The sequence below is a fragment of the Haliotis rufescens genome, unplaced genomic scaffold, assembly GCF_023055435.1.
Source record: "Haliotis rufescens isolate VD_foot unplaced genomic scaffold, xgHalRufe1.0.p SCAF_11, whole genome shotgun sequence".
Taxonomy (NCBI): domain Eukaryota; kingdom Metazoa; phylum Mollusca; class Gastropoda; order Lepetellida; family Haliotidae; genus Haliotis; species Haliotis rufescens.
Genome location: NW_025963791.1, coordinates 35944585 through 36016673, shown reverse-complemented (window position 1 = coordinate 36016673; position 72089 = coordinate 35944585). Strand labels below are relative to the sequence as shown.

General features: G+C 42.1%; 6 protein-coding genes across 8 annotated transcripts; 3 read left to right on the top strand and 3 right to left on the bottom strand.

Annotated features, from left to right (window-relative positions):
- Nucleotides 1-14651: 14651 nt before the first annotated feature.
- On the bottom strand, nucleotides 14652-33361 carry LOC124152304 (visual pigment-like receptor peropsin). Its single transcript, XM_046525203.2, has 6 exons — nucleotides 33190-33361; nucleotides 24596-24758; nucleotides 20462-20589; nucleotides 19527-19623; nucleotides 17637-17874; nucleotides 14652-16338 (listed from the first exon to the last, which is right to left on the bottom strand). The coding sequence occupies exons 1-6, from the start codon at nucleotides 33251-33253 to the stop codon at nucleotides 16096-16098; spliced, it is 933 nt and encodes a 310-aa protein (XP_046381159.1). The 5' UTR covers nucleotides 33254-33361; the 3' UTR covers nucleotides 14652-16095.
- A 12568-nt stretch (nucleotides 33362-45929) lies between these two features.
- Nucleotides 45930-46442, top strand: LOC125378111 (octapeptide-repeat protein T2-like). Its single transcript, XM_048392971.1, has one exon. The coding sequence runs from the start codon at nucleotides 45930-45932 to the stop codon at nucleotides 46440-46442; it is 513 nt and encodes a 170-aa protein (XP_048248928.1).
- A 409-nt stretch (nucleotides 46443-46851) lies between these two features.
- Nucleotides 46852-47862, top strand: LOC125378110 (octapeptide-repeat protein T2-like). Its single transcript, XM_048392970.1, has one exon. The coding sequence runs from the start codon at nucleotides 46852-46854 to the stop codon at nucleotides 47860-47862; it is 1011 nt and encodes a 336-aa protein (XP_048248927.1).
- Nucleotides 47863-47878: 16 nt separating this feature from the next.
- Nucleotides 47879-48202, top strand: LOC125378109 (octapeptide-repeat protein T2-like). Its single transcript, XM_048392969.1, has one exon. The coding sequence runs from the start codon at nucleotides 47879-47881 to the stop codon at nucleotides 48200-48202; it is 324 nt and encodes a 107-aa protein (XP_048248926.1).
- A 3328-nt stretch (nucleotides 48203-51530) lies between these two features.
- Nucleotides 51531-62831, bottom strand: LOC124152303 (growth hormone-inducible transmembrane protein-like). Of its 3 annotated transcripts, none has more exons than XM_046525199.2 (8): nucleotides 62699-62831; nucleotides 59734-59996; nucleotides 58978-59089; nucleotides 57851-57992; nucleotides 57064-57262; nucleotides 55972-56070; nucleotides 55003-55174; nucleotides 51531-52504 (listed from the first exon to the last, which is right to left on the bottom strand). In XM_046525199.2, the coding sequence occupies exons 2-8, from the start codon at nucleotides 59939-59941 to the stop codon at nucleotides 52420-52422; spliced, it is 1017 nt and encodes a 338-aa protein (XP_046381155.2). In that variant the 5' UTR covers nucleotides 59942-59996; nucleotides 62699-62831; the 3' UTR covers nucleotides 51531-52419. The 3 variants fall into 3 exon arrangements, with proteins under 3 accessions (XP_046381155.2, XP_046381157.2, XP_046381154.2); XM_046525201.2 differs by lacking the exon at nucleotides 62699-62831 and adding an exon at nucleotides 62566-62643; XM_046525198.2 differs by lacking the exon at nucleotides 62699-62831 and adding an exon at nucleotides 62473-62620.
- Nucleotides 62832-66312: 3481 nt separating this feature from the next.
- On the bottom strand, nucleotides 66313-66927 carry LOC124152269 (pheromone-regulated protein PRM7-like). Its single transcript, XM_046525145.2, has one exon. It carries the CDS (start codon nucleotides 66925-66927, stop codon nucleotides 66313-66315), a length of 615 nt encoding a protein of 204 aa, XP_046381101.2.
- Between the last annotated feature and the right edge of the window lie 5162 nt (nucleotides 66928-72089).

The following is a 72089-nucleotide window of genomic DNA, read 5'->3' as shown; positions in this document are numbered from 1 at the left end:
CAAGGTACATTCATGTTCTGACAGGTGGATTTTTGCAACTGTTGAAATCACTGGTCCTGGATCGAAAATGATTTCAGTCACATCAATTCGAAGTGCACGGTTACGTCCCTTAGGCGTGAATGGATACGTTGATCACGGGTTTCGCCCCTTGTTTTTTGGTTTGACAACATCCACTAAGTGCTAAGTGCTAACCATTGTCACATTGGGGCTCACTTCATCATCATCCGACCCGTGAAGATCCGGGGTAGGATAGGTCTTCACCAACCCATGCTTGCTGTAAAAGGCGACTGTGCTTGTTGTGAGAGGCGACTAACGGGATCGGGTGGTCAGACTCGCTGACTTGGTTGATGAATGTCATCGTATCCCTATTGCGTGGATCGATGCTCATGATGTCAGTCACTGGATTGTCTGGTCCAGATTCGATTTTTTAAAGACCGCCGTCATACAGCTGGAATATCACCGAGTGCAGCGTTAAACAACAAACAAACAACAAAAAACAAATCATCGTCATCCAGACACGACGCGATATGACTCAAATACTGCCCAAGGAAGTTAAACCCCACACCCCTTCTCGTTCAAGCAACATGCTGTTCTCCTGCAGCAAACAAGGCTTTCATCATCCGCTTGTTCGCTTTAAAGAGGCAGATGCACGAGACCACATTGAGATCTGTAACTCTATGTTCCGGGGACGGGGTACAAGCCTCGAGGCACCAAGTATCATCAGTGTGTATTGATGTGTGGGAACAAAGCTTGTTTTGTAAGTCATGTCTGCATTTTAACTCTGCATTTGCAAATCTCTATTCCCTAAAAAAATAAAACAAGATTAGTCAGCTTCCTGCATGTCATTCACAGCGAAATAGGTTTGATGGTGATCATAGACCGACAATCCTTATCTTAAGGACAGTACTTAATGCAGCCCTGCATCACGGATTGTGCTGTCAAAAACTGCATAACAACCATATTTATGCAGACAAAATCTTACAGAACTATTACTGATAACTTATCGAAAATCTTTTCACATGACACAAGCTCTTTTATTGATCATACTGGATCCAATTAAATCGCTTTTTACAATATTCCCAAGGCTGTGTTGTTTCCGAAAATTTCAATTACTTTTCCGTGTAATTAAACAGACAACAATCTCTTGTCATTATAAACCCACGTCATGGCAAATGAGTTAATCGAGATAGGACATCAATTTAATCTTGATAACAGTCAGCAACCCATGTTTGCCGTAAAGGGTGACTATGCTTGTCGTAAAAGGCGACTAACGGGATCGGGTGGTCAGGCTCGCTGACTTGGTTGATGCATGTCATCGATCCCAATTGCGTGGATCGATGCTCATGATATTAATCACTGGATTGTCTTGTCCAGACTCGATTATTTACAGATCGCCGTCATGTAGCTGGAATATTGCTAAGTGCGGCGATAAACAACAAACCAACCAACCAAAACCAACTTGATAACAGTCAGATAGTTTACCAAATCAACAACAAAAGGTTTCAGATTTCAAACAATAATCCTGAAACCCCTTACTTCTGAAATGATGCTTGATACGACCAGCTAAAGTAGCATATGGTGTAGAGAGACTAATCATATATTCTTCTATGGATTTGAAAATTACTCGATTCTGATTGGTCAATCAGAGGCTATTAAATCACAATGAGACCCGTGAAGATCCGGGGTAAAATAGGTCTTCAGCAAAGGCGACTATGCTTGTCGTAAGAGGCCACTAACGGGATCGGGTAGTCAGGCTCGCTGACTTGGTTGATGCATGTCATCATATCCCAAGTGAGTGGATCGATGCTCATGATGTCAATCACTGGATTGTCTTGTCCAGACTCGATTATTTACAGATCGCCGTCATGTAGCTGGAATATTGCTGAGTGCGGCGTTAAACAAACAAACAAACAAACAAAATATATCACAATAAACCCCTCTGGTTGAAACAGCTGGTTTAACGGCCACTTTACCGCGTAAGGATATGCACGTGCACTTTTTGCTTACCCATTTAGATGGCGGAGCTCAAGAATTCTCCATCTATCTGCAAATGAATGGAATGACGAAGATTTTGACCTGATACTAAATTGGCTGAGTATGCAATCTGGACAATTCTAGTGACTATAGTAACACAAACGTCTTCAGAAATAAGTGTTAAAAAAAAACAGTTGAACAAACACGTTAACATTTGTCGTCTGCTTCGCCTTGAGCTTCCACATGCATATTTCCTTCATACAAAAAACGAATTTGAGATGTAATTGTGAAAAATAGCATTGTCTTTATTCACATACGTGAAGGACACGCCGCCTCAAAGGTCAAAAGCTTGCCACCGAACGTCCCCCAAATGAAGAAGTACCTGAATGCTTGGAGTGAGTGAGTATGGTTTTACGCATGCAAGGGACGATCCAAAGGTTTTTGATAAGTATGCCCTTGCACGCAGAGCAAGTGCACAATAGAACAACTGGCAGCCACATGGCGAAAATGTCACAGGTGACAGCGCGACTCTCACTCATGCAAAGCAATGGACCATGTCACTCACTCAATGCGTAACAGTAATGTGTTTCGCGACGAACCCTTTTTTATTTGAAGTTTGAATATTCACACACACGCACGCACGCACGCACACACACAAAGGTCTTTGTACAACAGTAAAATCAGTTTCAGAATTTTCCTTGTTACTTTAGTGAGTGAGTATGGTTTAACGCCGCTTCTAGCAATATTCCAGCAATATCACGGCGATGGACACCAGAAATGGGCTTCACACGGGTGCCAATGTCGGAATCGAACCCGGGTCTTCGGCGTGACAAGCGAACGCTTTAACCACTAGGCTACCCGACCGCCCCCTAAATGCTTGGATAAAATGATTAAAGATATAGGTAATGTTTAGTTTGTCAATATAAAAAGACATTTATACAACTTTTTGGGAAGATGCTTTGAAGTAAAGTCGGTTTGTTAGACATGTATATGTGAATTATTTACAACAGATGCTCAGGTGACTACTGATGCAGACAAGACATCGAGTGCATGACGAAGGGGCAAGGCTGAGTGAGTGAGTTGGGTTGAACGCCGCTTTTAACAGTATTCCAGTTATATTGCGGCGTGTCAGCTTAATGTGGGAAGAAAGCTCGAAGTGATGCAGGTCTCAGACGTCTACCACTTCGTTGAAACCCAAGCGCACGGGTATGGTGCTGACAAACCTAGAAACATAATCGGGGCTACCCAAACAAGACGCCTGACTCCAATAGTTTAGCCCATGCACGTGACATATACATGATAAATAACGGTCCATATGGGTATAGAATGGTCCATTACAGATGCAAATGAACTGCACTCTTGGAAGTTGAAAATGCGCCTATTTTTAAATACCTTTATCTCTCATTATTATCGTGAATCTCAATAATGACGGTGAGTGTACATCGTGTGAAGACCAAGTTCTTGGATCATGTAATGGCAGTATCATATCATTAGAGGGGCGGTCGGGTAGCCTAGTGGTTAAAGCCTTCGCTCGTCACGCCGAAGACCCGGGTTCGATTCCGACATGGGTACAATGTGAGAAGCCCATTTCTGGTGTCCCCCGCCCTGATATTGCTGGAACATTGCTAAAAGCGGCGTAAAACCATACTTACTCACTCACTCATTCATATCATGACACGTTTTAGCGCGACTCACATGGATCGTAATCTCTCATTCATCTTTTGATGGCGGCATTTGACGTTTCCAGGTGTAACTGCAATCTGCGTCCTACCATTTCTTACAAAGTGTCCTGAACGAGGGGAACATGATGAGTAACCATCAGCATTCCTATCACCCTGTTGTAGACATTTGCACTGATCAAGGCTAGCGCCTGTTGCCTCCGTGTCTACTGACTGAATATTTTGCTAATGTCCTTTTTCCGGCATCTTACTTCCTATCTGTTATGGCCCCAGGACACCGTCAAGTTCACCAGACGTTCCTCTCTTCGTAAACGTCATCATCCCTCAGACTACTTCAGAAAGGAATGAGCGCACATCATGACGCATTATCCGTCGTATGTCCATCTGTTAGGTACTTTTAAAATCAAAACGTCCCGCTTGAATGTCGAAGCTTATGAAACTCGACCTTGGTATTGGCGATCTCAGCAATAATGTCTGTAAAATGTACTACGTCAGTTACATATTGCAATTGGCATTTTGACAATTACTTAACCATTTCCGCACGCATGGGAAAATAAAACTGTGAGCACATACAAGCTGTAATTGTTTACGTGGCCAAGCTCTGCTATGTTGCCGAGAAAAGAGAAATAAATCTAGGTTGATTTGCAAATAGGCAAATAGCAGATGAAACACTGGTACCAAATCACGTAGCTAAACTGAACCATTATGCTGATAGTTCTCAAAACAAGGCGAGCAAAAGCATTTCCGAGTTATAATTGCCGACACAAGACCAAATGACGCGCAGCATAATATATAAGGGCTGGTTGGGTAGCCTAGTGGTTAAGGCGTTCGCTCGTCACGCCAAAGACTCGGGTTCGATTCCCCACATGGGTACAATGGGTGAAGCCAATTTTTGGTGTCCCCCGCCGTGATAATGCTTGAACATTTGTAAAAGTGGCGTAAAACTATACCCACCCTCTATATGGAACACTGAACAGTAGGCAGGGAACAATAAGGCGAATCAAACACAACCAGAATTTAACAATAACGTTTCTAAGAAATCGAATCATGTCACGTTGACGTTCTCTAATAAATTGCAAACCAATGCAAGAAGATTTAAGAAGGAATATTCCAGAGAGTAAAGTAACAGGGGCGGTCGGGTAGCCTAGTGGTTAAAGCGTTCGCTCGTCACGCCGAAGACCAGGGTTCGATTCCCGACATGGGTACAATGTGTGAAGCCCATTTCTGGTGTGCCCCGCCGTGATATTGCTGGAATATTGCTAAAAGCGGCGTAAAACCATACTCACTCACTCACTAAAGTAACAAGGAAAATTCTGAAACTGATATGACTTTTGTACATAGACCTTTGAGTGTGTGCGTGCGTGCGTGCTTGCGTGCGTGCGTGCGTGCTTGCGTGCGTGGAAATATTCAAACTTCAAATCAAATCGGGTTCGTCGCAAAACACATTACTGTTACGCATTGAATGAGTGACACGGTCCATTGCTTTGCATGAGTGAGAGTCGCGCTGTCAACTGTGACATTATCGCCATGTGGCTGCCAGTTGTTCTATTGTGCACTTGCTCTGCGTGCAAAGACATACTTATCAAACACCTTTTGATCGCCCCTTGCATGCTTTGCACAAATGCGTCTGAACGAATCTGTGTATATCCGTGATTGACCCAGCGCCCGAGTTAACCACGCCCCCAACAAATAGGGTGAAATAATTTGGTTTTTGTCCGTAAACCTCGAACAGAAAGTATTAATTTAAGCTTCATATGCTTAAAGTCCCTTGTACGATTCCGACAATATCATAAGCAGGAGTTAAGGAATCAGAATCAGATTGGGATGGCACCAGGTGTTCGCGGAAAGAAGAGGCAAGTCATGTGTTCATGAGACAAACACAGAACATACAGATCTTCGCATGTTACATTTACTTGATATTGAGGCTTTCGTACCAGGAGCTAACATGTCGAATGAATTTTGCCCTGTATAAATAGTTCTTGATACATTTTTACGATATGCAGGTTATTTTCCACCCGCCTTTCAAAAGTTTTAAATGCTACTTTTTTAGATCTGTATATGATGGGCAATAGTAAGACTAGTAGTCAGAAAAGAATATTATTGTTTTGAAAGTTGACCGAAAAAGTTCACTTGTCGGACAAACTATCGGATTTTGTGTCACTTCAGAATTTCTGCCATGTTTGATTGGCACATTGCGACAATGTATTAATCCCCGCTTCAATCGGATGGACGACAGTCATGGGGACCGAGGGACATTAGGGGGAGTCACGGAGCCGTAGGGTTTAGTGGCGTTCACTACTCACACAGATCCTAGTAAGTTCGCTGATCATCATTTGGTTCCAATGTATTGAAACTGTTCTTTCTATTCCAACTTGGGGCACGGGTGGCCCAGTCGTCTAAGGCGCCGCGCTTCGCTGAGCAGAGTTGCGTCCCTTGGGCACGCCAGAAACCTATGATTGTGGGTTCGAATCCCGGTTCGCCCCAATTATGTTTCTAGGTTTGTCCGCACCATACCCGTGCTCGTGGGTTTCACCGAAGTGGTAAACGTCTTAGACCTGCATCACTTCGGGCTTTCCTCCCACATTAAGCTGACACGCCGTGATATAACTATAATACTGTTAAAAGCGGCGTTAAACCCAACTCACTCACTCACTCAATCAATCACTCTATTCCAACTGGGACAGTGTTGCAAACTAACTGAATGCGGCGTTGGACCCATTCACTCAATAACCCTTTAACCATTGTGGGGGATTTTATTGTCGCCTCTTGCAATAAGAACTCCGATTTTAGATACCAAAGGCCTAATGCCATTCGTTTGAAGATTTTGTCATCATGGCACAAATTCAACCTTATTATGTAGTCTCATTAAAAATCTTTGATTAAAGTCAATCTATAGAGGTTTGGGGCTCACGCGTGCAGTCACTGGTTGTCTGGTGCTTGGTGCCGGGTGCCTGGTTGTCGTAGTATACGTGGAATGTTAAAGAAAACGGCAGTAAATCACTCACTCACTCACTCACTCACTCACTCACTCACTCACTCACTCACTCACTCACTCAATCAATCAATCAATCAATCAATCAATCACCAGTATTAGCCTCATAGTGTATATGGTAGCAACATGTGTGTTCCACGCCCGCACAAGTTCAAGAGACTGTCAGGTGTCGATGTGACTTTGCAGCTATTCTACTGAGAGTGACATGAAACAAACTTTCCCAATCATTAGTGCTCGATCATTAGTGGTACAAGTTCAACCATAACATTTTACCGCCACTTCCACCTATATCATCATACGTTTACGTCAGTTCAGTTGTAATGCTGGAGTCTGTAAATTAGTAAACGATATCGGCAGCAAGTTAACAATGAACTCTACTTTTTTTTCCTGTGAATAAAGTACGTCAGTAATATAATGTAGAAGCTATTTTCACCATCTTTCGACCTGTAGAGCAGGTTTACATTCTCAGTAGTTCGTGTAGTCCAGCCAGACTTCGTCCTCCAGTGTCAGTCTCCACAGAGTATAGTCTGGTTGGTATCGAATGTGTCAAAATACATATTTTTTAAAACCTTATGTTAAGTATTACATCATTACTTTGACCCGTGAAGATTCCGAGTTAGAATTGGTCTTCAGTATCCTATGCTTGTCGCAACAGGCGACTAACGGGATCGGGTGGCCAGGCTCGCTGGCTTGGTTGATGCATGTCATCGTATCCCATTTGCGTAGATCGATGCTCATGATGTCAATCACTGGATTGTCATGTCCAGACTCGATTATTTACAGACCGCCGTCATACAGCTGGAATATTTCTGAGTGCGGCTTTAAACATTATAAAACATTACCTCGATCCTGATATATGTTGTAAGATGGTACAGTTAGATCCCCGTCGAATTGATATCTGTCGAATTGATAGGGTCTCATATCGGCACACAGCTTAAGTGTCACTGCAAATTATTCGACAAATAGAAGACTACCAAATTTCACTGCATTGCCGCAAGGCCACAAGGCCCATAATGGTCGGACTTGTGGATTAACATATTTATGTTTACACCGGTGAAACGTGTCAAAATCAAAATGTTAATTGCAAATTGTTGGAGGTTTGCTCATATGTCGTTATCCGAGTCCAATCAAAACAAGCCAACCGCAAATGACCTGGAACTTACACTCACGAATTACTACACGTACACTTCCACTCATGGTAACAGGTATCCGCGAAACAGGTTAACATTCTGTAATGACTGAGTCAATTTGAGCATTTCCGTATTCGACTAGTCTTTTTTGTCATTTTTTGTTAAACGCAGCACTCAGCAATATTCTTACTATATGACGGCGGTCAGTTAATGAACGATTCTGGATCAGACAATACAGTGACAATTACAATCGCAATTGGGATACGATGACGTGCATCAACCAAGCGAGCCTAACCACCCGATCCCGTTAGTGGCTTCTTTAAACAAGCATAGTCACCTTTTACGGCAAGCATGGGTTGCTGAAGATCTATTCTAACCCGGATCTTCACCGGTTTATTCGACTGGTCAGATAAATAAGCAAAGTGTTGCAGGTCATAGACGTTGGTCACTTTGGTGATGGCACACCATGGATCGATGGTAATCTGGGATTCTTGTTGGCCTAAGGGATGCAACTCTGTACAGCGAAGTGTGGTTCTTCATATCAAGCCAACTGTGCCTCCAACAACAACTGCCATAATCTCTGTGTGACTGGATGACACAGTGGGCACATATATATGTAAAGTATTCACTGCCATCCCATGCCAGGTCGACTGGTGAACACGTAGCGTATTTTATGTCATCATTTTGATCATTACACAACCAACCATACTTCATGCGGCAGGTCGGCTGGGAGGCCAATTCGTTAATTATCGGCACGCTAGTCACACCGAAGTCCCAGGTTTGTTTGTTTGTTTGTTTGTTGTTTAACGCCGCACTCAGCAATATTCCAGCTATATGAGGCGGTCTGTAAAATAATCGAGTCTGGACCAGGCAATCCAGTGATTGACATCATCAGCATCGATCCACGCAATTGATTCCCCACATAGGTACAATGTGAAATGTGGGAAGGCCATTTCTGGTGTTACCCAGTGTGGTATTGCTGGAAAATTGCTAAAACTGGCGGAAAAGACACTCACTCACTCACTCACTCACTCACACCCACTCACTCACTCACACCCACTCACTCACTTGGCCGATGGTGTGACCTGGCGCCCTTCTTGTTTCAGCAGACAGGGATGCTGTCTCAATCTATTTCACAGCAGTTGCGAACATGTTTTAGCCTTGAAGCTGATGCCAATGTCTAGGGGGACTTTAAATCAAATTTCGCAAAGTGTCACGGTTGCATGTTCATTGCTCTGATATTCAAGTTCTACTTGTAACTCAGATGAAGCCAGTGAATGATGTCTTTGCATTGCATCTGCTGTGTTAAGAGCTTCCTCGAGATTTAAATAAGACGTTCATTTTGTATAGGTTTTCCGTAAAATTGTAACACCGTTAAAATATAAGCATATTTACATAATCAGATACCATATTCCAGTTGTGATATTCTAGTTGCGTGAAACCATCCATGACATGTTTCTGCATCAGAGAACATGCAATTGCTGCAGAATTCCTTGTAGGAAATAAATGCTGCCCTATATAGATTCTAAAAATGCCAAATAAATCCACTTCGTCAAACCCTAAATGTCTATTTACAAATGCACTGTCCAATACAGTGCGTCGTAATAAGCACACCATGCCTTCATCAACAGAGAAAGATAATTACATATACATAACGATTTAAGGAATATTTTATTTTTATGATGACAATATCGTCACTAACGTCGTCGTCAGCTACCTACTTTGATCAATTCCGATGGAAAAATGATAAATGTGTTATGTCCATTTTTAAACTATACGAACTTTTTTTTGGATTATCTTGCGCGTTGGTTAAACCATCTTCCAATCATCCAATTTCTTCTCGACCAAATTGGATCGGGTAGTCACGATGTTTTCAGCCGCCGGTTATCTGGCCCCTTTACAGGCCGCTGCAAAATGATGGCGGCGTTCAACAACACTCATTCGTTGTTTCACTGTTAATGTTATAGATTGTACAAATACCCTGTGATATGCATTAGATGAAAGTTCGATATCGACACTTTAGTTGTCCTGATATATACCATAGCTACTCAGAAGAAGTGAAAGGACTCCCTATTTTTTTCATATGACTATAGGGGCGGTCGGGTAGCCTAGCGGTTAAAGCGTTCGCTCGTCACGCCGAAGACCCGGGTTCGATTACCGACATAGGTACAATGTGTGAAGCCCATTTCTGGTGTCCCCCGCCGTGATATTGCTGGAATATGGCTAAAAGCGGCGTAAAACCATATTCACTCACTCACTCACTCACTCATATGACTATAGTGAATCTGTCATGGCTGGTTAGTATTGCAACACACAGCATTCCAATTATGGTGGTCTTCAACTTGTTTTGGGTAGTATACATGTACACTCTATTTTCACAGTATTCTATGAACGAGGTATCATTGGAGTTTTCGATAGCGGTCGAATACAAGAATGATTTGTGACGGGATTAAGATATTGTATCATATAAGTAGCACTGTGATGATAAATAGCTTACTCGTCTCACAGTGTGATGCTCTTACCGATGTCATCATTGTGACTAAGTCAATAGCCAGTCATCTTTAAGCACAACGTACACGCAAAGGCCCGTGCAAGTAAATCAATATGCATAACCACGGAAATGAAGTTGACACGGAATTATAATATGCTTCTAGATGGACGGGCAGACACACAGTTCTGTATTACCCACGTGGTGAAGATACAGATATTAAATCCGTACGTCACACGTGTGGTAGAAGGTTGACCTTGTTTTATTCGTTTTGATTGGTAAACCGTGACCTCTGTCACCCCGGGACCACTTTTTTCATTCATAAAAAATCGCGAGAGAACGAGAGATATTTACAAACACTTGATTTAACCAAACAAGATAGTCACACACATCAAATTCAGTTTGCATTCTATATAAGTTATGCATATAGCTTCTACAGACATTATATAATCGAGCTATATCCATTTTCAATGTACGACTACCGATCAATAGAGCGAGGGTCTCCATGAGCGTGACGCACCCGACCACTTTCGCAACTTTCAATTCGATTTAACGTAAAAGGATAAGCGAGGTGAAATTAAATCAGTTTGAGCTATCTGGACAAATATCTAGACTTACTTGGGAAATACGGTTGTGCCATCAGTGTCCCCTTCGAAGCGTATTTTGTGTCACTGTTTCAGAAGTTGTTTGTTCACGACTGCACAACCAGATCACTCAAAGTGAACACCTCCGATACAAATCACTCGAAAACTCCGTTGAAGTGTGCCTGACTTCTGATTATGTGGCCCAAATTATCCCAAATGTGAACAATAACATTCCCTATTCCCTAGCGTAAAATGCTGTGAGTAGATCACGGTTGTCTTTACTTATTCCGGTGGTGACCTTGCCCTTCGATAGTTCGAAGTTGTCACTGACATGCAAGCAGACTTGAGTTAAAACGTCTCCAGTATAGGGTGGTACAGTTAACATGAATGTCTTGGGCGAACACTCTGATTCCCTCCAAAATGGTACGGACATGATATCAATTCATCTGATAGATTAAGGAGACCGAACCATTTTGATTGCATAGACGCAATCCACACAGTGCGAGTGACCGACTGTTGGTCCGATATTCCGACGCTAATGTGTCTTTTCAAATTTTCTTATAGGTGTCCTGCGTACTAACAACATGACGCTTGAATTACCACAAGTTGAAGAAATTCTTCCAAAGGGATCTTGAGCGTCGGTGCTGTTTTGTTTGCAAATACAACGGCAGGCGCATGTTGTTAATGCGTATGCATAGAATTGTCAACAATGTCCATATTTGGGCATATATCAATATTCATGCACAACCAGATTTTAAAACCGGTTTCAGTTTGGCCTGTAAACGAACGAAAGTTGTCATGTATTTACACTTAAATATATGTTTAACGTTGGTAATAAATAAAATACCACACTCTTTCACGTTTGATACCATTTTTACGAAACTTTCGCTCAGTCAGATGTATGTGCTTAAAAATATATTTAAATTGCAACTGATTCCGTGGCATTTGATTGGCTAACCAAGCAAAATTGTATGCGTTTATGTTTCCATAAATCTAAAAAAGGAATAAGCCACACCTACCAACGGAAAGGTGTTTTCTGATTGGCTGATCATAGAAAGGGCGGGACGTGTGTTGCATAATTGATCTGAACGATGTCACAGATTTCGTACTGTTGTCAACAGTTATTTTTGTTTAAATAAATAAATAAATGAATAAATAAATAAGTACTCTGTGAGGAAAACATTATTGACCTATTTATTTATAAGAATTGACTTCAATATGTATACTTACTGCCAAAAGAAACGCGAACCATAGAAATATATAGGGACGTATGACCGTTAAGAAAAGCTGTTTCCAGTGTGTACCACTTAATGACAAAACTAACAATCAGTCAAATGTTATTTATTATTTTTTTATCACGATATGCTGCATGTGATTTCCAAACTTAACACGCTGATCCAGCACGAAAGAAATTGTGCTTCTCGATTCATGGATCTATGACGTCACGTGTGATGCTTTCATGAGCATCGGTTCACAAACATACCAGTATGTTCGTGTGTGCATCGGACCAATCTTATATCTCTTGAATATGAGTAAGTCTTCATATATTGACCAACATGTATGGTATTCGCGTTTCTTGAGTGGGTGAGTAAATTATAAACGTAAAATCTGGCGTGAACACTTTGCGTAAATCTGCTACGTAGCGGATTTGGGGATCGGGTGGTCAGGCTCGCTGACTTGGTTTATGCATGTCGTTATTTCCCAATTGCGTCTATCGATGCTCATGATGTCAATGACTGGATTGTCTGGTCTAGACTCATATAGATGGAATATTGCTGAGTGCAGCGTTGATCAACAAACAAACCAATCGAAACGTAGCGGATTTATGCATAGTGAACACACCAGTCCTTACGTTATTAAACGTTTTTAAACGTAAACCATAGTTAAGTCAATTCTTTAATAAATCCAGTAGATGTGTTTCATTGCCAGTCAGATTTGATAATAAATTGTCCCAACATAAAGATGCCGGGTCAGAATAGGTCTCCCCACCCTACCCCACCTCACCACACCCCACCCTACCCACACCCTCGCCTCCATCCACGCACCCCACCCCACCCTACCCCCAGTATCTTATAGTGGCCTAACATGAGGATTTGGGGGTCAAGCTATGCGATATGGCTGAATGTGTGTCATCGTACACGCTGAGGTGGCTCATGTTTGTAATCATTAGTTTGCGGGGCCAAAACTTATTTATTTACAGGCCGCCGTTATATACTAGGGTAATTTGTTTTATACCAGAAAAACATATTGTTTGTGCACATCTCCCCTTGTACACAAAGAAAAAATAATAAATTCACATTCGCTGTTGGGTTGTAATACTATGAATTTGTCCCTGTACCAAAACTAGTAATATTAAGATACATCGGTATTTCCAAAATATCCGCACCAATTCCTTATCGCTCGATAGAACTGTTTTCGGCTGGGATCAATCCTGTAGGTCATCTCGGCCTCCATTGGGAGACTCCACATTGGTACTTGACTCACTTGACCGCCTCCGTGGTCTAGTGGTAGATCGTCCGCCCGGACAGCGTAAGGTCCGGGGTTCGATCCCCGTCCCCGTCCTACCAAAAGACGTTAAAAGATGGTACTTGTTGTTACCCTGTCTGGCGCTCGGCATTAAGGGGTTAAAACAAGTAGTGGTCGGCTCGGAGTCAGTATACTGTGTCTGAGTGGGGTATTCATGTTAAACTGCGGCATGGTATCTCAGTGAGCTAGTTCAATAAATCGGCATCAGTCCGGACTAGTACAAGCAGCCACACAAACACACACACGTACATGCACGTAGCTATATAAGTGCAATAATCTTGGACGCGACGTTAAACCCAATTTCACCTCACCTCACCTCACTTGACTCACCTGTGTCTCTACTTTGACTGACATTGTGGATAGCGTGCAAATGTTTGAAGTATTAATGTCTGAACGTATAGGAAAATATATGTTATCCTTATCCACAGTTGTAAGGAAATGTGACTTTCTTACATCCTTATCATTTGATTTACAATCCACTACCATATACCACTCAATTTACCGTTAAGATGGCCCAGGTCGGGGACTGAGTGTAATTGGACTGTTTGTGATGTCGACAAACATTGTAGTTAATGTCACCATGGCATTCTGAAACAGACATCTTCCCGAGGCAAGTGAGTTAACTGACTATAAAAGTCCAGTTTCCACCCTTGCCGATGTAGGCTGGTATTATGGAGTTACATTTTGGCTGGACTAACGAGTCTATGCATAGTCCAATCAAAATCGCGCACCGAAATCGAAATCCGGTTCGTAAAGTGTCATGCAGATTTCGGTCGACTGCAGGATTTGCAAAGCATGTGCACCGCTAACTCGTTGTCAACAGATATCTTCTAAATCTTTTCATGCTTTTAATCAAGTAGTTCACGTGATTTGATGCACTTCGCGATGTATGACTCGTTTTATCACAATATAGATCTTGATTATCAATCAGATCGTCTTGACGGGGCGCCACCGTTTTGTTTGAAGCAAATGCAAGTGATACGGACGGTTGAATCTGATTTGGTCTCAATAGGACATAACTCGTAATAGCCATTGGTGGCGCTACGATCGAGCCCAGGAATTCCAGCCTTGTTCGGCAAGGGTGGAAACTGGACTTTTAAAGTCAGTTAACTCTCTTGCCTCGGGAAGATGGAAACAGATGGCTGGGCCTGTTGCTGTATTAATATAATTGCAGTCTCCAAAATTAAGTTTTGACAACTTGTTCCATTTCCATATGACATATTGTAATGATTCATAAACAGGGTCACCAACGTGTTTCTATGCACAACAAAAACGTAGTTTTATTTTCATATATTTTATTCTTGAGCAGTCAACAAAAGCAGGAAAACACACTTACATCCATATACACTTACATTACATGTTCTTGCAGTACGACATCTTCTACAAGGAATACATGTTGACATCACATAAAAAATAACCACACATCAGAAATGCAGCTTCGGATTAACAACAGAATAAGCCAACAGTCTCATAACATCAAACACGCCAGGTATTTTGCTGTGGAATACCTGTCCTTCAATAAAATATAAGCAATCCTTTCCGATTCTACAGCGTGGGATTCGTAGGTGGTATGTTAAGAACACGAATGCACAGAGTGAGAGGATAGCGTTTCACTATTCCAGCTGTGTCACATACAGGGTGATCGATGCACGCTTTACACAAATTGCGTTTACTAAAAGCGTAAGTTTAGATTGAAAGACAACCTGAGACAAACTGACAAACTTATATCAACGTTGCTTTTCACACTGAATCATTGATACAAATAACAAACATACACATCCAATATCAAGACATCATAAAAACTCAGCTGGTACATAAAATATACTGGTGAAAGCATAATGTTGAACCTAAGAATGGACTAATCACGGACGTAGTGACACAATGTATGAACAAATACCAATATTTTCATGCAGGCATCAATGAGTTCGACCAGAGATATCTCTAAATAAAACATCAACTCCTTCAACTCCATCAACTCCATCGAAAACTGATCTTCAACACGATGTTTTGAAACAGAAAATGGCAGTCTAAACCGGCGAGAAGGTGTGAGTAAATACGATCTCCTCTCAGATGGGAAAACAAAGCACCTTTGATTTTTTTTGACATATCGATGTAGTGATACAAATATGAACTGAATGATATTTAAACAACAGTGTAATATTGTACTATTCGAGATTGCATGGAAATACGCTATAGGTTTTAAGAAGTGGACGTTACTTGGTCTACTTGTAAGGAGCAGTCCTAATGCCCAGCTTCAAATCGTCCTCATAGTTCCATCTCAAGCTAGAAAACTGTCCAGCTCGCCTCAAACCAATAACTATCTCGGTCGATACCCATCTCACGTTCGGTTATTTCCGTCAAGTCTGGTTATGCCAGCGCCCTCTGTTGGCAGATTGGGTCGATACTTGGAGGAATCCATCTTCTTACCAACGGAATAAGCCGGGTGGATCCGAGTGCAATGCCATTTTCTCGATAGGCTGCTGTGGTTACATGCTCTCCTCAAGGTCTTCAAGTTCAAAATGTCAACGCTAAGAACAATCAGTCCTGATTATCTGCCGAAACAGATTCCAAAGACAAAATAGTGATGAAACTTATATGAATGGATCACTGAAAATCAGTGATGACACCTGGTGTTCGCGAAAAGGGAAAGCATGTCCTTCTTAGACGTCTTCTTAGAGTTATCTTTGGTCGTTCCATGGGGTATTTGTTAGACTCTCCCCGCCTAATCCTTTTTTGGAACAGTGGAGCCAGTGAGGGAGAGGACGCTGAAGAAGGAGTTGCGGAAACGTTCGTTGGCGACGATGTATGAGAAGGGGTACATGAGGACCATGGACTTGCAGGCGAGGGGCGGGATGCAGGCGGCGATCATGGAGACCTGGACGGGGGCGCTGAACAACGCCCACAGACACAAGAAGGCAAATGGTCCCCAGCCAATCACGGTGAAGAGCAGATGTGAATAGCACAGCTGGAAATTAAAGCATTAACATTGTATGTGAACTCATGATACACGTCTGTGTTCCGTTATTGCTCCATCACAAATGAAACATAAGTCGTTATATGTTTTAGTCTCACATGTCTTGTGTACACCGGCCTACATTTTACGTGATGTCTTTCCCGCATGTCTTCCTCCTTCTAGGACAACAACACTATGGTACAACTTCTGGTTACCAAAATGTATACAGGTGACTGTGCTTGTCGTAAGAGGCGACTAACGGGATCGGGTGGTCAGGCTCGCTGACTTGGTTGATGCATGTCATCGTATCCCATTTGCGTAGATCGATGCTCATGATGCCAATAACTGGATTGTCTGGTCAGAACTCGATTATTTACAGACCGCCGTCATACAGCTGGAATATTGCTGGTTGCGGCGTTAAACAAAAATCCAACAGAACAGAATAACATGTATCCATCCAGGGTTGTCTAACTTACTCTACGATACGTTATAACATCTAAGAAAATGAAATGCTGTAATGCAGCTCTAGAATATTGGATTTGACTACTATTCATCTGCTTCGCAAGTGAAAGCCTTAAATCATTTCATCAGAATCCCTGCGGCATATAACATGGAACAGAAGCTAGTGGATACTGGCATTGCTACTGTAAATGTTCGTGATGCCAGTAGATCTGGCTTTCCTTTCTATGTCTTTTTTAAACCTCAGGTTGTAATAGATAGAGATTGATATCAAATAACCAATACACTGCAACCAATACAAACTCCCGATAATAGACTGTCACGTTTTCAGAATCCCACTCCAAGCATAGCCAATATTAAATTTAAAATGAACCAAACTTCATTGTCTACACATTTACTGGAATGTGATCCACGTGATTAAATGACATTAGTGAGTGAGTATGGTTTTACTCCGCTTTTAGCAATATTCCAGAAGTATCACGGCGGGGGACACCAGAAATGGGCTTCACACATTGTACCAATGTCGGAAATCGAACCCAGGTCTTCGGCGTGACGAGCGAAGGCTTTAACCACTAGGCTACCCGACCGCCCCTTAAATGACATTTAGGAGTATTAGCTGTGATTTCCGTTAGCGTTCTTGATCAAACTTTACATGAAATATTCTCCAGTTGAATCACCGCAGATCAATTTGGAAAAGTCCCAAAATTATTACCCCGTAACAGTCACAACCTGTTTATCAAGTCTAGTGTTTCTACCAACCTGGGTCTCGTTAAAAAAAAGGTCATTACGATTTCACATAATAAGCGATGAAAAAGTACGCCACTAAACCGTCATAAAACGTAAGCTCATACCCATTTTAACTGGTCCTCCCTAAATCCAGTGAACGCGTCAACCTGGCTGGATGAGGCAGATGGGGATGGGGCCTGCTGAATCGTGCTACTTTCCCCAGAGGCCCACAGACAGGAGATGGCGATGGCCAGGGGAAAGCCGAAACTGAATATGCACAGCATGATCATGTAGGACGGGTAGCCCTCGTCAGCATCCCTCCAGTTGATGGCGCAAGATGAACCCGTGGGCTCATGGACGTACCTGCAATGAAGGCGTTGTGTGTATATATATATGTGTTAGACACAAGTGTTAACATACAGTTTTGTTGTACATATATTTTATCTATTTGAGGTCCTTTAAGTCTGTAATATTATTTTAAGTTGTTAGTAAAGTAGGTTCTTAGTTCAATATCTATCGTGGGCTTCTGGATTAGTTTACTTATAATGTAGAGGGTGGTTGGGTTGGTCCATGTTTGTTCCATGTTTGTGTCATTGTTTCTTCTCTTGTTCTAACCCAAGCCTTGTTTTCATTTGGCTTGTTCAAACTGTGCACTTTTCTTCCATCTTGCGCTAGATACTAATGTGTGTGTGTGTGTGTGTGTGTGTGTGTGTGTGTGTGTGTGTGTGGCTGCTTGTACTAGTTCGGACTAAGCCGATTTTATAGTGCTGGCCCCTTAATGCTTAGCGCTAGGCAGGGCAACAACAAATACCATTTTTAGCGTCTTCTGGTTTGACGCGACCGGGGATCGAACCCACGACCTTTACCTCTCAGGGCAGACTCGCAATCAACTAGCAAGACTAAGGGACGCGAATGGCGACGCTTTGACGGCTGGGCCAGCCCTCCCATTTAACATACGCTACATTAGAAGTTAGGATAACTAGTTTTCCAATCATTATTTGGGTCTATATTGAACATGGTAATAATGACACATAATATCTTATGACAAAACTGGAATGTAAATCACCGGCAGAACTGTAATACTGCAAGGCACCGAATGAGATTATGATGATTTTACGAATGCTTCAACTTCGTCCCCTTTGATATTTTGTCTGTCCCGCGCTTTTTCGATGGAACCTAATTTTAAATCACGTCGATATTTCTGCACATTTTTTCCCACCAAGAATACCAACAGACGTGATAGCAGTCTGTTTCATATGACGTAGGACATTTGAAAAATGTATTTTTTATTGGTTATAAATATAAGCCTTTACCCTTAACTATGTGTTGAACATCATTCACCGATCATATCTGAAGATGAAACCTTAAGTTAAATGGCTCCTACAGTCCGCGACACGAGATTCCGTAATTTATCCGTAGGTGATATAACTTCTCCTCGACAATTAACAGGCGGCACAGCCTACCCCCGACTCACGACCTCGTGGTTAACATTCGATAAAGTCCTCGTAATAAAACCCAGCCATTTAGTCCGTCCAGGAACTCTACGATTTAATAAACTTTGTTTTACGCAGCTCAAGGCAGTATTCCAGCAATATCACGAGAGCACCCGAAATGGACATCACACAATGTAAACACGGAGAATCAATCCCGTGACTTCGGAATGTCGAGCGAACGCTTTAAAATAATTTTAAACAACATGGTTACCCACCCACCTGGAACGTCATGAAGCATGTTTTATTTCTGTTTTAGTGATCAAATAAACGGTAATCCCCAACCAATGAGGAAGAATATGAAAATACAGTTAATTATTAATTCAACAAACAGATGTATATGGTAAAACCCCGTAAATCCGGACGATAAAGTTGCCCTGAAATTGCCCGTATTAACACATTTCCGGATAAAGGAGAACTGTGTAAGGAGTAATGGCTTTTGTCATTGGTTATCGTCTGTAAGGTGGGGTTTCGGATTATCAGGATCCGGATTAAGGGGGTTTAACTATAACTGAAATGACATACTTGCTCCAGCCAAGAACCGGCATTATGGCCCAGAAAAAGGCATTGAGCCACACAGCAGCTGTCGACAGCCAGTAGAACCCACCCGAGTTGGTCTCCACTGTAACATAAGACACATGTTGAAAACTCCGGGTGAAGCTATTGTTGACGTGTCCAATACTAGTTGATGAATATTGTGATATGAGTTATGACTTGGTATAGAAGACTACAAAACATGTATAGTTTATAAGGCTCGAACCATTTCTTTTTCAGCATAAGCATCACGACGTTTTGGCTTAATAATATCGTAATGAGGATTCTATGTTAGAATAGGTCCCAAGCAACGTAATGCCAACGTAATGTAATCGCTGTATAATTTGGTCCAGAATCGAATATTACAGTTCGCCGTCATATAGCTGAAATATTGCTGAGTGCGACGTTAAATAACAAGAAAACAAAAGTGACGAACCTCTTATGTATGTAGCACTTAATCAGGTGATACCCATGAGAACGGACATGGAGCTGACCTACCATATTTTACAATCGGTTTGAATCTAAGATTCTAAACTAAGATCAGTGGATCCTGACACAGATAAGGGGCGCAACTTTCCATTGAAAACTGCGGGTTACCAAAACGAGCGAGAGACACTTATCATTCTCAAAAGGAGGCTGGAGTTTCTTTTCAGAAAGTTAATAACCAATCACTGAAACTATTTTAATCGATGACTTTTCGAAAGAAGAAGGTCCTTAACTTCTCCTTCCGCTATAGTTACAGTTGCATATAATCCCTACTGTATGCTGTAACTACAGCCATCGAACCACTGAGGAGATTGATTACGAACAGAAATATCTTTCTTATTTGCCCATCAACGTAAAAAGTGTTAAGAACATGTGTCCTTCAAAAACCTACGTGGGCGAAGGAAATTACAACACGTGTTCAAGGGCTGATGTCAACTCACTGGCTTCTTTTCGCGTGGAGACGAGGTAGCGTTCCACACACAGAGCGATCACGTTGCCAATGGCAGCGATCCCCATCATCATCCCCTCGAAGGCGTAGAGCTGACATCCCGTCTCTCCGTACAGCCACCTGGAGAGAGACACGAGAGTGTTGGTAATAGACGACGCTATAAATAAAACATTAAGTTTGATTGTTTGTTTGTTGTTTAACGCCGCACCCAGCAATATTCCAGCCATATGACGGCGGTCTGTAAATAATCGAGTTTGGACCAGACAGACCAGTGATTGACATCATGAGCATCGATCCACGCAATTGGGATAAGATGACATGGATCAGATACGTCAGCGATCCTGACTACCCGATCCCGTTACTCGCCTCTTACGACAAGCATAGTCACCTTATACGGCAACAAGGGTTGCTGAAGACAAACTCTACCTGGATCTTCACGGGTCAGTAAATACTAAAGACCAACCTTTAATTCATGCGGCTTGTTAACAAATTTCATATATATTATCAAAGGCGACAAAACACTTTCCGTAATCAGAGTCGATTATACGATTCCTATGTTATCATAAACGTGTGTTTATGAATCACTATCAAATAGTGATGATACCAGGTGTTCGCGGTATGGTGAGCGTATTCTGTCCTTCTGGCGGCGCCCTTCAAAGGAACATGCAAAGGGCAGTCCAGTGGTCAACAAAACAGGAAATGGCATCAGATATCATTTTGATCACTGATGCGTCATGATTGGAAATGTCGTCTACCATAAAACCTTTCGAAAGCCTAACTGAGGCCTTGAATGTTGTAACCCTGATTAAACAAATTTTGAGCAAGAGTCGGTTAACGCTCTGTTAAATCTTCGTAGAAAGAGCATGTTTGATTAATTGTGCCTCAAAAGCTGTAAAATTAGGACACTTAATCCGGAGCTGTTGGAATATTGCTTGACATGAAGGGAAAGTTGATGACTGGAAAGTTAAAGCCATCCCTCTTGTCATACAGTCTTGAGGATAATATTTTTTTATATAACGTATATTGATATGGAAAGCTTTAACAATAGTTTATCCATATACATGTTAATGATAGCTTATATGGTTTACGCGACGTTTCGAAACATTCAAAGGGATTCGCACGTTTTACCCATCTGGGTAATCGAACCCTGGTCTTCGGCATGACGAGCGAACGCTTTAACGACTTGGCTACCCTACAGAGCCACACAATATATATCTTATTAGATTTATCCCGTAAAGTGCAGTTTCAGTTGATTTCGTTAAATAAGGTGAATGTTGTTTTAAGCCGCGGTCAGCCATACTACAGTTTTTATCACAGTGGCGTGTAAGTAATCGGATCAGCAGTAGCCAGTAGTTGCTGCATGAGCTCCAAACAAGACTGGGGAGAACACCATTAGAACCGCAGCGGTAAATGGGAATTTTTTTTAAAATGCTATAAATGTAGTTAAAATAACCCTTGCATGATCTTACATGCTCATGTTTACAACGATTAAGAGGGACTACGTTCCATGGTATCATGGCGATTCCAGTCAAGGTGTGGGTGTTTTATATATAGGGGACAAAACCCTATCCAAAGTCATGAGAATTCGCTGTTAACAGCATAGATTCCGAATATATCATTAGCATGGGTTTATGAATCACTATGAAAAGTGATGACACCAGGTGTTCGCGGAAAAAAGCGTCATGTGGGAAACTAAGGCACTTTGCTATTAAGGGTCATTATTATTTGTTACATTGACATGTATCATACTATTTGAATGAACGAATCCAGCATCTAATGCCTACCAATTGGCCTGAGTAAACAACCATAGAGCTATGATATTGTTTTTGGTTCAAGCAACCATAATCCGACACAGTGATATCATTCATAGGCCACAGTAACTTGTTAAGTAAAGAGATGTAATTAGCAGTAGTGGCTGAATTCACGTGCTCCGGGAACGTGCCTCGTCTTGCAGGTCGATCAATTGGGAATATTCTTACTGTGCACGTTATGTGTAATTCGTGGTGATGTGTCTTATTGCTGAGATGCACTGGGCACGCAGTAACAGTATGACCTTTCCAAATGAAGAGTTATGTGAGTGAATGAGTAGAATTTTGCATCGCAATATTATGTATATTGCCTAGGGAGCTGAGAATCACATATGAGAGCTCAATGATCCATTGACATTGGTAATAATAGTATCATGCCCACGACTGCAATACAAATATAAGCGCAAAAGCTCTTTCGATACGAGGGCTGGTTAAATATTTCTAAGACTGACTAACTTTCAACTATGGGCCATCACAAAGTGAACTAGTCAATATAGTACATTCTTGGAGTAGTTCAGTGCAAGTGTATTTGGTCTGTTGAGGCCGTTTGTATATTAGTGACAGTCAGTTAAACGTGATTGGGATCAAATGGACACAAAACTGGAAAAGAACGAGTACCGAGCAGTCGTTAAGTTTTTGATTTGCACAAGTGTATGGGATAAGTGCCCTAGCTATTCCACTGTTAAACGTTGGGCAGCCGTGTTTAAGGCTGGGAGAACAAGCCTTGATGATGACCCTAGGTCAGGCCGTTCCTCAAGGAGATAGAAAAACCTACACTGTTAGAAAGACGTATTACAATTGTTGAACTTGAGGAAGACACAGATCTAAACCATGGGCCCATTGAAATTATCATGCATAAACATTTACAGATGAATACGATGGGTGCAAAAGTTTCTAAATCATAATCTTTAGGTGAACCAACTGACATTGCCAGAGAAAATTTAGAGCTGATTGAGGAGGATTTCGTCAAATTAAAAACTAGTTACGGGTGATGAAACATGGGTCTACCACTATAATTCCGACTCAAAACGTTAATAAATGGAATGGCACCATTCCACTTCTCAGGCACCAAACAAATTCAAGTCTTCAAGATCAGTAAAGAAAGTTATGCCCACTGTATACTGGGATGCAAAGGGTGTGATCCTTGATTACTTAGAACGCCAAAAGACGATTACCGGTGCCTACTATGCTGATTTGCTTCATCGCTTGAGAGATTCTATCAAAGAACAGCGGCGAGATATGCTGACTGCTGGAGTTCTACTACTTCATGACAATGACTCTTCTCACACTTCCCGACTTACAAAGGCCGCTGTGCGACAATGTGGGTTCGAAGAGCTTCCTTACCTTCCATACTCGCCAGACCTGGCACCAAGTGATTTCCACCCGTTTCCTAAACTGAAAGAACCCCTTCGTGGAAAGCGCTATAACGACATCGATGACCTCAAAGCTGCCGTGAATGTTTTTTTTTCAGAGTGGCTAAAGAAAACTCTTTCTGACTGGAACTGAAAGCTTCACTATCGATATGAGAAGTTTATTGAAAAGCAGGGAGATTACATTGAAAAATAAAATAAAAAACTCTTTCACAATTGTTGGTTTTGTTTGTTAGGCTTAGACATTTTGGACCAGCCCTCGCATTTATACGAGTCGAGTGTACGATACAACTATATCAAGAGTTCATGAATCAATATCAAATAATGACAATACCAGGTGTTCCAAACCTTCTGTGAAACCTTCCTATCTTCTGCAACCAAAAGCAATTGCTCTGATGTAACCAGCCTAAATTCCTCTGTAAGTGATTATCAACATAATTTGTCTATTAAGTGAGGAGACTGTGCTGAGCCAGACATAAGACCTGAAATCAATACTTAGCCGTGTGTATTCTCAAGGTTTCCACAGTACTGGAACAAGTATCTTATTTCAAATGCTAAAGGATGATGCAGGAACTTGAAACGGAAGGAAAAGTACAATTTACCTCGTGGCAAAATAATATTTCATCATTAAATGTAACGAGCAGCAGAAAACACGTCGATGCCACACGTCATAAAACACATCCTTTGACCTACAAAGTACTTAACATATTTATCTTAAATGCATGTATAAGCGCCACGATATCTTTAGGATTCTAGTTCAGTGGCGACACATTAAATGTACAGCGTTGAGTCCCTTAGCCACCCAGGAGGATCTTAGAATCATTGGTTCAAATCTCAGATTCGCCCAGATTCTTGTCATGGATAAAGCTACTGTTGGTATGACTGTTGTCACTGAAATTGCCATGATAAAGCTGTTGATGTAAACCACAGGACTGTTGGTTGACTTACTTGCCACTGAAAGCTGAAGATGCGGGAAACGGAGAGGGACCAACAACGCCGATGTTAGAAAGAGCAAGACTGATGTGTAGCCATGCTTTTGACGACTTCAGCAACGACTTCTCTCGGAGGAACGTCAGAATGACCATCAAGTTGGAGATCACGCCGACGACGCCTGGTAATTAAATAAACTGATTTAGATAATGACAGTAATTTTCACAACCATGGCATTTTATCCAATTTGGTACCTCTGTGTTATTGTATCTACCTCTGGCTGTACATAGTCATGACATTGATGACACACTCAATTAACATATAAATCACCATGAAATTTTACACCGACTTAATGCGATCTAATACAAAATTGTTTTGCATAGTCCTGTTGTTCAGCCTCAGACCTATCAAGGTCAACAAATCTGATTTTGTCCTTTTTGATAAATCTTTTTGATAAAGCATTGAATTTTCTGTCCCTTTTGACCCTAATGTGAGTGACAAGATTCAGGAAAAATATGGCCAATATGCGGACCTCGCTTTCGAAAAGTCACGCTTGCATCCTAAATACCAAGTGGTCCGACTCCCCATTGTTCTCGGTGTCTTGGGTTTGGTACCTCCCAATCTGTTGACTGACATTAGGAGAGTACCCGCGTTTGCTACCAGGAATACAGCCCTTCTGACAATGTAAGTAATGCAGAAGGCTGTGGTGTTGGGGAGTCCTACATTCTTCCAAAGGTTCTGGGTGGGTTCGAAGGAGCAGCTTTTCTGGGAGAAGTCCCATTCGCTGTCTGGGCTGCGTGTAGAGGGGGCAAGGGCCCTGAGCTGATGATGAGCCTAACCAGCCTGACTGTGCCAGGATCACCCAAACCCTCTTTGCTGCATGTCTGTATTTTAATCTGCATTTAATCATAATAATTGCACAATATTTTACCCAAGCATGCTCAAAGTCCACCACGTAAAACTAAACCTTTCGAAGGGTCATTGAACGTTCAATTTGCATTCTCAGCTCAATATACAAACCAAGCTTGCTGTTAGGCGTCAGCAGGTTTGCATCCACGTTACATATCTCAACCTACCTTTTGTCCGTTTGCTGCAAACCGTACCAATGAAATGCAACATAGATATGAAATCCAAAAGCAACAATTGGTCCTAAATGGCATGAAAGTAATTTTTTTGTCCATAACAACTCGTCACCATAGTTTCAGACATTGTCATGGTGGGGAGAAAAAGTTGTTTAACAAACTGTCATGTAATTGTTTCAATGCCGCTGTTATAAGGGGTCTGCGCAATAAACATAACCGCTGAAGGGCATCCCGGAACACAGGGATGGTCTCGAAACTTTTATTCTGAAATTACTCTGAACTGAAATAGTAATTTGACTTACAGCTGCGTGATCTAAACCATCTCTTTTACAATATGAAGCTTATTTCCGGTCTCAACTTTGTCCATGCAGCCTCTCCGACCTGCAATTATCTTAAACCTGAACTATCAAGTTTTTCAAATTATCTGTGAATTTCATCACGTACCGTATTGTAATGATATATTGAGCTTGTTCTGTTTATTTTATTATTTGTATTTTGAATTAGCTGAATAGCAATAGCAAGAACATCACTAACATTGCTCTGTGAATAGTTTACAGATTAGCATTGTATATTCCGTTTAATAACTTCTAGAGAAAGATACGCTTCTGATTTAAACTTTTCATTTGACATGATTTTATTACAGAACAGGCAGTTGTAGATTGGCCTAACACGCGCAAATTTCACGTGCGAATGTAGGGCCGTTCAGTTTACAGTGCAGATCCACTTGTAACAACGGCATTGAAACACCAACAATTACATGATCGTTTGTTAAACAACTTTTTCTCCCCACCATGATAATTCTGCAATTATGGTGTCGAGTTGGTATGGACAAATAAAAAAAAAATCATGCGATTTAAAAGGAATTGTTGCTTTCGGATTTATATCTATGTTGCATTTCATTGGTACGAATTTGCAGCAAACGGACTATAGCGTCAAATGGAACAAGGTCACTTGCCTATAGAGACACCGTTTTTACAGCTCAAATCTAAACCTGAAAACTGTGAAGTTTGCCGTGGGCATCAGCCATCTAATACCTATCCTCGTATTGCAGGGGGTGGTCGGGTAGCCTAGTGGTTAAAGCGTTCGCTAGTCAAGCCGAAGACCCGGGTTCGATTCCCGACATGGGTACAATGTGCGAAGCCCATTTCTGGTGTCCCCCGCCGTGCTTAAGGCGGCATAAAACCATACTCACTCACTCGTATAGCAGAAATAGGAACTGCAGCGATGTTTGCACCGTCATCCTTTTCACAAATTCGTGATAACATCCAACATAAATGTCATCAAAATGCAACGTAACAAATACATTAAGTTTAATAATTCAGTTTCACTTAACAATAATGTTATTGGTTGTAGTGAGGAATTTTTAAAGCCGTTTTTTGTGTGCTCAGAAATCAAATCATCGATCGTTGAGTAAGAACTCGCGTGTGACACTGAACCTGTTTTTATATGTAATATCATATATTATTTGTTTCGTTGAGCAATAAGAAGCAAAAATTGCTCTCGCCTTCTTAGAACCTGACTGGGATAGTGTTCGAGAAGATATGGTCATTGAAATTGAAATACACCACTGCAGTCAGCGCGAATTAAACCTTGTGCAGTGACAGTGTTTAAATCTGTGATGCGGGGGCACGGGCGGCCCTGTTGTCTAAGGCGCCGCGATTCGCTGTGCAGGGTTGCGTCCCTTTGGCACGCCAGAAACCTATGATCGTGGGTTCGAATCCCGGTTCGCCCCGATTATGTTTCTATGTTTTATGAAACCGGATAATAGGCTTCACATATTGTACCATGTCGGGATTCGAACCCGGGTCTTCGGCGTGTCGAGAGAACGCTTTAACCACTAGACTACCCGACCGTACAGAGTTAATAAGAAAATGGGTCGAGTAATTCAGAAAAATAAAACAGCATCGTACTGGTTCTTTTGAATTATACTCCATGTTTCTAATTATTGGTGGGGGCACGGATGGCCCAGTCGTCTAAGGCAACGCGATTCGATGTGCAGAGTTGCGTCCCTTGGGCACGCCAGAAACCTATGATTGTGGGTTCGAATCCCGGTTCGCCCCGATTATGTTTCTAGGTTTGTCAGCACCATACCCGTGCTCGTTGGTTTCACCGAGGTGGTAAACGTCTGAGACTTGCAACACTTCGGGCTTTCCTCCCACATTAAGCTGACACGCCGTGATATAACTGGAATACTGTTAAAAACGGCGCTAAACCCAACTCACTCACTCACTTAATCTGTGATGCGTTCTCACGAGCGTTCTTCAGCATTTGACAAAACTAAAATGACAGGTAGAATACGAAATGTGTACGGGGTATCTCAGACCTTTCTCAGAGTCATAGTTTCCGTTGCACCGTCATGGAAAGAGAAAATATACAGATGGTATGGTGTGACTATATGTATGTGTCTGTGCGACAGTGCACAATAAACTGAACACAGGCCACTTAACGTTAATCATCTCTTACAGTATGAGTCTCTAAGCTTCCAGGAATAGGTCCCAAGATATCCCAGATTTGACGCGATTATGATGTGCTCGTCGGTTTCGCCAAAACGATAAACGTTTACTGAGATGACCATCGATCCTCATGGTCATCGTAAAATAACACCGACATATATCTCCATGGCAACACACTGTCTTGAGAAACCCACACTTACATCCAATATGTAAACTGGCCTATGATTAATGGTATTGATCTCTCCAGCTGGCAATCCATACTGCATCGAGACAGGTGTCATTAATCCATTTGTAATACGTTTAGTATAAATAAGTGTGTCTGTGTGTATGTGTGTCTCTGTATGTGTGTTTGTGTGTGTGTGTGTGTGTATGTGTCTGTGTGTGTATCTGTGTGTGTATGTGTGTTTGTGTGTGTGTGTGCATGTGTCTGTGTGTGTATCTGTGTGTCTGTATGTGTGTTTGTGTGTGTGTGTATGTGTCTGTGTGTGTATCTGTGTGTGTGTATGTGTGTGCATGTGTCTGTGTGTGTATTAGTGTGTGTGTGTATGTGTGTGCATGTGTCTGTGTGTGCATGTGTCTGTGTGTGTATGTGTGTGCATGTGTCTGTGTGTGTGTGTGTGCATGTGTCTGTGTGTGTATGTGTGTGCATGTGTCTGTGTGTGTATGTGTGTGCATGTGTCTGTGTGTGTATCTGTGTGTGTGTATGTGTGTGCATGTGTCTGTGTGTGTATCTGTGTGTGTATGTGTGTCTGTGTGTGTATCTGTGTGTCTCTTTGTGTGCATGTGTCTGTGTGTGTGCATGTGTATGTGTGTGTGCGTGCGTGTCTGTGTCTGTGTGTGTCTGTGACTCTGTGTTTATCTGTGTGTGTGTATGTGTGTGCATGTGTCTGTGTGTGTATGTGTGTATGTGTGTGCATGTGTCTGTGTGTGCATGTGTATGTGTGTGTATGTGTGTGTATGTGTGTGCATGTGTCTGTGTGTGTATGTGTGTGCATGTGTCTGTGCATGTGTCTGTGTGTGTATGTGTGTGCATGTGTCTGTGTGTGTGTATGTGTGTGCATGTGTCTGTGTGTGCATGTGTCTGTGTGTGTATGTGTGTGCATGTGTCTGTGTGTGTATCTGTGTGTGTATGTGTGTCTGTGTGTGTATCTGTGTGTCTCTTTGTGTGCATGTGTCTGTGTGTGTGCATGTGTATGTGTGTGTGCGTGCGTGTCTGTGTCTGTGTGTGTCTGTGACTCTGTGTGTGTCTGTGTGTGTGAGTGTCTGTGTGTGTATGTGTGTCTGTGTCTGTGTGTGTGCGTGTGTGTATGCGTGTGTGTGTGTGAGAGATTAAAGCACGACATAAGTAGTAGTAGAGAAACGACACTAATGTCACAAGAATGCTGACAGAACCACATATTTCATCAGGTCATCTCACACCTTATATCTGTAGGAGAATATCTCAACATAATTACAATTGTCGGTGTGGAAATTTACGTATGTTCTATAGAAGTCAGAACAGAACTGTGAAATTAACCAAGAAGTATGATCTGGAACTTAGAACAGGATTGTGACTTTGACCATTAAGAGAGCTAAGGAAGTCAGAATAGAATTGTGAATTAATTCAACCATTGAGCTACTATAGTATCAAAAACCTAGACAAGAATAACAAACGAAACATATGTCAATGTCTATTCCCGTCTTTGAGTAATAAATATTGTTGACTTTGTAAGGTACATTTGCAGCTTGTTCTAGCCAACTCATTATCAGTCGTTTCATCCTGAGAAGGTTGTTTCTGACAGGTGCGTGGGCGGCAACCACCACGGGGTATAGATGCTCATTATCATCAGTTGACACGTGTGTTGTCAACTCAAGGTACTAATTGACAAGGAAAAATTGCTGTTGGTGTCATGATGTATTTCACGGTTTTTCAGCGTGAGAAAATCAAATTGGAGGATGGGATTAAAATGCAAGTTCCGTTGTGCTTGACAGATGTTTATTGACTGAATCTGCTGGGTTCCTCCTCGATGTTGTGAACGTGGAAAACGTGGACAACGTGGACAACGTGGACACAACAATTTATAGCAGATGGCTCGCCAGTGAGATTTATGATATTGTGTGCAAGTGAGACGCGATCTCTATTGCGGTATGTAGATACGTACAGTTAGATTGAACAACATGAACATGAATAAATCGAGAACCAGTACGCGAGTATGATGATGACTAAATTACCCGTTATATTTCAAAGTAATAGCCATGTATTTTGATCTTTAAATATATGATGATTATCAAATCAAAATAACCACCTATGATTGAAATACCTGATTTGACTTACTCATCGCCGCTGAGGCTTATATTGATTTCTTGATCACTGTCCGTAGATATTTAGAATAATGATAAATACAATTGCTTTTTGCAATACAATTTAACGCGGTTAAATAACAAGTTACAGAGCTCTACAAAAAAAAACAGGATATGAATCTCTTGGATGTCTAGTTTCCACTATACCTCGAGTATTTTGTCTGCTCGTGTTAGGAGAATGTGTTTAAGACTACTGTCAACTCCGAATGTAACGAATTTCATTCAAATATAAAAAAACACGTCCCATTTTAATTCTGGAAACCCAAAAGTCCAGAAACTCTACGGTCTTTGCCCAGTCTCGGTTAAAGGTATTTACAAAATTAAAGATGCTGTTTTCATGGGAACATACCAAGGAAGAAAAAATGAAAAACAAAAACTCAATATTTAGACTATGTCGCCCATTAAATCAACATCCGACACTCGCTGTGCAGAGATGCGACACTTGGGAACGCCAGAAAACTATCATTTTGAGTCCTAATCCAGGTTCGCCCCGGTTATGTTTCTAGGTTTGTCAGCACCATACCCGAGCTCGTGGGTTTTCACGCCGTTATATAACTGGAAAACTGCTGAAAGCGGTGTTAAACTCAACTCACTCACTCATTCCTTAAAACACTGTTTTTCATATTTTATCACGTAAGTCGGTGTATCCACTGATGCATTGTCTACTTTCCACACATATCATAAATTACAAAGTCTAGATATCAAACAGAATTGGGCAAGGGCCTGTGGAGTGCACAAAGAGTTCAGAAAAATAAAACATTTCAGTGACTGCCGGTGAAAGATCCTTATGAAGAACAAAAAATCCCTGGCGTATTTAAATTAAGCTAGAGCCGAGTTCATTTAAAATCTAGTGTTTTCTAAATAAAAGGTGGGGGCACGTGTGGCACAGTCGTCTACCATTCGCTGGTACCATTTGAATCCTTTAGACGTCCAATAAGCTATTATCTTGATTAACCCTGACTATGGCTACTCATTCACTCACTCGAATAAGGTAAGTGTAGAATAAACATGTAGTCTCAAACGTTATAAGAGGATGGGCTCATGAAGTCCTTAAAATGCACTAATAGTAATCTAAAACAATGCACAACTACTGTGAGTACGGTCTCAGCCCGCTTTAGCAATATTCCAGGAACTTCATTGGGGGGAACATCAGAAATGGGCTGAATCCAATGTTGGGAATCGAACCCGGATCTTCGACGTGACGAGCGAATGCTTAAACCACTACGCTACCCCACCACTCCTATGTACAACTATCTAAATTAAGTCATCCTTCACTAATCGGAGACCTTTTCTATTTGTATATGTCAATACGTCCATGACATTTACATGCGATACACTGGTATGTTGTTGCGGTCAGAGTGACACTCAGCAGCATATAATGCCACACGTCGATAGTCCCTTGTGCATTATGTTAATGTCAAAATGAACCCCTTTCCCACAGAATCGTAAAATTATAACATCTGCAAAATAAACATTATATCAAAGCGACATGTAATTGTTTCAGAATATCTCTTCCGTATTTGTCGGCCTTGAAGTCAGATCGGCTCGATGATGTGGATACATCTATATGAGTCAAGTGCAGTCGGATCAATGGATAAATAGAATGTATGTTTTGTTTGTGATGCTCACCACTTTGAAACCACACTCTCCAATTGTGCCACTAGCATTACCAAATACCCTTAACTAAAGAACGTTAATACACGTGGTATGGCATCAGCGTTCTTGCATAACGTGAGTTAGATGTAAAGAGGGTGTATGTGAGGTGGATTTATGTGAGATGGATGTAAAGAGGGTGTATGTGAGATGGATGTAAAGAGGGTGTATGTGAGATGGATGTAAAGATGGTGTATGTGAGATGGATGTAAAGAGGGTGTATGTGAGATTGATGTAAAGAGGGTGTATGTGAGATGGATGTAAAGGGGGTGTATGTGAGATGGATGTAAAGAGGGTGTTTGTGAGATGGATGTAAAGAGGGTGTATGTGAGATTGATGTAAAGAGGGTGTATGTGAGATGGATGTAAAGAGGGTGTATGTGAGATGGATGTAAAGAGGGTGTATGTGAGATGGATGCAAAGAGGGTGTTTGTGAGATGGATGTAAAGAGGGTGTATGTGAGATGGATGCAAAGAGGGTGTATGTGAGATGGATGTAAAGAGGGTGTTTGTGAGATGGATGTAAAGAGGGTGTTTGTGAGATGGATGTAAAGAGGGTGTATGTGAGATGGATGTAAAGAGGATGTATGTGAGATGGATGTAAAGAGGGTGTTTGTGAGATGGATGTAAAGAGGGTGTATGTGAGATGGATGCAAAGAGGGTGTATGTGAGATGGATGTAAAGAGGGTGTTTGTGAGATGGATGTAAAGAGGGTGTATGTGAGATGGATGCAAAGAGGGTGTTTGTGAGATGGATGTAAAGAGGGTGTATGTGAGATGGATGTAAAGAGGGTGTATGTGAGATTGATGTAAAGAGGGTGTATGTGAGATGTATGTAAAGATGGTGTATGTGAGATGTATGTAAAGAGGGTGTTTGTGAGATATATGCAAAGAGGGTGTTTGTGAGATCACGTGTCATGTTATTGTGTTTCAACACAAACATTTATAGATATGCAATTTATAATCTGCACCAAGGGCACAATACTGAGCATCAAAATAAGCTTTCTGAACCTACATGTCTGTAAAACGTAAAAACAATAAGATCTAAGGATTAATACATACACACATAGGTCACAAGAGGACTTACCAAAGAGCATATAAAGAATCCCAACAACTGAGTGCTCAAAGCGGGAGAATTCTCCGGTTACCATTGTAGCGTCTACTTCTCTGCTCACGTCTGCTTGCAGCTGTCGTCTACTCACCAACTGTCGTCTGCGCGACCTTCTTCTCCCAGCTGGGTCAACTAGCAGCGAGAGTATCGATGACTGTCACGCTATATACTCTGGGCGCTGTCTAATTCCTCTCATCTCTTGGTCGTGATTCGCCGACCTGGTGATGTCCAGATGTACTTCCGCTAATGTGGAAAGGCCACATATTTATTTACATGTTTCACAGCATTAATACCTGGTCGATGTCATCTCAAATCCCCAATTACCCCGTGCTGACCATCCTCCTAATTGAGAGCTAATGTAACAGTTTAGGTTGTCCGCAACGAGTCGACAGGTGTGCAGAGATATCGGTCGCGATAATCCTCATTACAAACCAATACGATCTGATTCGTGCAGCCTGGCGTTTTCAAATGAAATATAAACTCACGACTCGTGAACAATTATATTTTTTCAAGCATGCAATAGTAATCTTATATAATTTAAAGGTCGATTCCCCACATGGCTTCAATGCGTGAAGCCCATTATCTGGTGCCCTCGACGCTATATTGCTGAAATATTAGTAAAAGTAAAACATATTCACTCATTTATTTAATATTTTTTAGCACAGAATACAGACCCTGTCAGACAGGTAGCCTAACCTTCCAGAAGATAACTGAAATACAAAACGTCAACGCCAGAGAATAATAAGTCTCCGTTATCTGCCGAAACAGATTTCACTGGGCGTAAAAGGCAAAATAGCAGTGAAGATAATATGAAAGGATCACTAAACATCCGTGAAGACAACAGGTGATCGCGAAAATGGTAAGCATGTCTGTCCTGCCATACCAGTAGCAATCGTCATTTTCCAACAATTTACATAAAATAATAAGTATTGTTATGAAACCAAACAGCGGTACTCCTGCCATACGACGTTGACCCGACAATCAAGTGATGGGTTAGACAATCCAGTGACACGACAGCGCAATAGTTGATGATTTTGTTTTTCAAACAAAAAAAGATATGTTAATTCTGAAAGTCGTCTGCGTATAAAGACAGAGATTCTGCTGCTTAGTAAAAAGACTAAGAGAGAAACGTTTAAGATATATGTTCCTCTTGCAACACAGAGGTGGGGTGGGGTGAAATTGGGTTTAACGTCGCATTCAAGATTACTGCACTTAATTAGCGACGTAAGGAAGCAGTTTAAAAGCTAAACGTTGGAAACAAATCGTAAATCCCAAAGTTGCAAGTTATTGGATCCGACAAAATCAACTTCAGTTACACCACAGCGTGTCAGATTAATTTGGGAGAAAAACACAGTTCAGGTCTTCCATGATTACCACACAGGCTAAAACCACAGGCACGGTGATGGTAATGATAACCACAGAAGTCTTATCAGGACGAATCTCACCCATGATCATAGAGTGTTTGCGAGCCCAGAGAACGCAACGAGGCACGCGGAAATGCTGTTAAGATGCTATTGGTCTGTTTTCTCTATATGACGCATGTCTGATAAAAGTAGTCATCATCATTCTAACATACATACACTAAAAGGGATCATTCCATCCCCAAATCCAAATGATCATATCAGCGTATCCTATATTCAGAACCCATACAAATATGTTGCTAATGTGCTCTCATGTGGGAAAAACAATAATAACGCCTCGCTGCTGTTCCTTGAAAAATATAGTAAACCTCAAGAAAACCACCAATGATCAGTTCTCGAAGCTCGGATAGATCATCAGGAAGTAAATGTGTTCGAATAACGTGACATTTGTGGATGTGTTCAAGCCTAATATCATATCATGCCAATGTCTATCATCCTTGTACAGTGTCCAGTAGCTGATTTGTTATCACTGTTTATCGATGTAGTTCCTTAACGACTGTAATTCATATGAAGTCACTGCCGACATTATCGTGGTGTCTTTGCCATGTATCATGGATTAAGTTCATCGTTACAGGCATTTTTTTAACCTTTTGCATTACTTTTTTTTACAAACAATCGATCTTGGTTTGGCTATTACATTTCAAGAATTAGCATTGTTAATATAAGTGACAAAATTATTTCTATATTTATAAGAAGGCAGTATCATGCATGCTTATGATACAGTCGGAATCGTTAATCGACTTTTAGCAGAGATTTGTTGTGGCTATGGAAAGGGGTTTTGTCGTTTTTAGTATACTACATACATCCAGGTATACAAGGCACAAAAACATGCTACATAGTCAATACATGCAGGTAGGATCTGCATAAAGCTTCATGCATACGTGCAGATGTGTAATGTAAAAACACTTCAAACATGAAGGTATAAAATGTACAAAGCATACATACTCCATACATGGATGCATGTTTAATATGCACAAAACATATTCCATACATGCAGGTACAATGCACAAAACATACTCCAGACATGTATGTATACAATGCACAAAACATACTCCAGACATGTATGTATAAAATGCACAAAACATACTCCAGACATGTTTGTATAAAATGCACAAAACATACTCCAGACATGTATGTATAAAATGCACAAAACATACTCCAGACATGTATGTATAAAATGCACAAAACATACTCCAGACATGTATGTATAAAATGCACAAAACATACTCCAGACATGTATGTATAAAATGCACAAAACATACTCCAGACATGTTTGTATAAAATGCACAAAACATACTCCAGACATGTATGTATAAAATGCACAAAACATACTCCAGACATGTATGTATAAAATGCACAAAACATACTCCAGACATGTATGTATAAAATGCACAAAACATACTCCAGACATGTATGTATAAAATGCACAAAACATACTCCAGACAGGTATGTAAAAAATGCACAAAACATACTCCAGACATGTATGTATAAAATGCACAAAACATACTCCAGACATGTATGTATAAAATGCACAACACATACTCCATACATGTATGTATAAAATGCACAAAACATACTCCATACATGTATGTAAAAAATGCACAAAACATACTCCAGACATGTATGTAAAAAATGCACAAAACATACTACGTACATGAAGGTGTAAAATACACAAAACATACACAATACTCCACACCTGAAGATATAAAGTGCTAACCATACTGCATACTCCATACATGCAGGTATACCCAAATACATGCATAAAACATTGTACATACTATATTAATGCAGGTATATGTTACACAAAATGTACATACTTATACTCATACATAAAATTCACAACACCTACCGGGCGGTCGGGTAGCCTAGTGGTTAAAGCCTTCGCTCGTCACGCCGAAGACCCGGGTTCGATTCCCGACATGGGTACAATGTGTGAAGCCCATTTCTGGTGTCCCCCGCCGTGATATTGCTGGAATATTGCTAAAAGCGGCGTAAAACCATACTCACTCACTCACAACACCTACCACATAACATGCACAAACCATACACTATGCATGCAGGTATACATCCACAAACCATACACTATGCATGCAAACATAACATGCACAGACCATACACTATGCATGCAAATATAACATGCACAAACCATACACTATGCATGCAGGTATACATCCACAAACCATACACTATGCATGCAAACATAACATGCACAGACCATACACTATGCATGCAAATATAACATGCACAAACCATACACTATGCATGCAGGTATACATCCACAAACCATACACTATGCATGCAAACATAACATGCACAGACCATACACTATGCATGCAAATATAACATGCACAAACCATACACTATGCATGCAAACATAACATGCACAAACCATACACTATGCATGCAAACATAACATGCACAGACCATACACTATGCATGCAAATATAACATGCACAAACCACACTATGCATGCAAACATAACATGCACAAACCATACACTATGCATGCAAACATAACATGCACAGACCATACACTATGCATGCAAATATAACATGCACAAACCATACACTATGCATGCAAACATAACATGCACAAACCATACACTATGCATGCAAACATAACATGCACAGACCATACACTATGCATGCAAATATAACATGCACAAACCACACTATGCATGCAAACATAACATGCACAAACCATACACTATGCATGCAAACGTAACACGCACAAACCATGCACCATACATGCAGGTATACCTTGCACAAACCATTCTCCATACATGCAGATAAAACATGCACAAAAAACACACTACATGCAGGTATCAAATGCATAAAATGCACTACATACTACATTACTGCAGGTAGAGGATGCACAACATACATGTTCCAGACTTGCAGGTGTAACATTCACAAAATTTAAATTCATGCAGGTATAAGATGCGCAAAACATAGTACATTCTACATACATACAGGTGTAAAATGCACAAAACAAACACACTCCGTACATACAGGTATTAAATCCACAAAACATTCTACGTGCGTGTAGAAGTAAAATGCTTAAAACATACTACATTCTCATTGATATATTTAATGCATGAATGTATACGATGCACAAAACATCTTACATATTCCATACAAGGGGTTATAACATGGACAAAAAGATGGTACACATGCAATGCATGCAGGAATTATATGCACACAAATGAACTATGCAATGCACAAAGATACGACAGGTATAAAATGCACAAATACATTACAGATTACATGCTACATGCATTCAGGAATGCGATGCATAAAATACATATACTATAACTCTGAAGAATAACCTCAGAGACAGCCTCCAGTGTCTGCAACAAGGTCAGTGTTAAACTCTGTTTACCAAGAATCTGTGTAGTCTGACTGTGCTAAGGTCATGCTAACACTATAGCCTGTCAAACTCCAATTGTCTAGCGTTTGTCTGAAAAAGGCAAACTGACGTGTTTTGAGTGAATGAATTGGAGCAGCATCAATATTTCATTCTAATTGATATTCTTCAGTTGATTGGGATTAACGAAGGAAACGCAAGCTGCCACTGCTACAAGATACATAATTACATAAAGAGGAGAAAACTATTTATTTTTTACAGCTAAACTCATTTCCCCCGGCTCATCCACTGATCTAATTGTGAAACAACAATTGTAAAAGTGTTTTTAATTTTCTTTTTCAACCTAATTGCCCTGCTTTTCAATATATTTGTCATATCGATAGTGAAGTTTTTCAATTCCAGTCAGGAAGAAGTTTTCTGAAGCCACCCTGTAAAATTAATTCAGCTTTGAGGTCACCGTTGTCGTCATTGCGCTTTCCACGAATGTGTTCTCTCAGTTTAGGAAACAGGTGGAAATCAATCGGTGCCAGATTTGGCGAGTATGGAAGGTGAGGAAGCTCTTCGAACCCACATTTTCGCACAGCAGCTTTTGCAAGTCGAGTGGTGTGAGAAGAGGCATTGTCATGAAATAGTAGAACTCCAGCAGTCAGCATTCCTCGCCGCTGTTCTTTGAGATAATCTCTCAGGCGATGAAGAAAATCAGCATAGTAGGCACTGGTAAACGTCGTTTGATTTTGCATCTCAGAATATAGTGGCCATAACTTTCTTCATTGATCATTTTGATTTGAATTTCCATGTTGCCGGAGAAGAGGAATGGTTCCATTCCATGGAATGACGTTTTGATTCGGGATCATATAGGTAGACCCGTGTTTCGTCACCCGTTACTAAACTCTTTTTGAATTTGACGAAATCCTCCTCAATAAGCTTTGAATTTTCACTGGCAATGTCAGTTCCTTTTTCCTTAAGATCAGAATTTAGAAGCTTTGGAACCCAATGAGCAGATATCTTATTCATCTGTAAATGTTCTTAGACCTGCTCACGTACAACAATCTGTATCTGACATCTGACAGTATACGTTTTTCTGTCTTCTTGATTGAATCTTGATTTCTTGGGGAGTATTTTTCTCCAAAATCAAAAACGTCATGACTGCTCGGTACTCGTTCTTTTTCCATTTCTGTGTCCATTTGGATCCCTATCACGTTCAACTGGATGTCACTACTATACACATGGCCACAACAGACCAAATACACTTGCAATGAACTACTCAAACAATGTACTACATTGACTAGTTCACTTTGTTATGGCCCATAGTTGAATGCTTGTTAGGCTTAGAACTGTTGAACCAGCCCTAGTAGTGATGAAAAGTGTATTAATGAATCACTGACAATTTGTGATGGCACCAGGTGTTCGAGAAAAGGGTAATTAAGTCTTGCTTTACCAGTACCACCCGCCACTCAGACTGAACTCAACAATCCGGGGACTAATACCATGACCAATGATGCACGACGTCGGGGTACTTCACCACGCCATCAACAAAGTCACCGAATCTGACCATCCGATTCATTAATTAAGTGCCAGTGAGTACGGAGGTGTGAAAACTGGAAAACTGGAGAAGACAGATATTGATCTAGCGTAAAATCTAAACAATGTGACAGGAAGAATGCTGACGGCGAGTGTCAGTTGTCAGCAATATCCCAGCTCTATTTTCGTGGTGTTCTACAGGAGAATGCTGAGAAGCCATCAGCCAATACTTGAGCAACAATCAACGCCTACCGGATACCATCACCATGCTGTCTAGTTACACGTATATCGGTATAGCTTCATTCAGTCATTGGGACTGATCACAATTTGTAATACAGAAGCAAGAGACAATACTTAAAGGTGAACAATTGACTCTCCTTTGCGTGTATTTGTGACTGGTGCCACTGGTGGAGCAGGATATGCTCACCTTTTCGCAAACACCTGGTGTGATCCCTATGTGATAGCGATTCATAAACAAAAGATCATGATACAGTAGGAATCGTACAATCTGCTCAGCTATTGGCTGAGATTTCTTATGAATATGAAAGGGTTTTGTCGCTTTTAATTACAAGCTAGGTCCTTAATATACCCAAATGATCGTGAGCAACGAATTTCTCTGATCGGGTGAGATGAGCTCGATTGGTCACACATTGTAACCACCATATCCTTATTTTAGCCAGTTCTTCAGATCCTTATTTTAGCGAGTACCCCAGGCAAACGTCCGTTACTGGAACCTATTCTTCCTTGGGTTCCCACGGAACTATAATAACAGGAGAGGAAGAAGTCTGCTAAAACTAAAGTGGCGTGAAACTCAACTCACTCAGATGAAGCTGTGGCCCGCCATGATATTGCTGGAATATTGCTAAAAGCGACGTAAAACCAAACTCACTGTAGTCATGGTGGCATGTGCATCAAATGATATCTATCGGTTGTAATGAACACAGTGAACTGTGGGTCTACACATTTGTGTTTCTACAGTCTGTCTTCATTCAGGGCTCCATTTAACACTCACCGGCAATTGTGACGACCAGATTCATACATTGAACGTTGCACTGAAAAGAGAGAAACATTCTATGTTCTTAAAACTGATTGGGTTTATGATAAAAGCGCGTATTTTGTGTTTGGTTTGTTGTTTAACGCCGCACTCTGCAATATTCCAGCAATATTACGGCGGTCTGTAAATAATCGAGTCTGGACCAGGCAATCAAATGATTGACATCATGAGCATCGAACCACGCAATTAGGATACGATTATATGTATCAACCAAGTCAGCGAGCCGCTTCCCGATCCGGTAATCGCCTCTTACGACAAGCATGGTCGCCTTTTACGGCAAGCATGGGTTGATGAAGACCCATTCTACCCCGGATCTTCACGGGTCGCGTATTTTGTGAGAAAAGTGAACATATTGTTTAACAGGCGACATATAAATGATGAAGTCTGGACCAGGTGAACCAGTGTCTCAAACATGCATCGATCCATGTCAGTGGATTTGGTTGAACCACCTTACAGATTAAGTCTAGCAGCAAAACGCCAACCATAATGACGCGTTTTGTTGGTATGGGGGGGGGGGGGGGGGGGGGGGGCATATCATACCAGCTAATTACCTATACATTAAAGGTACCCCAGTGCCATTCAGTTGCCTACAGCATCACATGCAAAAGAATACTCAGAGATAATTATAGATAAATGGCTTACAGGGTAACCCCCAGCTATCGTGCAAGTCGATGTTCTGTCTAATCCCCCAGTAGTACACGGAGTCAAGGCTGACAAAGGACATGTTCGTTATCCGATTTCTCCGAGAAGGTTTAATCACAAGTGCTACACGATATGGCGGCTGGTCAATGCTGACGCGAACTTCCATGCAGCTCGTTGGCTGATTGGATGGATAAACAGCATAACAGGTCGTGATTCCTCACCTTCACGAGAACGTTCCATACACGTGGCGCGTCATGCAGTTGAGATTCCCACACGTGGAAGATTCTTGAGAATTCCAAGAAGGCTGTATGACTTTCTGATGCAATGGAGATGCAGTGCAATGATGCAATGGAGTTGCGACTGAGGGGATCAAATTTTGAAAACAAATGAAGCGCTATGAGCCCATTGTGGAAAAGTCACTGTATACATAATTGACCAATAATTAGAGTGAGTGAGTAAGTTTGGTTTAACGCTGCTTTTAACAGTATTCCAGTTATATCGCGGCGTGTCAGCTTAATGTGGGAGGAAAGCCCGAAGTGATGCAGGTCTCAGACGTTTACCACTTCGGTGAAACCCACGAGAACGGGTATGGTGCTGACAAACCTAGAAACATAATCGGGGCGAACCGGGATTCGAACCCACAATCATAGGTTTCTGGCGTGCCCAAGGGACGCAACTCTGCACAACGAATCGCGTTGCCTTAGACGACTGGGCCACCCGTGCCCCCACCAATAATTAGAAACATGGAGTATAATTCAAAAGAACCAGTACGATGCTGTATTATTTTTCTGATTTACTCGACCCATTTTCTGATTAACTCTGTGCGGTCGGGTAGCCTAGTGGTTAAAGCGTTCTCTCGTCACGCCGAAGACCCGGGTTCGAATCCCGACATGGTACAATATGTGAAGCCTATTATCCGGTTTCCCCCGCCGTGATATTGCTAGAATATTGCTAAACGTGGCTTAAAACCATACTCACTCGCTTACTCATTGGTTTTAGAAGGCAAGCAAAGGTCGGTCTCATGACACCTCTTAAAATTATACGTTGCATAAAAATAAGCACAAGCATATGATATAATACAAAATCGTTATTTCCAATTTTGTGAAAGAAAGTTCTTGTTAAACTATTTAGCAACACGAGTTACTATAATATCATTCAACTGAGACTCGACGTCTTCTACTTTGCTTCAACTAAAGGGCTTGGCAGTTAAAACTTCTTCTCCTTCTTATCATTAACTTTGACGAAAAACGCGTGTCTCCAGTGGGATTCTAATTAACGTACCGAAGGCTAACCAATATAGTATCATGGCACTGCGACACAGGGGAATTCTTTGAACATTATCTAGATAACACTATATGTTATTCCACACACTGAAGCGTTTCAATAAAAAAAACTTTTCTTTTCTTTATAAGGACTATGTTTGCATGTAACAGACCGATCAAAATGGACATGATATATTAAAGTGATTGACCAATGTGCTCGACCTGGTCCTATATGAATTGTATACTCGCCCCTGGAACATGTATTTCATAACCGGGGTCGCCAAAGAGTCACGTGCGAACGGTGTGGGAAATACGTGAATTTAGTAGAGACGATTCAGATAGAGTTCTCAAACATTGTTCAATTACGATTTCGAAACAATAGTATTTCAATATATTTGTGGTGAGTTTCTCGGAATGTTGGCCATTGTTTGAGTAGGTTTGATCACGCTGACCCCTAACGTCTAATCGTTCAATGGTTGAAATCCTTCGCACCTTTTCTTAGTGCTAAGACTACCGTAAGCTAAAGTATGGGAGTTACGTTCATCTCAGCGCTAAGATCGCTTTGTGCAAGTGAGTCCAGGTTCTCGTTCATTAACCTATAACGTGAACGCTTACAGAAATGGATATTGAAGATTGGCCGGTATACCTAAATGATGTAAGGCTTTTAAATTAGCAATGTGAACACTATATTATGTCTTGTATTGACAAAGGTGTACATATATGACACTATATTCCCAAACAATATGTTCCACCATAATGTAGTATTGATGAAAAGATGCAGCGCCTGGGCTGAACCCATCTTGGGATTGATGGTGCTTGTTTTATACATCCCTTAATTTTCAACCGGCTTGGAATAAAGTACCGGGCAAAAGAAAGTATACACATAAATATTGGATGTAACCCCAAAATTGCAAACTTAATGAAGACGTTACAAGGCTGAAAACAGACGCCGAAACACTGCAAATGTAAGGTCCAAACCTCAACTAGGATACTTGTTACAAATACATCACCATCGAATAAAACCATTTCTTGTTTATTATACCTTTCGACACCATCAAACGTGGGTGTATACTTTGTTTTGCCAGGAAATCACAATAGACATTCGTGGAGTAAATTCACTGAGGCAAAGTATTTAAACTGAGGACATACCTTTGTATTTGACGCCGTTTTACTTTTTATTTGCACGTTAGAATATATAAATATGTTGGGTTTTTTATTTGTTTATACGAGAGACGTTATTTTCCTGTGTAACAAGAATAATCAAGCGAGGTATTGGCACGTTTCCATTGTTACAATTGGACTCAAACATAAATAGACCCGTGAAGATTCGGGGTAGAATAGGTCTTCAGCAACCCATGCTTGCCGTAAAAAGCGACTATGCTTGTCGTAAGATGCGTCTAACGGGATCGGGTGGTTAGGCTCCCTGATTTGGTTGATGAATGTCATCGTATTCCAATTGCGTGGATCGATGCTCATGATGTTAATCACTGGATTGTCTGGTCCAGACTCGATTATTTACAGACCGCCGTCATATAGCTGGAATATTGCAGAGTGCGGCGTTAAACAACAAACAAATAAATAAATCAAACATAAATAAAGATATCCATCTTGTTTTGAAGTAATTCTAGTTTGCCAGTTTGAAATCAGACCAATCTTCACGGCTTGAGATCACGACTGACGCTAAATAACATATTTTATTCCAAAACAACTACCAGCTTCTGGAAATCATCACAGTCAATGTCAAAAAAGAAATCGAAAAAACGAACATTTGGCTGTGAGACGAAACAAGCCCTCATCTCGCAGATGAAGCAAATCATGATATTTTTGTTCGGCTTATGAGAGGGCCTGGGAGCGATTACATCCACCACTGACTCTGCGTGTCATAAAAAGGTAATAATTTCCTTGATTTAAATGCATTTTCAGCACCCACGCGTAGAAAGAAGACTGCTGAGAAAGTGTGTTAATGTGCAGTTCAATACTGTTCGTCTGACTGGCCCCCTGTTGGCATTTCAGGGCCTGCTCGGTAGACGTTCACGTAAAAGCGCGAAAACCCCTCCTCACGTGACACGTTTAAATATCGACATCACTATTTCTTCCGCCGATATCAAAGATTAATCAAAAGTGTACCTCAAATCACACGAGCGACGAGAGGCGGTGAGCGGGGAAGAGAGGCGGAGAACGAGGACTAGAGGCGGAGAGATGGGAAGAGAGGCGGAGAGATGGGAAGAGAGGCGGAGAGATGGGAAGAGAGACGGAGAGAGGGGAAGAGAGGCCGAGAGAGGGGAAGAGAGGCGGAGAGAGGGGAAGAGAGGCGGAGAGATGGGAAGAGAGGCGGAGAGAGGGGACGAGAGGCGGAGAGATGGGAAGAGAAACGGAGAGATGGGAAGAGAGGCGGAGAGAGGGGAAGAGAGGCGGAGAGATGGGAAGAGAGGCGGAGAGAGGGGAAGAGAGGCGGAGAGATGGGAAGAGAGGCGGAGAGAGGGGAAGAGAGGCGGAGAGAGGGGAAGAGAGGCAGGGAGAGAGGGGACTAGTGGTGAAGAGAGGCAGAGAGAGGGGAAGAGAGGCGGAGAGAGGGGAAGAGAGGCGGAGAGAGGGGAAGAGAGGCGGAGAGAGGGGAAGAGAGGCAGAGAGCGGGGAAGAGAGGCAGGGAGAGAGGGGACTAGTGGTGGAGAGAGGCAGAGAGAGGGGAAGAGAGGCAGAGAGCGGGGAAGAGAGGCAGGGAGAGAGGGGACTAGTGGTGAAGAGAGGCAGAGAAAGGGGAAGAGAGGCGGAGAGAGGGGAAGAGAGGCGGAGAGAGGGGAAGAGAGGCGGAGAGAGGGGAAGAGAGGCAGAGAGCGGGGAAGAGAGGCAGGGAGAGAGGGGACTAGTGGTGAAGAGAGGCAGAGAGAGGGGAAGAGAGACGGAGAGAGGGGAAGAGAGGCAGAGAGAGGGGAAGAGAGGCAGAGAGCGGGGAAGAGAGGCGGAGAACGAAGACTAGAGGCGGAGAGAGGGGAAGAGAGGCGGAGAGATGGGAAGAGAGGCGGAGAGAGGGGAAGAGAGGCAGAGAGCGGGGAAGAGAGGCAGGGAGAGAGGGGACTAGTGGTGGAGAGAGGCAGAGAGAGAGGGGAAGAGCGGGGACGAAAGGCGTAGAGAATGATGGGAAGAGAGGCGTAGAGATGGGAAGAGATGCGAAGAGGAGGGATGAAAGGCGTAGAGATGGGAAGAGAGGCGTAGAGATGGGAAGACATGCGAAGAGGAGGGATGAAAGGCGGAGAGAGGGGAAGAGCGGGGACGAGAGGCGGAGAGATGCGAAGGGAGACGGAGAGCGGGTATGAGAGGCGGAGAGTTGGGAGGAGAGGCGGAGAGACGGGAAGAAAAGCAGAAGGATTGGAAGAGAGGCGTTGAGCGAGAATGAGAGGCGGAGAGATGGGAAGAGAGGCGTAGAGAGGGGAAGAGAGGCGGAGAGCGGGAATGAGAGAGGGAGAGATGGGAAGAGAGACGGAGAGATGGGAAGAGAGGCGGAGAGCGGGGACGAGAGGCGGAGAGATGGGAAGAGCGGCGGAGAGAGGGGAAGAGAGGCGGAGAGGTGGGAAGAGAGGCGGGGAACGGGAACGAGAGGCGGACAGACGGGAAGAGAGGCGGAGAGAGGAGAAGAGAGGCGGAGAGAGGGGAAGAGAGGCGGAGAGATGGGAAGATAGGCGGAGAGAGGGGAAGAGAGGCAGAGAGCGGGGAAGAGAGGCAGGGAGAGAGGGGACTAGTGGTGGAGAGAGGCAGAGAGAGGGGAAGAGAGGCGGAGAGCGGGAAAGAGAGGCAGAGAGCGGGGAAGAGAGGCAGGGAGAGAGGGGACTAGTGGTGGAGAGAGGCAGAGAGAGGGGAAGAGAGGCAGAGAGCGGGGAAGAGAGGCAGGGAGAGAGGGGACTAGTGGTGGAGAGAGGGGAAGAGAGGCAGAGAGCGGGGAAGAGAGGCAGGGAGAGAGGGGACTAGTGGTGGAGAGAGGCAGAGAGAGGGGAAGAGCGGGGACGAGAGGCGTAGAGAATGATGGGAAGAGAGGCGTTGAGCGAGAATGTGAGGCGGACCGACTGGAAGAGAGGCGTAGAGATGGGAAGAGATGCGAAGAGGAGGGATGAAAGGCGGAGAGAGGGGAAGAGAGGCGTAGAGATGGGAAGACATGCGAAGAGGAGGGATGAAAGGCGGAGAGAGGGGAAGAGCGGGGACGAGAGGCGGAGAGATGCGAAGGGAGACGGAGAGCGGGTATGAGAGGCGGAGAGTTGGGAGGAGAGGCGGAGAGACGGGAAGAAAAGCAGAGGGATTGGAAGAGAGGCGTTGAGCGAGAATGAGAGGCGGAGAGATGGGAAGAGAGGCGTAGAGAGGGGAAGAGAGGCGGAGAGCGGGAATGAGAGAGGGAGAGATGGGAAGAGAGACGGAGAGATGGGAAGAGAGGCGGAGAGCGGGGACGAGAGGCGGAGAGATGGGAAGAGAGCGAGGACTAGAGGCGGGGAACGGGAAGGAGAGGCGGACAGATGGGAAGAGAGGCAGAGGGCGGAGACGAGAGACGGAGAGATGGGAAGAGAGGCGAAGCGGTGGGAAGAGAGGCGGAGAGGTGGGAAGAGAGGCGAAGCGGTGGGAAGAGAGGCGGAGAGGTGGGAAGAAAGGCGGAGAGGTGGGAAGAGAGGCGGAGAGATGGGAAGAGAGGCGGAGAGCGGGGAAGAGAGACGGAGAGAGGGGAAGAGAGGCGGAGAGGTGGGAAGAGAGGCGGAGAGGTGGGAAGAGAGGCGGAGAGAGGGGAAGAGAGGCAGAGAGGTGGGAAGAGAGGCGGAGAGGTGGGAAGAGAGGCGGAGAGGTGGGAAGAGAGGCAGAGAGGTGGGAAGAGAGGCAGAGAGGTGGGAAGAGAGGCGGAGAGGTGGGAAGAGAAGCGGAGAGAGGGGAAGAGAGGCGGAGAGATGGGAAGAGAGGCGGAGAGGTGGGAAGAGAGGCGGAGAGATGGGAAGAGAGGCGGAGAGGTAGGAAGAGAGGCGGAGAGAGGGGAAGAAAGGCGGAGAGGTGGGAAGAGAGGCGGAGAGATGGGAAGAGAGGCGGAGAGGTGGGAAGAGAGGCGGAGAGATGGGAAGAGAGGCGGAGAGATGGGAAGAGAGGCGGAGAGATGGGAAGAGAGGCGGAGAGGTGGGAAGAGAGGCGGAGAGAAGGGAAGAGAGGCGGAGAGATGGGAAGAGAGGCGGAGAGATGGGAAGAGAGGCGGAGAGGTGGGAAGAGAGGCGGAGAGGTGGGAAGAGAGGCGGAGAGAGGGGAAGAGAGGCGGAGAGATGGGAAGAGAGGCGGAGAGGTAGGAAGAGAGGCGGAGAGGTGGGAAGAGAGGCGGAGAGATGGGAAGAGAGGCGGAGAGAGGGGAAGAGAGGCGGAGAGGTAGGAAGAGAGGCGGAGAGATGGGAAGAGAGGCGGAGAGATGGGAAGAAAGGCGGAGAGAGGGGAAGAGAGGCGGAGAGAGGGGAAGAGAGGCGGAGAGGTGGGAAGAGAGGCGGAGAGATGGGAAGAGAGGCGGAGAGGTAGGAAGAGAGGCGGAGAGGTGGGAAGAGAGGCGGAGAGGTGGGAAGAGAGGCGGAGAGGTGGGAAGAGAGGCGGAGAGGTGGGACGAGAGGCGGAGAGCGGGGACGAGATGCGGAGAGATTGGAAGAGAGCGAGGACTAGAGGCGGGGAACGGGAAGGAGAGGCGGAGAGATGGGAAGAGAGGCCGAGAGCGGGAACGATAGGTAAAGGGCGGGGTAGAAAGGAGGAGAGAGGGGACGAGAGGCGGAGAGCGAGGACTAGAGGCGGGGAACGGGAACGGGGATCTTTATAGAAAACAGTTTTATTTGAATCATGAAAATACAAGTTGGGGACAAGTGATTCTTGTACAAATATTTGAGTGAGTGAATGCTTTAACCACTAGGCTACCCGACCGCCCCCTTTTGCTTAATGGCATATAGTCAGTTGTCGTCAGGGACGTGTGGAACATGTTTGGTGAAAATTATATTGAAATGTTCAGTTGATGATGAGATGAAAAGATTCTCAGTGACAAAAAGGACTGACGAAAACCAATAAGATATACTACTCAAAAGAAATCAAGGAACACCTTTCTTTCACATGTGAATAGTTTATCTGGTATGCCAGGCCAGATTAACTATAGTAATATGAAAGAATCGGGTGGTCTTTCACTTCTTTTGAGTAGTATATAAGATAACATTGACATCTCAATGGAGGTGAGGTGAAATGGGGTTTAACGTCGCGTCCAAGGTTATTGCACTTATATAGCGACGTGCATGTACGTGTGTGTGTTTGTGTGGCTGCTTGTACTAGTCCGGACTGATGCCGATTTATAGTTTTTAGAGCTCACTGAGATACCATGCCGCAGTTTAACATGAATACCCCACTAGAGACACAGTATACTGACTCCGAGCCGACCAGTCCTTGTTTTAGCCCCTTAATGCCGAGCGCCAGACAGGGTAACAACAAGTACCATCTTTTAACGTCTTTTGGTATGACGCGGCCGGGGATCGAACCCCGGACCTTCCGCTCTCCGGGCGGACGCTCTACCACTAGACCACGGAGGCGGTCTCATGTCAATGGAACCACGCAGCATGTATTGCCTGTCACGCAAGCTTTATCAGTCTTATATTGGTGGTGCTGGCTAGACAGGTCTTGATCCAAATGCTGCATGACATGCATCTGATCAGCAAAAGCCGCATTCACCGTAAACTGGTGATGATTGTTCATAAATCTTGTAGGGATGGGGAAATCCCTTTCATGGCTCCAGTAAAGCCGTATCCACGCAACATGTAAACAGCCAGGTCGAGACAGGTCAAGTCAGATAAACGAGTGGTTGATAGCATGAACAAAGACCAACGATGCTAATGGTGCGCGATGACACAAAACCCACCAAGGCAATCAAATCGTCCTGCCTTTGTTCAAATATCCTGAGGGCGGTCGGGTTGCCTAGTGGTTAAAGCGTTCGCTCGTCACGCCGAAGACCCGGGTTCGATTCCCGACATGGGTACAATGTGTGAAGCCAATTCCTGGTGTCCCCCGCCGTGATATTGCTGGAATATATCTTAAAGCGGCGTAAAATCATACTCAATCACTCGCTCACTCAAATATCCGTGAGTAGGGAAACGTTTTCTGTCCCTTCCAGATCACAGTTCTCACTACCGCTAAACAAAGCGTATCTTCCCGAAGCAAGGGAGTTAACTGACTATAAAAGTCCAGTTTCCACCCTTTCCGAACTAGGCTGGAATAATGGAGTTATACTTTGTCTGGACTAACGAGACTAGGCATAGTCCAATCAAAATCGCGTAATCAAATCGAAATCCGTGCAGATTTCGGTCGATTGCAGAATTTGCAATGCATGTGTAGCGTCAACAGATATTTTCCAAATCCTTTAATGCTTTTAAATAAGATGCTTACGTGATTCGATGCACTTCGCGAAGTAAGACCCGTTTTATCACAATATAGATCTTGATCATTGATCAGATCGTCTTCACTAAGTGCCGCCGTTTTGTTTTAAGCAAATGCAAGTGATATGGGTGGTGGAATTTGATTGGTCCAAAGGAGGGACATAGAAGGGACATAACTCGCACTAGCCACTGGTGGCGCTACGATCGAGGACAGAATTCCAGCCTGGGTCGGCAAGGGTGGAAACTGGACTTTTACAGTCAGTTCACTCCTTTGCCTCGGGAAGATGAACAAAGCGAGAACTAAGATATGATGTTAATAAGATTGTGTCACTTCTTACATTATAAAGTTTTGACTTGAGTTTACACTGCTTGAGCAATATTCCTGCAGTAACACATCAGGGAAACCAGAAAAGGAATTCATAACTAATAACAATCACCATCATCATCAATTAATATAGCGCCAAGATCATCATTTATTTATTTAGCGCTAAGTTCCAATCATCATCATCATCATCATCATCATCTATTAATAAGCACCAAGTTACAACGAGGCTGCTCACAGGCGATTTACTGTATTATTAACCTGGTCAGTGGCTCAATGTGCATTCGATTTTCATTCTCGGCTCCCAGGGTGTATACACCTCGAGCTGCCTGTCATCCTCTGGAAGGTTCCCAGTCGCGTTACTTTCTCATCCTACCTGGTACCCATTCATTGCTGGGTGTAAATTTCGAAGTCACTAGCTTGAGGAGACACTACATGATTGCCCTTTATGCGAACACCTGGTGTCATCGCTATTATGTCGCCGTTTTATATGTACGTGAACTGGGTCGATGTTTCTAGTGGTGGACTGAATTCCCCCGTGTTTCGTCATAAGCTCAGTAGCGTTTATCAATTATGCTGAATAAACTACAAAACAGATGCTCGGGCAGAGACCATGAAACTGTCCTCCCCACTTAGTTGGAAAACGAACATATTTCTTAAACGTTGTTTTTACACTATTATGCAGCAGAATATTTGCACTTGTACACATCAGACGTAAATCAAAATTAACAATCGTTTTTCGTTTCAACAAAATCAATACATGCGCTACGGTGTGACTAGATACCTGGTCCATCACCTGATTGTTTGTGTACAGGCCATGGTGGCATGACAGGAGTACTACTCTGGGTGTCAGGCAACATATAACCTTTTCTATCCAATTTGTGTGGGTGATGCCTGCAATCGGTAGGGCAGGACATGCCTGTCTGCCCTATTTGCAAGACAGAATCACTAGAAACTGCCAGAAGCCAACCTGCCGAACACAGTCACCAATCCAACTGCTCTCCCCGCCATACATTGTTCAGCTTCACCTGATGTGCAACTCCCCAGGCAAGGGTGTCAACTGACTACAAAAGTCCAGTACCCACCCTTGCCGAATTTCTTGGAATTTCCAAGCTCGATCGTAGCGACACCAGTGGCACATTTGATTGGACTATGCATAGACTCGTTAGTCCAGCCGAAATGTAACTCCTTAATACCAGCCTAGTTCGGCAAGGGTGGAAACTGGACTTTTATAGTCAGTTAACTCTCTTGCCTCGGGAAGATGTAAGGGATGCAACTCTGTGTTTACTATTACTAATATCAACAAATGAAAATGCAACACAGAAATTGTTTAATTCAAGTTATTTTATTAGTTTTTTAAAATATTGGTGTATTCATTCTCAAATAACATAGAACTGGCATCTTTGAAAATTGATACTTTAATCCAGGTGGTTTTGATGACCTGTAAATGTTTACCTGACGGAGACGCAGAAAGACGCCTGAAGATGTTCCAATAGATCAAACACAAAAACCTTCTACAATGGATTAGGGCTTTCATAACACCTTTGTTGCGATGATGTATCTTGATGGTGGGAATATCATAGGATACACCAAGAGATACACGATACACATCAAAGGGAATGACTTGGGCTCAATCAGTGCATATTTCATCATGTTGTTCATAGACAACCATCAAACAAACAAAGAACTCTTGAATATGTACTAGCAGAAAATTAAATTTTACAAACCATTTTCACACTTAGAAACTAGTACTCATTTACTGCGTGTATCAATACATCAGCTAAACGATCATGAACATATCATTATAGGCTTAATGAGAACATCAGTTTTCACTTTGAAACTAATTTTTTTTATATTTACTCTTGAGAAGTACAATCTCATAATCCTGTAAACCATTTGATAATGAACATTGCTTTCTGGAAGATATATCATCACTGGTAATGGTCATCTAAACATGGTAAAGATAACATGAAAAACACCGCTGAAACACTTGTAAACAATATGAACAATTCCCGCTGAAGTAATATCTTGGGTTAAATGTATATGGATTATTTTCTTAAATTGATGAGTCAGCAGAGTTCTTGTAGTTCCTGACTTCTGTCACATGAGATGCAGCCAGTTCAACCAGGTGACACCACCTGTCAGGGAGGGTGTCCCATCTATCACAATGTCCAGCCAACACCTCAGTTCATTCACACACAAACTAAGCACCTGTTCACTTTTTTCGTCCCCCTCCACCAGAGAGGATCATCGCTATCCTGATGAAGATGTTCACAGTGTCCAGGTAGATTCCAATGCACCTGTAACAGAAGGAGTGAGTGAGTGAGTGTTCTTCAATACACCCCAGCAATATTCCAGCTATATTCCGGCTATATCCTGGCAGCCAACAGGCAACTGAGTCTGGACAAGACAAGTTAAGTTAAGTGAGTTAAAGCTTTACGTCACATTGGCAATATTACAGCCATATCATGACGAGAACATTTATAGTACTGACATTAAAATAAAACACTTGTCATCGACAGACAGTAGACTGGACAAGACAAACCAGTGGTCATAGACAACAAACCCTGATACATAAAGTGAGTGAGGGAGTATTGTTTTACGCCGCTTTTAGCAATATTCCAGCAATATCACGACGGGGGACACCAGAAATGGGCTTCACACAATGTACCCATGTCAGGAATCGAACCCGGGTCTTCGGCGTGACGAGCGAACGCTTTAACCACTAGGCTACCCGATCGCCCCTGATACATAAAGGCTACAACATACAGATTGCTACATGTGTGGCTGTCAAGAAGGAGCTCTGAAACATTGAGACAAAGAATAAAATAAGTTGCTAAAAAGTGTCATGTATTCATGTTCTTTCAATTTCTAAATGCCTATCAAAGACTTCATGTGGCTGTCTTATACCATTTTACTTACAATGAGTTGTTTCAAGATGTATCTAACAAGCAAAAGCAAGCTGTGAGATAAATGGTATCTGACAGGCCTGACGGCAGTACCGTAATCTGTTTCTTACACAAACTAAAACCTCACAATTTTAGCATCGATGCATATTTCTCATGGTTTGTCTGTTCTCACAGTAGCAGTGATGATGCATGGAGACGTCATCCGGGCTACTTATTTCTAGTGTTACCCTCCACACAAAAAATTTGCCATATCTGTGGATTATCAAGGTACTGTTGATAAGGTTAATAAGGTTGATAAGGCAAACTAGACGAAATCAAAGAGAGTATATTAAAATTCTAAAACCATAAAGTTTTCTCACAGACTGAATTTGACTGAAGCATGGTTATCTTATAAATGAATTACAATCAGGAAAGTAGTCCATCATTATCTGACCGCAGGTCATCACCATGGAGTAGCCAATCACTGGCCTGGAATTTGATCTCACACATATGTTTGATACCAGTTATCTCACCCACAGGTGTGTATAAAACAAAGTCCCAATCATTGTTTCTGTGACAACCTGATAACTGGGGGTCTATTCCAGCTTTAGAAATGGGTTTTATAAGACTAGCCAAGAGGACTAGTGGAAACTTTATTTCACTAGTCCTCAGAGTATTCAGCTAGTCCTGCTTGAAGACAACAAAAATGTTTACTATGTTTACATTTTCTATCAGTTTTATTCAGTGCCAGTTTGTAGCCAGATTGAAGCATTGAGAACTGTTTCAGAATCATACCACTCAAATGCTAGTATTCTATGAGGACTACCATCGTTGGAGTTTTATTTGTCCTCAGAACAATTTAGTAGTCATTTAGCACATTGTCAAATTTACTTTATTTTCATGGGTAGCAATTTGGGTACTCAAAGTAACTTTGGTCAGACATGACAGCCTATACACACAGGTATATAAGACTTATATATGCAGAAATAGGCATCTTAGAGAACATGGCAAACATAATTTACGAATGACCTTCACTTTGATGTTAACTGCATAGATAGGTAACACAAGACCTTTCGCAATATCTGCCCCACCTTAAGGAAGACAGGTACAAATTTCATTTACCTACAGTAAGTTCTTCTCAAGTTTGGCAACAAACAAACCGATTTCAAGACCAGGTTACCTTGAGGATAACATTGACCATTGACATAACGTGTATTCAAATTGACATTATATGTAATGGTGAAAATGCCAATATTTTATTGGCTATGACCTTTAGGATGACCTGGGCCCACTTGCACAAAGCTATCTTAGCACTATGACTATCTAAAGTCTGTGTCAGAGTATGGGCGTTACTATCATCATAGCACTAAGATCATTTTGACTTAGACTTAACCTTGACTTAACATGTATTCGAAAAACAAAAGAACATCCAAAAGACATACAGAATATCTGCAGAAAAAGGAGTTGTAAGGAAGATTGCACAATATGTAAGTTTCAGTGATCTACAGTAAATCCATTTCAAGCTAAGGTTCTTAGGATAACCTTCATTCCTGACATGCCAAAGTGTCAAAAACATTGCCCAGGGTGCTGTTGTAATAAGCGATCTTAGCGCTAAGATGATCATAACTCCCATACCTTAACATAGACTTAAGACAGTCGTGGTGCTAAGGTTGTTTTGTACAACGGCACCCAGGACTATAATTGAGGTATGCCTAATACTCCGAAGATGTCCAAGCACCCTGTGGTTCTAAAGACAAAGGTTAGGTTATTGTAGGTGCTCAAATTTACCACCCCAGTTTATGTGGCTGCTTCAGAATGCAGACATATTTCCCCTGTTTATCATAGCAACAACATGTCCAATTCAACCATGTTTTAAAACAAATTGATAACTTGGCCAAATTTCTACTTACGCATTAACTGGGTCATATTTGCGAGCAGCATATGTGGGATATGTCTCGGCATTCCTGATGATTTTCTGACTGTCATAGAGCAGGAACATACTGAAGAGCACCAGGCCGCCGTACACACTGATAGAGTACAGCCCCGCCCCCAGCGCTGTAGATGGTGGCAGGAACATCCCTCCTGAAGCGAGGAAATACAAACATCAGTAAACATTTCTCACAGTGCTAGTCAAGTCTCTTGACCATAAAAATGAAGAAAAAAATATGAAGCATCTTAAAATCCTTTCTGGTTCGCCTTTCATTTTCTTACAACACGAAATCTAATGTTTGTTTGTTTGTTGCTGTTGTTGTTTAACTCTGCACTCACCAATCTTCCAGCTACATGACAGCAGTCTGAAAATCATCAAGTCTTGACCAGACAATCCAGTGATTGACATCATAAGCATCGATCCACGCAATTGGGATATGATATGTATTAACCAAGTCAGCAAGTCTGACAACCCAATCTCCTAAGTCGCCTCTTATGACAAGCATAGTTGCCTTTTACAGCAAGCATGGGTTGCTGACCTATTCTAACCCGGATCATCACGGGTCCAGATCTAATGAAATATATGTATATATACACCTGGACAAGAAAAAGTTTAGAACCCACATGGTATTGGAAACAAAATCTATGAAACTGCATCTTTCAAAGAGTTTGTCACATACCATTTTGTTTTTCACTTCAAATCATAGCATTGTACATAAGCAAATTTGTACACAAGGATACACTTGAAGTCCAAATACAGGGTAGATAGTCATTATCTTACTACTATTTCAGAAACAATGTACACTTTAGTGGCTGATTCCCTTTCCAAACCAGGAATTGGTACCACATTTGATAATGTCAATAATTCTTCCAATTATGTCTCTAGCTTATAGCGCTATACACTGGATCAACCAAATTGTAGGGTCCCAATTCCAAGGCAGACAACTCACCAATGGAGGAAGCAAACACAACTCCAAGTCCGATAGCTAAGGGGCCTCCCATGTTGAGGAACTTTTCACTTGGGGCACACATTGCCACAGTAGAGAGAGCTGGAACACACAGAAGTCAGATATTGAATTATGGTTGCATTCTGCTTATCTTCAGGTTGTAGAAGCAGTAGGCTCATATGACAATAAACGTGGATGATTCAATTCCTTCCGTCTTCCTTCCTTCTGATGTGCAAGTGGTTCAGGCATAATAATGTCATCATCAGCTCAATTCCAGGCATAAAAGGGCCTACAGGTAAACCACCTGGCCCCAATTTCTCGAAACAAACTTAAGTTTTTACTCAAATCTCAAACTGAAATCGGGGCCTGGACTCAATTGTAGTTGCTTTACTCTCAAATCTCACATCATTTGGGACTTTGTCATGTTGTTTCTTTGAAAGAAATTATATGTTAAAAAGACCCCACTCCTGACATTCCAGGCCAAACATTTCACAGTGATTCCAAGCAATGATCAATGAGTGAGACAATGTTGTTTAACAATGTTATCAGCAACATTCCAGCTATATCAGATGTAAATATCTAACTATCTTACTAGAAGAATAGGTAACTGAGGACCAATTTTCTTCTCTGGCATCTATCCTGGCATTCACACTCAGCAACATTCCAGCTATATCAGATGTAAATATCTAACTATCTTACTAGAAGAATAGGTAACTGAGGACCAATTTTCTTCTCTGGCATCTATCCTGGCATTCACACTCAGCAACATTCCAGCTATATCAGATGTAAATATCTAACTATCTTACTAGAAGAATAGGTAACTGAGGACCAATTTTCTTCTCTGGCATCTATCCTGGGATTCACACTCAGCAACATTCCAGCTACATTATGACATCCAGGACCCAGACAATCCAGTGATTGATATTATGAGCAACAATCCAGGCCATCATGCCATGATGACACTCAATATACCAATCACCGAGCCTCACCATCCCCAAGTCGACTCCTTGCTCGGGACTAATTCTAATCTGGAATCCCCAAGGGGGACATGTTTTGAAGATATTAAAGCCCACCAACACTACAGCGTTCACATACCTCCCACCAAGCCAGCTGTGTACCAGGCCGCACGGATCAGCAGTGGGCCCCCCAACATGGTGATGGGGGCTATGACTGCTCCAACCACACCGCTGTAGCCGATCCAGGCCAGCTGCTTCATCCCAAACCCTTCACTGTAGGGGATGGACCGGCACACCATGCCTGCTCCTATCATAGCTGCAAACGTTGCTCCTATAGCCTGACAACATACCAGGTTATAAGGTGAGGGGAAATGGGCTGTAACATGCATTTAAGATTACAGTACTCACTTAGTGTGTGTGTGTGCCTGCGTGTGTATTAAAAGTTCTCGGCATGGATTGAAATCTTGGCATGGATTGAAAGTTCTTAGAATGGATTGAAAGTTTTTTTTTGCATGAACAAAAAGTTCTTAGCACAGATTGAAAGTTCTAAGCATGAACTGAGAGTACTTAGAATGGATTGAAAGTTCTTATGCAAGAATAAAAAGTTCTTAGTATGGATTGAAAGTTCTTGGCATGGATTGAAAGTTCTTAGTATTGATTGACATGGATTGAAAGTTCTTAGCATGGATTGACATGGATTGAAAGTTCTTAGCATGGATTGACATGGATTGAAAGTTCTTAGCATGGATTGACATGGATTGAAAGTTCTTAGCATGGATTGACATGGATTGAAAGTTCTTAGCATGGATTGAAAGTTCTTAGCATGGATTGAAAGTTCTTGGCATGGATTGAAAGAGCTTGGCATGGATTGAAAGTTCTTAGGCATTGATTGAAAGTTCTTGCATGTTCTTCTGTTATCAACTCACCATCCAGGAGTTCTTCATCATCATTCTCATCATGGCAGGGTTGCGACTGACAGCCACTGCGGACAGAGCTGTGATGGCCACACTCCCACCAAAATACATGTAGGTCGCTCGGATCCTCTTCTTCACTTCCTCAGGCCATAGGCTGCAGATATAGACCACATTGATAATGATAACAATAATCATAATAATAATAACCATAATATGTACTTTCAAACAAAACAATCCTTCTGGGTCAGGGTTTGACATGCTTCTAATATTACAATATACTTAAGTCTATGATACCTTTAAATCATGTTTTATATGACAAAGTCGACATACACTTGTGTAGTTCAAATATCAATATTAAATATGAAATAAAATATGACTGATTAGAAGGCTAAGTTGGAGTTTTGAACATTTTGGTTTTGGCTTATCACCATGATCTGACAAACAACAGCTGAGAAACAACAGCTTGAATGAGCATGGTTTTACACTGCCTTTAGCATATTTAGCAACATTCCAGCAGAAATGGGCTTCACACATTGTACCCTGTTGGGCAAGGAACGTGTGTCTTTGGCACTACAAGCGAATGCTTTAACTACTAAGCTACCCCATAGTCCCAGAGAAACAAGATTTTGAAGGAAGTTCAAGTGTTGGGTCAGAGACAGTCATGAATATTGGTTTGTATGTTTGTTGTTTAATGCTTCACGCAGCAATATTCCAGCTATATGACGATGGTCTGTAAATAATCAAGTCTGGACCAGACAATCCAGTGATTGACATCCGGAGCATCGATCTATGCAACTGGGACACAATGACAATGACATGAGTCTGACCATGAATATTGGTAACACTGTATACGTTGTCTGTTCAAATCCACTCAGTGTTAATTTGTGAGTTTAGTGTAACTCCACTTTGAACAGTATTTTAGTAACTCAGCTGCGGGAGAAAAGCCTGAAGTGATACAGTGTACCGAGGTCTGGTGCTGACAAACCAAGGATGATAGGAAGTCAAACCGTGGATATTGACTCAGACCAGATAAAGGGAGGAAACTCTACATTAGTAAGGGAGACAATTCTGCACAGCGAATTATTGCCTTTGGCAAACTGTGCCCACATATCATAGAGTGATATGAAGAAAGTACATACACAGATCTGTCAATGGCTCCGACTTCATTGGACATGCCTAGACCATAGTAGCACAGTGCACCAAGGCCAACCAGAGATGCGCCGGCCACAACACCTCGCCCAATGCTAAAGGCTGCAATAAATATACATAGATTCTTACACTAAGGAACATTAATGTCACAGTGTCCCGTTTAATGTCTTCATACATGTCTCCATTTTGGGAAAAGTAGTGTAAAGGGACACTGGGCTCAATTGATTCAAGACATTAAAATAATACAAATTAAAACCTTCCACTATTTTCTATTGCACTCTTGACGTAAAAATTACTGGTACTCATTTATATTGACTGGTTTTTGTCCAGCAGAAAAGTGTACTTGCTGAACCCAATCTCTCTTGGTTCTCAGGCACTGTCCGCATCATCATTAAGTCTGCCACACGTTTTGTTTTTATTTCCATTTTCAAAAAGAAGAAGAAAAGAAATCCTAATACTAATGCGATCCAATATAGCATGCAGTAACTTCCCATTACATGCGCACAGCTTTACTGCATATCTCGTGTTATGGTCATGGCGGCAGTAGAAGATTGAATGCTTGTTTATGTTGGGAGGCCCTTTCCCAGGTTGATGGTACACAACTGTTTTTTTGATTACATACTAGTTTGAACAACACATCGCCAGCTCGCTCTATATTTTCAAAACTCATTGCCTGAGAACCAATTCTTTTTATTTTTTTAAGCCAAAAATGTCTTAATATGATTATGACAAATAAACCACCATACCTGAATCCCCTGCAGGGGCCATTGCCATTTCTTTCAAACTGCGAGTCTTGGCACGCCGGCTGAGGCCAGATCTTGTTTGAGAGGCATAGTTCTGTACTCTGATGACGACACCTGGTCTGCTGGCTGATCGGGCTGTGGATTGTCCAAATGTTGTGACAAAGGCTGTCAGAGGGATCTTTCCCACAGATGCAAACCTTGCGGCTAGCATTGTTGCTTGTTGCTTTGTTGTTCTGTAGATGCCTTGATGATTGTATAACTGGAACCTGTACCATGTTTAAGAAAAGAATTTTATTTTAAAATGCTATAGGATCGAGAAGTGACTTCACCAGTTTTCAGCTTGAGTCTTTATTTGGAATAAAGGGCATACAGAATAACCATACAGAGATTTTGCTAGCGACAAATGTCATTAGGACATAATATTGGCTAAATTTGATAGGACACTGTTCTATATTATTATCAAAACTGAAAAGTGTCATACTATTTGATATTGATTTTACAACACTTTGCAACATAATGAATTTGTTTCTTGCTATAAGCCAACGAAACATCAGTCAAAAACACTAATATGACATGATGAGTGAGTGAGTGTCAGCAGTTTTATGGAAACAAGACTAAAAAGTAACACATGAAGATGTACTGATATACATCCGTCATCAATACACATATCACAATACAACCATTGCATATCAATACTTCCTGATACAGTCACAGAAGATTTAGTATATTATTATGTAATTTATATCTACTACCTTGAGACATTTGGATGGACTGGTTTCCTATTTAAACCATTTCAACAGCACAAGCATGACTCTGTTTACATTAACATTTCATACTGATGACATGTTTATAGGCAGCCTCATTCATCCATACTCTCACAAACTGAAGTCTGGATTATTTAAGACCATGTACCATTTGAAAAGTACAAATGTAAATAATATTGGCCCCAATACATATTCCAAATGTATCTCAATACAGCTCTCCATACTGAGATATTGCAATATATATGTGCCAAAACGCCAACCCTAGTCATAGACTATCGCAACCCTGGAGTAAACCATCAGTACTGTAAGGTGTAAACAAACCTTGGATAATAATCAGTACGAATCTGACAACTTACTAAGTGATTGAGTGTGGTGTAATGCTGCTTTTATCAATGTTCAAGCAATATCATGGCTGTGGACACCAGAAACGGGCTTCACATATTGTACCATGTGGGGACTCAAACCCGGGTCTTCAGGGTGACAAGCTTAACCACTAGGCAACCCAACCAACCCTCCATGATCAGTGAGTGAGCCCCAGCACAACTATTAACATCTGTAGTTGTTTCTCTCCATTTCCATCAAGACTTAACTTTGCTGTGAAATGCAGCAGCTTGGACCATGTTGGTGTTTAAAGTCTGATTTGTCATGCACCTCACTGTTGCAGATGCTGTGGCCGTTTGCTCTTATTTAATGAAACATACATTTGTTTACAGACTGGAGAAAAGTTGGCAAACATTCTAAGCCTAAACTTGTGGTGTGGTCACTGGAGCAGAACTTCTCTCGCTGAATAATGAGTGAGTGAGTTTGATTTTACGCCGCTTTTAGCAATATTCCAGCAATATCACGGCGGGGGGACACCAGAAATGGGCTTCACACATTGTACCCATGACGGGAATCGAACCCGGGTCTTCGGCGTGACGATCGAACGCTTTAACCACTAGGCTACCCGACCGCCCCTCTCGCTGAATAAGGTGGGCAGAGTCAAGTAAGCTCTGGGGTGACAAGTAATTTTGTATGAGCAATGCTTTAGAACGATCAACGTAATGTCCTTTAAAGCATAGAAATAATTTAACGTTTATATTTTCTAACATCCTTCTGTTACAGGCTGTGAAGGGTAAGACATTAAATTCATATTTGACAAGTCCGAGGCTAAGTTAAAACTACCAAGACTACGGAGGACTTTCTTTTCAGTTGTTTGATTTCTGTCTGAAATGAGCGGACGAGTAACAAATTATTCAATATGTCTCTGGTCTATCCATTGGGTTATAGCGAAAACGGCACCTCAGCAAAACGTCACCGGGCGAAAACGGCACCTTGAATCGAGCGAAAACGGCACCTTATTATTTTTTTTACCTTGGTCAAATAAATGATATTAAACTTACATTGTAACTTGCAAACGCCAATAATTGTGAGATGTTAAAACAAGTTTACATTAGAAATTAGCCTCTACTCCAACTATAGGATGGAGATGGAGATCTCTCCCTGACCCAAGTACTCTCAAAATGTTCGGTTGTACATGGACCAATGTTGTGAAGAGGAGGATGATGATGATGATGACGATGGACATGCCACAAAACTGTATATATGAACATATTTACTTATCTGTGAAAACAGGAAATACAATGTAAGTACATCACACACATCCAATGACATGTAAATACATCAAATACCATGTAAATAAACCCTATATATTACTTCAAAAATCGTTGTTATCGTTCTTAAAAATAGAGGTGCCGTTTTCGCCCAACACATAGTAGCCGTTTTCGCCAAATGCGGTGCCGTTTTCGCCAGAGAAATCGGTGACGTTTTGCCGAGGTGCGATTTTAGCCTGCACCCTATCCATTCGCTAGCACAAATGGTTTTATTTTGCCCCAAATCATAAAAACAAAACCTCATAATCTGTTGATATTGCAGCCAGAACGGCCGTAGTTTACACTCTCACATAAAAAGCAGAGATGACGAGCTAGTCACGAGATACCTGCTGAAATCACAACTTGTAAGTGATCTCCACTAGTGTCAGCTGGTGCTACTGGAAGGCTAGTTGATGTTCCAAGTTGTAGACCACTTTTACCTTTGAATATCACCAAATGAAATATCTTACGCGGATCAAGGACAAACTCAAGGACTTCTTGTGTGCGTATAATTGTCACAAACACACTGATCCAGAGTAGAACCGAAACTATACAGACACACTGACCACTTACGTAAAATGTGTACGAAATCCGAAAATCTCGACCTGGAAACTGACGAAATAGTTATGAAGTTTTACATGTTTTCTGCGATGACGAAACCTACGGTTTATAGAGACAGAACCCAGCTAAAGCGCATATTTATACAGAGACGGAGCCCAGCTGCCAAGGTAACCGGAAATGGTGAAAACAACATGGGAACGAGGGTAGGGATTGCGCTCCTGGGCGACGCTTTGTTTTTCAAGATGATTCTACCTGTAGTGTTCGTTTATTTAATGATACTGACACTATCTACGTCAAAAAGCCTCACCCACTTTAGTCGACCCTTTCAACAAGCAAAGTTTACTTGGGACTAAAACCCATCAATAATGTCTACACTGTCGCTTGTCCTATTTATGTAATGATGCTGGCACGGCTCGTACGTGATATACTTAGTTTACGGATTTATAAAATACATCTGCCCACATTTTACAAATTCGATTTAAAGCTAAAGAAATTCCAGTCTGTTTTCTTCCTGTCGAATGTCTACACATGTCCTCCTGAAGAATGGATCAATATGGAAGATTAAGCAGGTCTTGCCAGCCTCAAAATCTCCAAGCATACGGCAGGTTTCTTTCACAACATTAATTTTTGTTCTGTTTCTGTCTCCTGACTATACATTTAAAAGGTCTCTTTTGAAAAGTATTTCTTTGAACACCAACTCTATGGGTTTAAAGATCCGGGGAGAGAATAGATCTTCAGCAACCCATTCTTGTCGTTAGATGGTAACTATGACGGGATCGGGTGGTCAGGGTCGCTGACCTGGTTGATGGATGTCATCGTATCCCATCTGCGTTGATCGATGCTCATGATGTCAATCACTGGATTGTTTGATCCAGACTCGATTATTTACATACCGCCGTCATATAGCTTGAATATTGCTGAGTGCGGCGTTCAACACAAAAAAACCTATGGCTTTGGATAGGGATATCCAACACTTAAATACTTTTCCGGTATGTTTTGTTTGTTTGTTTGTTGTTTATCGCCGCACTCAGAAATATTCCAGCTGTATGATGGCGGTTTGTAAATAATCGCGTCCGGACCTGATAATCCAGTGATTGACATCATTAGCGTTTATCCGCTAAAATGGGATACGATGGCATGCATCAACAAAGTCAGTGAGCCTGGCCACCCGATCCCGTTAGTCGCCTCTTACGACGGTAGAGTTGATAAGCACACATTAAGTTACTATATATGCGTCATCTAGAATGTAAAACATTGAACTCGTCCATAACTTTAGTTACGTACATTGCCAACAAAAATGATTCGAAATTGTGTTTGTGAATGTTGTTTTACGCTGAGGCCAGCCACTAATATTCCATATATCACTGCGTCCTGTAAATAATCCACGCTATCAGACATGACGTCACATAGCGCGAAGCATATGTTTATAAGTTACAGGGAAGTGACTTTGAGAATTAATAATTTGGGAGTTTTTTTTCCACAGAGCCAGTAATGAATTCTCTCCACCTGTCGTGGTCAGCAGACACACTAACAAGGTATCAGTTGTAAACTGTAACCACAGTAGTGGTTTAAATTGTTTATTTAAGTGTTACACGCAACTGAACATGGACAATATACACGATATATACATATAAAATACAGTGCGTCGAGCCACAAATTGGCCGATGAGACACAATAATCGAATTATACAATACCAAAAAATAAATATATAAATGAAGTTCACTTTTTGGTAACGTGTGATTGTTATAGAGATCTAAGACTTAATCTTTGGCAGAAAGTATCCCTTATTAACCCCTCGTTTATTACCATGTCTCCTGCAGACTAAACCGTAATCTTAATGCAGTGCGACGATCTGTTTAAACCACTTGCTGCATTAATCTTCTCAATGTATCGGAGAAGAAAATATATAAAACAATAAACTGGGTAGTTGTGTGCGTGTGATAATTCTTATCATCTATCATGTTTTGCTGTGTTGTAGGGTTGATGTGTGGGGGTGCTGTGGGTTGTGATGGGTGCTTGTTTCATGTTGTCGGGTGTGTGTGTGTGTGTGGGGGGGGGGGGGGGGGGGTTGGGAGGGAGTGTGTGTATGCGGCGGTGGATTGTTACTTTGTTGGTGTCTTCGTGCGTGGTTGGTGCTTCTTTTTTGTGGAGGCGTGGAGGGATGTGGATGCGAGGGAGGACGTGGTTGATGGTGCGGATGAGGGAGTTGGTGTGGATGCGAGAATGGATACAGGTGAGGGTGTGTTTAAGAAATAGGGTGTGCGTGAGGGTAATGTGTGGCGGTGAGGGTTCGAGCGAGGGTTCGGATGTGATTGAACGGATGTCAATGAGGGTTTGGGTGTGTCTGAATGTGCGGGTGTGTTTGCGTGGTTTGCGTAAGCTGCTGTGAGTGAAGGCCTGGATGTGGGAATGGATGTGGTTGTGCGTATATAGGATGTTTTTTTGGGGGGGATAATATTATGAATATTATTTTCATAATTACTATTAAATGTGGTGTGTACACATATAAAATATTGTTTCTATGAGTCTTTTAGTGTCTCGTAGGCCAATTTGGCCGGCCGCGGAGTTTTTGCGTTCCTGCCTTGTCATTTTATATGTGCAGCGGGTGACACTATAATAAAATATTATTATTATTATTCTATAAAAAAATTAAACTACTGGTTGTATAAAAATAGATTACAAAATTTGCCTTCTTCGAAACATTTTATAAATTGTTGAGTCTGAAAGGCTTTGTATTTTTCTTTCGTTCCTCAAATATACAACTTTATCTTCATCGTTAAAATTAAAGTTATTAAACCAAGGATTATTTTCATATGCTGCATTAAAAAGATTGAAACGCAAAGCCAATACTGTCATGATATCTAGTGGTATATTTTCAAATGTAAAATACTCGCATTGTGTGCACACTGAAAGGAAAGATGGTGGTATAATAATATACTACTCAAAAGATGGACGACCCGATCTTTTCCTCTTACCCCAGGGGGCACGGGTGGCCCAGTCGTCTAAGGCGCCGCGATTCGCTGCGCAGAGTTGCGTCCCTTAGGCACGCCAGAAACCAATGATTGTGGGTTCGAATCCCGGTTCGCCCCGATTATGTTTCTAGGTTTGTCAGCAGTATACCCGTGCTCGTTGGTTTCACCGAAGTGGTAAACGTCTGAGGCCTGCATCACTTCGGGCTTTCCTCCCACATTAAGCTGACACGCTGCGATATAACTGGAATACTGTTAAAAGCGGCGTTAAACCCAACTCACTCACTCACTCCTCTTACTCCATGTACATTGTTAAATGGAGTTACAAGACGAGAACAAGGGGAACAAGAGTTTGACGTCATACATAACTCCTCTTACAAACACAAAATATAGCATTAAACATTCACATTTATGAATGTCTAAATATGTCAAGAAACATATAACTTGAAATGTTTAAAAATATGCAAATTGAAAGCACTGGCCTAGTACGCTGTTATCTGGAGTAAGCTAGAGTTTTACACCTATCGATATATTGTTGAAAGTCAAATATTGTCTAGACAATATAAAAACAAAAATGCATCTTGAATAACAGACATATTTCTTATAACGCAACGTACTTAATTATAAGGTAAAAATACTAGTTGACCCGTGTATGATTCAAATGTCCATGGTCGTTGCCTCATCATCCATCGTTGTCATAGCCGGTGTAGCCGTAGACTCAAACCCCGTAGTAGCAGCTGAAGGCGTTGTTGGATCTTCATCCATCGTTGTCATAGCCGATGAAGCCGTAGACTCAAAGTCCGTAGTCGCAGCTGAAGTCGTTGCCTCATCATCCGTCGTCGCCATAACCGGTGCCAATTCCTCGAGCACCGTAGTCGCAATTACAGTCGTTGTTGGGTCATCATCCATCGTTGTCATAGCCGGTGTGGCTGAAGACTCAAAGTCCGTGGTCGCGTCTGAAGTCGTTGGGTCATCATCCATCGTTGTCATAGCCGATGTAGCCGTAGACTCAAAGTCTGTAGTCGTAGCTGCAGTCGTTGTTTCCTCATCATCCATCGTCGCCATAACCGGTGTAGCCAATTCCTCGAGCACCGTAGCAGCAGCAGTCGTTGGGTCATCATCCATCGTTGTCATAGCCGATGTTGCCGTAGACTCAAAGTCCGTAGTCGCAGCTGCAGTCGTTAGGTCATCATCCATCGTTGTCATAGCCGATGTAGCCGTAGATTCAAAGTCCGTAGTCGCAGCTGCAGTCGTTGTTTCCTCATCATCCATCGTTGCCATAACAGGTGTAGCTAATTCATCAAGCACAACAGTCGCAGCAGCAGTCGTTGTAGTTGTTGGCGTCGTAGCTGTTTGTGTCGTTGACGTCATAGCAGCAGTGGTACTGGTAGTCGCGGAAGAGGTAGTTATTGCAACTTAAAGATAAGTAGGAATTTGCGTTACATACATGACACGCATAACACATAGTAAATAACTACAGGTTAATTGTTCTGATTGTGCGTGTCCATCAGAGAATGAAGACAAATTAAATAGCGGCCCTGAGTTAAAAACGATCTCTTCAAGGATGATATGGATTTAAATTTAAGTTCTCATTAAATCCATACCTACCCCACGTGGGCTATGAACACGTTGGGGGGCGGTCGGATAGCCTATAGAGGTTAAAGCGTTCGCTCGTCACGTCGAAGACCCGGGTTCGATTCCCGACATGGGTACAATATGTGAAGGCCATTTCTAGCTAAAAGCGGCATAAAACAATACTGCACCGAACTCAATAATCCAAACCCCTGAACCAAACCTCACTCCCCTCCCATGTAAATCGAATCGTCCAACCTCGGCACGTGCACATAAAGGGAAGTAATAGAGAAAAACAGGCTGCTGAAGCAGAAACACGCTAGTGATGAAACAACACTGTTGCGGTGATATTGCTGTACAGCTTGTAAATGCCGCTACACTATATAAGTTAATCGTCCTGAATACGGTTCATTTATGGTGTAGTACGGTGTATCATTAAAGATCTTACCTGTAGTCAACGCGTCCTGAAATGCCTGGCTCACTGTCAAAGAAAAGATAAATCACTATAACTGATTATGTCCTCATACAAACTGCTGAGCACAAAAAGTATACACTTGAAAACAGTCGCCGAAATTGCTACCCCTTGTTCCTTGAGATGTCATGTGCACGTTGGTTGGTTGGTTTGTCGTTTTACGCAGCACTCGGCAATATTCCAGCTCTATGACGGCGGTCTGTAAATAATCGAGTCTGGACCAGACAATCCAGTGATTAATATCATGAGCATCGGTCCACGCAATTGGGATCGATGACATGCTTCAACCAAGTCAGCGAGCCTGACCACAGGACCTCGTTAGTCGCCTTTTACGACAAGCATAGTCGCCTTTTACGGCAAGCATGAGTTGCTGAAGACCTATTCTACCCCGGATCTTCACAGGTCGTCATATGCACGTAACCTGTTGTGAGAAACTCATTGATATGATCCATATACTTTGTTTGTTTGTTTTCTGTTTGTTTGTTGTTGTTTAACACGGCACTCAGCAATATTCCAGCTATTTGACGGCGGCCTATGAATACTCGAATCTGGACCAGACATTCTGGTGAGTGACATCATGAGCATCGATCTACGCAACTGGGATACGATGACATGCATCAACCATGTCAGGGAGCCTGACCAGCAGATTCCGTTACTTGCCTCTCACGACAAGCCTGGGCTGCTCATGGGTGGCTTAAGACGTATTCCCACCCGGATCTTCACGGATCGATGCATGTAGTGTAGCATCGCCTACGAACCCGTGACGTATATACATCACCATCAATTAACCATTTCTACTTTGATTCTGTTTAGCCACCATCAAACATAGGTGTATACTTTCTGGTGTCCGGCTGTTTAGTTTCATATATAGATTAACCTTAACTCTAAACCGGCAGGGGTTCGATTCCCGACATGGGTACAATGTGTGAAGCCCATTTCTGGTGTCCCCCGCCGTGATATTGCTGGAATTTTGCTAAAAGCGGCGTAAAACCATACTCACTCACTCACTCACTTTAAACCGGCAGTCAGCGCAATGGTTGTTATCTAAATCTCTCATGACGATATGATAAATCTGTTTTACTCACATGTACAAATAAGTTGCTTGACTGGATTTACATAGTAGACAAGGTAGTAAGGATTGGCCGTTATCATGACTTGGTGACGACTTCCGGTCATGGCCAACAACTCTTGAGAGGGGACGTAGTGGCTGTAACCGACGCCAATGATGGCGACGTTATCCGCCCTCAACAACAGGCTCTCGGACACTGTGGCGAAGTAGTTTTCGGATTGCTGTGGGGTGACGACGATGACGACGCGGGCGGCGTTCGGGCGAGCGTCTGTCTTGAAGTACGATCTGATGGACCTCAGAGCGAGAAAGCTTCTTGCTCCCTTAAATTCCGGCCTCCAAGTCTGAATGGCTAGGTGAAGGTCGTTTGGGTTGTTGGTAAATGGCGCAAGGACTCTGACGGTGTTGCTGAAGGCGACGATGGACATTCGTACTTTACTGTAGTCGTTCTGAGAGACGAACGTTGTGAGGAAGTGGACAAGCCCAGGGGAGGGGACGATTCCTCCAGAGCTGTGATACATGGTCGTCTTGGGGTCGGCAACGGCAATCACGATGTCGGTGTCGATGGCCAGTGAGCATGCTTAAACAGTCATTTTCGCAGAAAGTAACAATTTGATTAAGGATGTTTTTTAAGCGAATACGACCAACACATGTAATAATCTAACAACCTGAATGTTCTATTGTTTTATACAAATGGTATATGTGGAGTATTTGAACACACACCCGCTTACATCAAAATATGTAAAGTAAAATGCACCTTGTCACTCTTGCCATATATTTAGTTTTGAATAATAGTTTCTCTACGGAATAACTTAAACAGAAAGGTAGATGATTTCTTACCCTTTGGGTTTATCAGCGTAAGTTACCGTGTCCACGAAACATATAAACCCTTCTTTTCTCCTTTGGTATAATATGTAACAAGTTACTTTGCATATAAAGTGGAGCATTTCATTGCAAAGTTTGAGGAAACATAGCCAAAACAATTATTGAAATACATCAATAAGAAATAGTTGCCAGGTGTATATGTATATGCATGTGTATTTATGCCCTGCCTAATATAAAACCTACAAACAACAGCTTTAACTAGCCTTTCAATAACATTTTTATGGGATGCCATTGGCACACGTTTGTCGCCCAATATTTCAAAAAGTGCATATATACATGTACATCTGAGAAGACCCATGTTGTAAAAACATCGATGGTTGACCGACATCTGTGTTTGCTGATATTCTGTCTAAACCGACATCTGAGCTGTCAGACGTCCTGCCTTAAACAACTGAACGCATTGTCCTCGGCGAAATGCATAATTGTACTCAAAATACTATACCTTCAGACAGATACCACTTTGAAATGTATAATTATATATGAATGTGGAAAATTTGACGTACAGTGTACTAAAAGATGTTTGAGGGACGGTGGGGTAGCCTTGTGGTTTAAGCGTTCGCTCGTCACGTCGAAAGCCTTGGTTCGATTCCTCAGATGGGTACAATGTGTGATGCTCATTTCCGGTGTTCCCCACTGTGATATTGTTGGAATATTGCTAAAAGCGGCTTTAAACCAAACTCACTCCCACACCAACATATGTAATTGTTTTGGTATACGTTCATGCGGAATTTCTATACACAAAAAGGGATCATTAACGTTTGTCAACTAAATCACCGTACGGGTGTTGGTATTGTATAATATATGCATGATAACCTTCATCTTTATTTTAAAACGTCAGTTAGCGATATGGCTATCGGTCAGGCTCAAGAAAGGTTTCATTCGGCATTACTCACGTGAAGATGCGTCATATCCCCCCAACAAGACACACACGGCCAGGCAGACGAGATGCAGGCGAGCAGACGACATCATGGACGTCATCTCAATGTCAACCCAACTGAATGAAGTCATGGACAGAGTGGAATGACAACACACACTGTTCCATCTAATATAGCCAAGTGGCCACTGCCCAGGGTCAAAATCTGACCCGGGTCAAACACCAAGCGCTTCCCCAATACTACAACTCGAGCGTAAACAGGAACGAAATCACTTCATGTTGATTAGAACAGATTAATATAATTAAGATGATAAACACTGCTGGAGGCATGACTTCTAAGTAACATGCAGGTGGGGTGTACGTTGTAGCAGTGTCGGACATAACGTCTCAATGTTTAAAGTGTTATACCTATTAGAATTTGACTATGACTGTACATGTACACCAGGCATTGGAGACAAACCAGATAGATGCCTTAGCTTAAAATTTAGTCTTTGTTCATTAAATATAGTTCTTTCACCTTTGGTGTACATCGAGACCTGTAAATATTGAAGTGTATTGTAAGGGTACGTAATGCTCGCCTATGAGAAGGCGTACCTCTGTAGGTGTAGCGCAGTTGAACTGACTGATGGAGCTTATGATGGAAGTGAAATAAATAAAATGAGATCTTCGAGGATTTTTAAATATTATTCAATAGCGTTAAAGATCTGAGGGGTATAAAATCAGATATGATATGACAAGTACACTGACTAGCCTTGAATGAGGGAGGATGAGTTGGTTGTTCGTTTTATAGCAAACAAGATATAAAGTGTTAATTTGCGGTGAGTATCGGTCGAATCCCATTGTGAGTATTCCCATTATGACTACTAAAAAAAGAAGGCAAAATGAGCCTACCTATAAAATAATGGACTACTCCAGTCGTCAACAGTGTTCTGCCCATATGTACATGAACGATGTCTAATGGCAGATGTTGTTATATTTTATGTATTATTTGTTTATATATTCTATATTTCCATAACAAAGACAGAGCATGACGTACTGAGAAGCCTGTTTGGGTATTCACAATAGCAATAAAAATGTTACTGGAAAATGCAACTAATGCTATGTTTGCATTATTAAAGAAAGTTCGAAATATTGACTTGTCTCTTGAGGTTTTTTTTTTAGCATTTGACACAATGATTGCCCTTATAATAATGTATGTTCAAGTACATTTAAAGTGTTGTTTTTTAAATTGCAGCTGGTCATCGTTACTCAATTCCGTTGAAATTGAATGAGAACTACTATATATTAAAATGTAAAATGCATCTCCCACAATGCATTTAAGCAGGCATTAAAGGATATATTTTGTCAGCAGTGGCATCAGAGTATTTCTGTATCACTTTATCTTAGCGATTACAGCAAAGTGATATTTATTTTGTTTAAAAAGCTGAATCTGAGCGTTTTGTAAACTTAGAATTTATTTGCACAATTTTAGTGTAAATGTATGTCGCAGGTCCAAAGACGGTATATGATATATGCTGTTGCTGTATTTTAAAAATATGTCTTTATAATGAAAAATGTGTGAATCG

Coding starts and splice junctions, on each gene's coding strand:
- LOC124152304 (XM_046525203.2), bottom strand. CDS start 33,253: ATGGTAACCGGAGAATTCTCCCGCTTTGAGCACTCAGTTGTTGGGATT. Junction 20,590..24,595: donor TCTTCAGCTTTCAGTGGCAA/GTAAGTCAACCA, acceptor GTCTCTCTCCAG/GTGGCTGTACGGAGAGACGG. Junction 16,339..17,636: donor GGGAGGACCAGTTAAAATGG/GTATGAGCTTAC, acceptor TTTAATTTCCAG/CTGTGCTATTCACATCTGCT.
- LOC125378111 (XM_048392971.1), top strand. CDS start 45,930: ATGAGAGAGGGAGAGATGGGAAGAGAGACGGAGAGATGGGAAGAGAGG.
- LOC125378110 (XM_048392970.1), top strand. CDS start 46,852: ATGAGAGAGGGAGAGATGGGAAGAGAGACGGAGAGATGGGAAGAGAGG.
- LOC125378109 (XM_048392969.1), top strand. CDS start 47,879: ATGGGAAGAGAGGCGGAGAGATGGGAAGAAAGGCGGAGAGAGGGGAAG.
- LOC124152303 (XM_046525199.2), bottom strand. CDS start 59,941: ATGCTAGCCGCAAGGTTTGCATCTGTGGGAAAGATCCCTCTGACAGCC. Junction 57,993..58,977: donor GGAGCCATTGACAGATCTGT/GTATGTACTTTC, acceptor CTATATCTGCAG/CCTATGGCCTGAGGAAGTGA. Junction 56,071..57,063: donor CACAGCTGGCTTGGTGGGAG/GTATGTGAACGC, acceptor TGTGTGTTCCAG/CTCTCTCTACTGTGGCAATG.
- LOC124152269 (XM_046525145.2), bottom strand. CDS start 66,927: ATGGATGATGAGGAAACAACGACTGCAGCTGCGACTACGGACTTTGAA.